The following is a 70360-nucleotide window of genomic DNA, read 5'->3' as shown; positions in this document are numbered from 1 at the left end:
TGCTCTTCCCATAAATGTCAAATAAAACTTATCTTCTCATTCATGCAAACTAGAGTCTTGTCTTGGTTGTTCTAGGGGACTGACGACACAGGCTCTCTAGGGGGAGATTGGTGCTGTTTGCTAGAGCTTCCATCAGCATTCGTGGGCAGCTAGAAGAAGGAATTGTTCAGATGGTCATTACAAGGCACTGTATGCTAGATCACTGAGTGACTTGAATTAATACACCAGGACTAAATATTAAGGCAAAGAACTAGTGGCTTTATTGATCACATCCAACCTGGCTGAAATTCTGCAACTAAACTGTATAAACAGTGTCAGATATTCTGCCCTAAGTTGCATTGGTCTCAAAATTTGAAACCTGAGACAGACTTCTCAGGAACTGTCCCAATTTGGTTGTTTCAGAGTCCTGCTCAGGGACACAAGTGGCTGTTCCACAGAGGAAGGTAAGAGATGGGGCTTCATCAGCTCCCTGAGTCTGAGCCAAGGTGCATGGTGCACAGTGAAAGAAAATGACTCACAAACACCATCATAATAGCTCCCTTCCACCTGTCAGCCACACACCTCTCTACCGGCGCTGGCTGTTACACAGCTCACAACGCTCGGCGGTAAAATTAACTTGTGCTGCACATGTGTTAATGGTACCATTGGCTGACCTCGTCCTCGGTAATACAATTTCAGTTTCATTCAGTGCGACTTTCCTGGCAACTGTCCAGGTGTTTCCAAAGGGTCAGAAAAAGGCAGACCCCTCAGATAGCTGTCAGGGGGTGCGTGACCTGCTCAGGATAAGGTTATTACATGCTGTGTTTGGGGTTTGATCCTGTGTCCATTTGTCATTACCGGCCATTCCTGATGCAGCGGTACACTGATACACTCCATCTTGACTGGCAGGACCGATAGTTCCTGGAAGACAATTTCAGCTATCAGGGTACGTCTGCACCGCAATCAGGGGTGTAACTGCAGCACATGTAGACATACCTGAGATGCTTTAACTTAGCTAGCTCCAGCCTTCATAGCCATGAAGCCACAGCGGCACAGACTGCTGCGTGGGCTGCCACCCAAGTAATTACCCAGGGCCTCAGGCAGGCTTGTCCATCACAGCCATTGGTACGTCACTGCCTGAGCTAGCGAGGTTCAAGCTAGCTCAGGTGTGTCTGCATGTGCTGCAATTACACAACCTGATTGCAGCGTACGTCTACCCTCAGTCGTGGCTAGGTTCTGCCACCCTTCCTCCCTTTGAGTAGCACCTGGCTCCATATGCAGTGCTGTTGGACATCAACAGGATGATTCTGAGTAAGCTATTACTGAACATGTGCGAAGCTGGCAGAATCTGGTCCTCCTATTTTAAGCCCCTGTTTTTATGGACCTTGCCCTGATTTAACCTGGCTAAGTTCTGGTATAGCTAGAGAGAGCTCTGGTTCTCCCTGAAAAGGGGGAAAGGAGCCTTTCTGTTCTCTCTCTGGTTCAGAATCCCAGAACTTACTTGACCCATCATCATTCCACTCAGACTCTATTCAGGTACATTATAAACATGAGCCATGAGTGTAGGGTTATGATCAGCAAAATTACTCTGTAAGATTAGCATCCTGTTACTGAATGCATTTGTGCATTTATATAGCATCATTGATGTGCCTGGCATTTTACAGGAGGAAAACAAATGGACAAGATTCCTCTTCTAAAGCATAAAGAAAAGGAGGACTTGTGGCACCTTAGAGACTAACAAATTTATTTGAGCATAAGCTTTCGTGAGCTACAGCTCACTAAAGCATGTGTCTTTGGAGTGCTGTCTGCTCAGTTCTTCAACGGAAAGCAGGAAACTTGCCTTTGTATTTTTCTCTCGTAAATGCCAGGTACACCCACAATGCTATAAGACTTTTGTTGAAAGAACAAATCAAACAATTAAAGAACTAGAAGAAAGAATTAAAATTATTTCAAACATAACTCGAGAAGTTCAGGTTCAGATTCTCTGGTGTGTCTACTGGGCCATCAGTGAGATGGTTATGGGTTCCTCTTTCTCAGGCTGCTTGTACACTAGCCACAGCTGCAGCCCAGGTAATCATATTCCAAAAGTAACATGTGTGAGCTGGGGATATCCAGATGGGGGAACCATGGTCCCTGCCTGCCCTTACACAGCCCCTACACCTGTGCTGCAGGGGGATTAGCAAAGCATCCAGCCACACTGGCTCTGTTCTAACAGCAGACTCGCCTACTGCAGGATCATCCGTGCATGAAAGAGATAGGTTATAAACCACACATTGGTTTAATAATACAATTAACCCCATACCTCTACTAGGTTTCTGATGTTCTTTGGATTTGTGTTCCCTTAGCTAAAATACAGATGGGCGAATTACTATAAACTTCAGTGACAAGGTTAGCAGGATTGCTTCATATGTGATCCTTGCTCTCTGCAACTGCCAAGCAAATCAGGCCTTATGGTCATTTAGATCTTATACCATTCTGCATGGTTTACCTTTCTTTGTTGTCACTACATTCAGCTGGGATGATGCAGCAAGTTTCTGGTTCTTTTTCTCTTTTCATGTTTCTGGCATCAAGTGGGGGAGAGAATCTGGACCTCAAAATTACAGGCCTTGCCTCACATCTTGTGTTGTCATTTACACCTGGGCAAAGTGAATGTAAACTGCCACCACGTTGCAATGGTAGGATTTGACACTCACTTTGTACCCATGTTGTACCTGTGGATGTGAGTATCCATAGATGTCATAGATTTTACGGCCAGAAGGGATCTCTTGAAACATCAGGTTCACCTCCTCCTATGTCAGCTGATGCTTGTACAAAGCTGCTTCAGTAAATTATAAGCATATGAAAGCTTTTGTGCCATTATTTTCTCTGATATATCTAGAATTAGCTGTAATGTAATAGTAGGAAATATCCCAAACACACATCCCACCCCTATTCTCACTCATCAGTTCCATCCTCTTTCCTGTAAAGTGCTCCAGCCCGGGTGGGATGGAGCCAGAGTGGATAAAAATAAATGATTTTAAAAAAATAATTAAAAATTGGATTTTTTTATTTAAATTGGATTTTGTTGATAAAATGCTTTTTGAGGGAAAATCCTATCTAAAGATAGTTTTAATTAAGATACATTATAGCTCAAAGATATCTCATCATGGAATAGGGATTATGCATTCTAATTCTATAGTATGAGACAATATTATTCATGTAATGTTTAAGAAAAGTTTTGTAAATGAGTTCCAATAGTTCATGGATTAGGGACCCAATTTTATGGGGTTCCACAGGCTTCTGTATAGATTATTTAGGTTAATCTTTCTATCTACCCAATGGGACTCAGTGCTCAGTCTAGAAGATACCATCAGAGATGCTTAGTTTTGCAGTTCTCAAACTGTGGATTTGTGTCTCCAGAGGTAACATGTTTGTTAACAGCAAAAATGTTTTTAAATAAATAAATAATATATAGAGATGAGAAATAACAGACCGCAACTCTATTGTCCTTCTGCAAATTTGTGTACACAGAGTCAATCCCTTACCTCTCTCAAAAAGTGCAAAGTTTCAAAAAGTTCAATGAATAGAAGATTCTTGGGTGTGGAATAAATCTGGACGAGGAGAAGTCTGGAGATAAATGTGAGAAGCGAGGGACATATGCTTGTTTTGTTAAAATATTATATGTTTGCTGTTGAAGAGAAAAATCCAGAATACTTAATGTTGTTGTTTTAGTTAAATAAAACAATTTAAATGTCTGTCTGGTGATGTTCTCCTCCTAATACAGCATAGCAAGAAAATCCTCCAACTATTAATGATTAACCTGTTGAACTGGAGATAGTTCACCTCCCAATGACTTCATAAATATCTGCTTCAGTTACCTTTGGTAAATGAAATAACCAAACAATCATTCATTTTCTGATATAGCTGTAAAACTAATCTGAAAAGTTTTCAAAATAAATCACTCTTTAAAAATGTATAGTGTGTACCTTCTAAAAATGAAACCTACATCTATCTTTGAGTTGTGAAGAATATGTACTAAGGTTATAACAACCAACAAGAATGGACTTTTATGTAGAAAACCCATGATTAAACTGAGTCTTCCTGACTAGTGATTTAAATAAAATCCACCCTGGATGGAGCTGAGCAATCCAAGCCTGCTCAGAAATATACATCTGTTGCTTGTGGGACATAGGCTCTTTCCCCTTTCGTGGCAGTTGATCTAAAGAAAATAATTTCTAGCTTTGGGGAAGGGGATTGTTAGGGCCTGTCTAGGAAGACAGTAAAGTGGTTGACATGGTACAACACGTGAAGAAATATGCTTTTCTCCACACCCTGGAACATTATTAAATAGTGCCACTTAGATCTGTGCCTGAGGGTTTTCAGTCTGGTAGGGAGTTTAGTATTGAGAATGGAGACAACAGAACTTGACCTTATTCAGCCCTGCAATTTTATGAGCCCCTTGGCTCTTCACAGGCAGTTAGCATCTCTTCAGCAGTTGGGTTTACATTGGGTGTGTATATCACTCATAGGGTGTGCTCAGGACAGGGAGCCACAAGGGAAATTTCTTATAACATCTGATTAACTTGTTCATTAGATTAATGATACAGAACTGTGTTGTTCTGAGCATTATTCTTAATCCCCAATTCTTAAACCCAATAATCGGTCCCCAGGCCATTCAGGTAGTTCTTTACACTGAACTGTCCTCTTTCTTGGAGAGCTCCATAATTTCTAAATGCATCCGATGAAGTGAGCTGTAGCTCACGAAAGCTTATGCTCAAATAAATTGGTTAGTCTCTAAGGTGCCACAAGTCCTCCTTTTCTTTTTGCGAATACAGACTAATACGGCTGCTACTCTGAAACCTATAATTTCTAAAGTTCTTCCATCTAATAGCCATGCCCTGGCTTTTTAAAAATGACTTGGGGGATCGCAGTCTAGTTCTTAGTGGCAGATGTTGACATCACAAAATCAATGACTGCATCCAACACTAAGTGGGCCCCTTAATGGCTGCCTCAGCAGAGAGGCCAAGTATCGAATTGGCCAGGGGGCTGAAGTCCCCTCTCACCTCTACAGGAGATCTTCCGAGATGAGGTGAAGGTACATTGGCAGGGAGCGTTGTGGAGGAAGCCTGCACGTTTGCTGCCAATTGTGTCTGTTCTACGGATACAGAGAAGACTTGGGTTCAGTGCTGTCTGCCATGCATCTTTCACCAACACCATACTCACAAAATTAAAGACACATGTTACAGCAGGTGTTCTAACAACAATTTGTTGGCCTCAGAGTGCAACCACCAACTCTTGCTGGTGGCCACTCAGACAATTTTTCCTAAAATACTTAATGAACTTTAGGAAAAACAAATAAATATGCACATGTATATGTCCAAATCATAGTAATTTATTTAGGTAGGGGTTTTTTGCAGACTCAATAATAAAAATAACGTACAGTTGTCTCTATTCTTTACTGGAACTAAATAGAATAGAAACACAAATCAGGTGCTTTGCATGTTCTTATCTTTTGTTGTTTCTTTTGCTTTTTTGGCTGCATTTTTTAGACTTGCTAGCTAGTAAGTCTGCTTCTATGAAAAGTGATATTTGTATGTTTGTTAATATCACTTTTCATAGCAGCAGACTTGTTAGCTAGCATAGAGGCAGTGAAAAGTGATATTAACAAATATACAAATATCACTTTTCACAGCAGACCTACTCAGCCTTGGCAAGTCGGGGAACAAATTAAGAGTTGGATGGGGAGGTGGATAGGGAGGCAGCCGGGGTGATGAGTGGTGTGGTAAGACTGGGGATGGAGTGGTGCAGCCGAGGGCTGGAGCCCACTGCTGAGTAGCCAAAGCCCGGAGCCCAAAGCCTCGTGGTCAGAGCCCGTGGCAAAAGCCTGCTGCCACACGGCCGGAGCCTGCCACTTGTCACACGAGGGCTGAAGCCAGAAGCCTGAGCCCCACTACCTTGGGAAGGTGGGGAACTCACACCGGCTGTCTGCTCCCCCGGTGTTTGTGGCTCCAAAAGGGGGCAAGGCCCAACCCCTTCTGGCAGCCCCAGAGGAGGGGCCACTTCTTTGCCCCCCCAACCCCCAAATCACAACCCAGGAGGCTGTGGCTGCAAGAAAAGCCTCTGGTGGCCATGGTGGCCGCTTTTGAGAAATGCTGTGTTAAAGGTTTTATTTAAGGTTCTTCCTTAAAACAACAACTATCACAACAGCTTTACTAAGCACACAGTAATTACTGGGAATGGTAGTACCCTGTAACACCAAAGAAAGAAAGAAAGAAAGAAAGAAAGAAAGATTTACTTCACAGAAATGCACTGGAGGAGTCTGAATAGCTCTGTCTCACACTCAACAGTGTAAAACAATGTAAAAATGTAGCCTGGAGCAATGAGCCTCCCACTTTGAATCAGACCTGACTATACATTTGGAAACAAGAGGAAACATAAAATCACTCCTCGTGAGGTAAAGTGTTTCTAGTGGAATGTGACAAAAGCATGAACAGATCAAGGAGAAAAATGGTGATTCGGGAAGTTGGCTCAGACTTCAAGGGTGATGAAAACCCTGCGGAATGTGAGAGAAAAAAGGACCTAGCAGTGGCAACGCCCCTGTTGTGGGTATAAAAGTTGCTTGGAGTCAGGGAAGCTAGCAGCACTCTCCTTCTTTCACAACTGAGCTGGGTGACTCTTGGGCGTTAGATCCTCAACCACCTTTCACCATGACCACCAGCGTCAGGCAATATTCCTCATCTACATCCCTAAAGGGGATAGGTGGGTTAGGTGGATTAGGAGGTGGCTCCTCACGGGTTTCCTCAGTGCATCTTGGAGGTCCCTACAGAGCCCCAAGTATCCATGGGGGATCGGGTGGCTTTTCTGTCTCCTCTTCTAGGTATGTCTCTGGAGTAGGAAGTAGCCTGGGTGGTGGCTATGGGGGGGGCTACAGTAGTAGCTTTGGAGGTGGCTATGGGGGTAGCCTGGGAGGTGGCCTTGCAGGTGGCCTTGGAGGTGGCCTTGGTGGTGGCTTTGGTGGTGGCCTTGCAGGTGGCCTTGGTGGTGGCCTTGGGGGTGGCTTTGGGAGTGGCCTGGGAGGTGGCTTTGGAGGTGGTGATGGCATTCTCCCTGCGGGTGAGAAGGAAACAATGCAGAACCTGAATGACCGCCTGGCTACCTACCTGGACAAGGTGCGTGCTCTGGAGGAGGCCAATACCGATCTGGAGATTAAGATCAAGGAGTGGTATAAGAAGCAGGGACCCGGTCCTGACCGTGACTACAGCCCATATTACAGGACAATTGAAGACTTGAGGAGCAAGGTATGACACTATTGTTAAAAAAAGTCTGATGTCTCGTCTGATTTTCTTTATTACAGATTGTCTTGTATCTAAAATCTGAATACAGAGGGATTAACTGATTACAGGCAACAGGTATAATAAGGGCTTCATAGAAATCCTGTGCCCAGACACAAATGAAGGAGATTTAGCAATTTAGGCCTTGTCTACACTGGCACTTTACAGCGCTGCAACTTTCTCACTCAGGGGTGTGAAAAAAACCCCTCCCTGAGCGCTGCAAGTTTCAGTGCTGTGAAGTGCCAGTGTAGACAGTGCACAGCGCCGGGAGCTGCGCCCCTCGTGGAGGTGGGTTTTTATAGCAGTGGGAGAGCTCTCTCCCAGTGCTGGTTCCGCAGCAGCACTTCGACGAAGACATGCCCTTACACTCACCCGTGATTTAATGATATTCCTTCAGAAGGAGCAGAACTGCATTTCCTATCAAATGGTTTCTAATAGGGAAACAGACTTCGGGGCAGGAAAGTAGCAGCAGAAGCCTACTGGTTCATGTTCATTAGCTGTTATGTCTTGGGTGCTGCAGCAACATTAGAAGGCAGCGGGCTGCAGCAGCAATAATGCTGGTAGGATTGTACACAAATGGCTAAGTACCGGATATTACTTATGCTCCAGGTATGTGCTTCTTCTGCCAGATGTTTAGCTCATCGGAAGGCTGTGAGCTCTCAGGGCAGGGACGTGTTATCTGTTTGGCACCGTTCACCTATTGCAGAACACTTTGTGAACATACAGATGCTAAGATGGGCATAATGATTATAATAATCACTTCTAGCCTGTTACTAGGCTGAATTTAGCGGTTAAAAAAGAGACCAAATCAGATGATAACAAGAATGTGGGACCTTTGCAATTCCGGAATGGCTGACACAAGATCTAACATTTTCCATATGCTCAAAACTAGGAGGATTCAGAATAATTTCGGCCTGATTTTGATCTCTTACACCAGTGTAGGTCAGGAGTAACTTGACTCAAGTCAGTGAGAGCAGAACCAGTCCTGGCGTCTTCATTCTAATTCATTTTTGTGTCTCAGTATTTGCACAGTAAGGCTTCATGAAAAGGCCCGAGGGATGCCCTCGCTGCAGCACCAACGTTCACGCCACTCACTGGTCACATGTGTTGTTTGCTTTCATTTTATTTTACATTCCTTTCAGTAGGCTAGATTGTGACATCCTGACTCAGTCAAAGCTCATTGAACACAGAGTCACTGGGAGTCATTGGGAGTGTCTCCTGAGCAAGGATGCAGTAAATGAAACATTTGTCTCGCTGTCACCATCTTCTCCTTACAAAGCATCAGCAGTGAATGTCAGCAAAGTATCGGGGTGCAGAAACTGAGACTCTCAATGAGGCAGCTGAATCAGACTTCGAGCTAATAATACTCCCATGCTATTTTCTTTTCTTCATTTTGGCTCCACTTTACTAGCCTTACTTAGAATCCCAGGTTTGGTTTTCCTCTCCCTGGAGCGTCGGGATAAGTTATTAAAGGGCACTCAGGCACAGTGAGATTTTCTGCTCAGAGAATTCCCCTCCACTTCTGCCCCTTCCTCATGCACGAGAGTGTGACTGACAGCAATGAAAGTCCTAGAGCAAGAGAATCAATTATTATTATTACTTATTATTTGTATTCTTGTTGTGCCTAGGAGCCTTAGCCACAGAGAGTCAAACCCATGCCGAACCTGAAAACTGTTTCAGAGAGGTTTTTTAAATGAACCAGAACTGAAAACCTCTCTGTTGCATTGAACCCGAACGGAATCCCAAACCCCCCGAACGAGTAACTGCTTCAGAATAACAGGTTCAGAAACCAGGTGCTGAGAGATGGTCTTTTGGGGGTGCTGAGGAAGGGTCTCTCTCTGTTCCCACCCTAGAGAGAGAAAGACAGGGACCACACTTCCCAGGAAGCCATTGGAGGAGATGACACGAGAGGAGTAAGTGGAAGGAAACTACAACTCCCAGAACACCTCCCTCCCCTCTCCGTCTCCTTCTGCTTATTGCTGAGTGCAAGTTCCTTCCTGCTACAGAAGTCAGCGTAGAAAGAGCATTTTCTGGACTGAATTTCATTTTGTCACCTCAGTGATCAAATATGATGGACAGAGTTCTGGAGAATGTTGTACTAGTGCATGCAAATAATTTGTTAAATATTTCTTTCACTGTAAAATATTTTAATCATTGTTCTCTTTTGCTAGGAGTTACAGAGCAAGCATAAGAGTGTGTGACATTAATCTGCAGGAAATGTATTTGAACTGGTTCAACCACGTTCAAGTGGTTGAATTGGTTACTGATCCATCATTCGAAGTTAGTGTCTGAACCGAACAGTTACAAAGTATTGATGAACCTGAACTGAAACTGAACCCAAATTTTTCATGGTTCGACTCCCTGCTCAGCCATTGACCATGACCCCATTGTACATAGGCGCTGTACAAACAGAACGTAAAGAGAGTTCCTGCCCCAGAGAGCATACAATCTAAATATAAGACAAGCGATAACAGGTGGATACAGACAGACCAATGGGGGATTACAAGGAAACAATGAGAATATAGGTTGGCATGACATGCAGTGGTCTCGGCACACCAACAGCCTAACCATTTGCTACAGGCTTTATCATATTAGATCTGACCAGTGGTCAATCGAGTCTCATATGCTGCTTCCTGTATGACCAATACCTGATGATTCAGAGGAAGGCAAGCCTGCCCCCTCCATAATACACACAACGCTGTAGGTGGGGGGAAAATCTTTCCTGACCTCTGTAAGTTACTGTCATATCTCATGAAGCATGAGATCTGAGCAACCTTACCTTAGCATGTAGCTGCAAACATTAGTCTTTAAATTATCCAGCTCTTTTTAAAATCCAGCTAAAATATTTGAAGTTGGAGAAACTATGGGATGACAGGTTTCAGAGTAGCATCTGTGTTAGTCTGTATCTGCAAGAAGAAAAGGAGGACTTGTGGCACCTTAGAGACTAACACATTTATTTGAGCATAAGCTTTCGTGAGCTACAGCTCACTTCATCGGATGCATCCGATGAAGTGAGCTGTAGCTCACGAAAGCTTATGCTCAAATAAATTTGTTAGTCTCTAAGGTGCCACAAATCCTCCTTTTCTTTATATGGGATGAGATAATGCTTGCTCTCTACCTTTCTTTCAAGTGAGCACTTCTCAGTTCCCAAAATGAATATTCAATCTTATAGGCAGGCAGATGATACAGAGATATGTACAAAATAAGTATCTAGAGAGACAGATATAGGAAGCCTGATTCTCATTTACACTAAGCTCATTTTATACCATGCTGGCCATGTAAAGAGGCCTTAAAGTGGGTGTAAATTATATTTGCACACACTTTGGGGCCTGTTTACATGACTAGAGCAGTGCAAAGGGCCCTTAGTACAAATAAGAATTTGGTCCATACCAGCTTGTCTCATATCTCCACAGTTATGCAGATTCTACCATATAGGAGTGGAAAGTCAGTGCTGCTCCTGGCCCTTCTCCTAAACATTAATTTCTCTTTGCATCCCTCAATTAATCAGCAATATGCAATTTTTGAAACTTCTTTTCCACTCCCTCTTATCCCCTCTTTTCTTTTCCCCAGATCCTTGCTGCCACTATCGACAATGCCAACATTGTCTTACAGATTGACAATGCCAGGCTGGCAGCCGATGACTTCAGAACCAAGTAAGTCCAGGGCTCCTTGGAGCTCTGATGAGAAGGGAAATGTGTAAAAAAGCCATTCTGCTTGAGGATCTCTGTTGTTTATTGCATTTGAAGATGCTTCCCATGTTCCTATGTTATGTGATGACTGGAAAAGGGAACGGGGGAGCCTTTGTCAAGGGTGACCTTCATTTTAGCTTCCATGAATTTGGAAGAAACCTTGGAAACACTGAAGAAAACTCTGTTAGCAAAAATGCCATTCAAAAATATATGAAACTTGGGGAAGAAAAGGGAGTGACAAATCGGTATCAGCTGGATGTGCCTGAGTTTTTGACCTTTTTTAACACTTGAAGGTTTGAGACAGAGCTGGCCCTGCGCATGAGTGTTGAGGCTGACATCAACGGCCTGCGTAGAGTCCTGGATGAGTTGACCCTGGCCAGAGCTGACCTGGAGATGCAGATTGAAAACCTGAAGGAGGAGCTGGCTTACCTCAAGAAAAACCATGAGGAGGTGAGGACGAAACAAGGCACAAAAGAGGGACCTATACATTGTAGCTAATGCACAATGGAATCCACACAGGCCAATCAGTAGGAACAGTTCTGAGATTTGCAGTTGTTGGGAAGGGATATGGGCAGGTATATGGGCAGGTAAAGAATAATAGACTCTGAACATATGTTCTGTAGGTACAAGGTAAATTACATCCACTGCTTACGATTCAGGTAGTTTCTACTGGAACCAAGTCATTGGCTATAGGAACAGAACCTTAAGTTGGTTGCTAGGTTGCAAAGCCACCTGATGCTTGGGATTTTATTAGCCAAACAGAAACAATTGAAACCCCCACAGGATTTTTGTTAGGTCTCTATGCAGGGTGCAAGTGGGAAAACCTCCTCAGATGCACTGCAGTGGGTCTGTATAGTTAAGATGCAGATGAACATAGCGTGTCTCTCTTGTCACAGGAAATGAATGTACTACGGAGCCAGCTGGGTGGAGAGATCACTGTGGAGATGGACGCCGCTCCTGGGGTTGACCTGACCAAGATCCTGGCTGACATGAGAGAGCAGTATGAGAGCTTGGCAGAGAAGAACCGTAAAGAGGCCGAGCAGTGGTTCTTCACCAAGGTGCGCAATGCCTGAATGAAGAGAAGCACTTTCCTGACACTCATGGGTGGGGGCAGAGCTTTACACACATCATTCGTGCAGTAACTAGATTGTTTCCCCTTGTTGCAGACGGAAGAGCTGAACCGAGAAGTAGCCATGAACACGGAACAGTTGCAGAGCGGCAAGTCGGAGATCACGGAACTAAGACGCACCGTCCAGGGCCTGGAGATAGAGCTGCAGTCCCAGCTCAGCATGGTACGTGCCACTGGCTTCCCAGGGAGACACACACAAGGGCAGGCACAGAGATGAGTGAGCCCCTCACTGAATTCTTTTCCCTCTACTCTCCATTCCCAGAAAGCTGCTCTGGAAGGCACCTTGGCAGAAACAGAAGGCCGCTATGGCGCCCAGTTGGCACAGCTCCAGGTCCTGATCACTAGCGTGGAGGAGCAGCTGGCTGAGCTCCGATGCGACATGGAGCGCCAGAATCATGAGTACAAGATTCTCGTGGACGTCAAGACGCGCCTGGAGCAAGAGATTGCCACGTATCGCCGCCTGCTGGAGGGCGAGGATACCCAGTACGTAAAGGGAGTCGATGAGTTAGAGTGCCATGGGGCAGAGCTGGCTAATAATGACACAGCTAAACAGCTGAATAACCTGTATTCCTAAAGGCTCATTTTGAAATAAATAGTCAAGATCCATCAATATGAAGGCCAAATGATGGCTCAATGGCTTATCCCACGTTACCATCCTCAGTGAGAACCCTGTTCTGGGAGGTATTCATTCTCTGAACTATGGAGTGCTCCCTTTGCAGTACTGTGGTTAGAGCATGGGACTGGGAATTAGAAGAACTGGTTTTTTTCTGGGCTCTGGTGCTAACTCATTGAGCAAGCTTAATAGTTAATTGAGTTCTCTAGCCCTTAGCTTTCCCATCTGTAAAAGGGTGTAAATAACATTATTGTTGTGCCTCATAGGAGGGCTGAGAGAGTTATTTGACAGATCTATAAAGTGATGTGAGATGCTTTGATCTTTTTGAAAGGGTTTCCTCCTAGGGTTATAATACTGGACAATTTCAGGGAGACTCAGGCTGTTGCAGAAAGTGAAAAGCAAGGTCAAGTCAGAACGAATATTGCCAGGTGTCATTCTAAATAATTAATTCACATTTTTGGGGTCTACAATTTTTTATCATCAGTGACCTCGCTGCCTCTCCTCCACCACTGAATACAGACCGTGGGATCCCGAAGACGTGTTCATGTTTCTAATTTGCCCTTATTATTTTTCCCCTTGTAGCATTGCTTCCCAGTACTCGGCAGCTCTGTCCTCGCAGTCTGGGAGAGATGGTAAGGATGTACCTTGTCTGAAGTGTAACTCATTCACATCTGTAACAGGCGGCTTTGCAGAGTACAAGCTAATCAGTTAACAAATTGTACAATCTGATTACTAACAAAGTATTTAGTCTGTGGAGAATGGGTGAAGGGGACAGGAACAGAAAATCCCCAAATGACCATTGCCCTTAGAAGCAGAAAAGACATGGGGTAAAGGGACCGTCTAACTGAGTTGTCAGGTAGAGCTGTATGAAACCCATTGCTTTGGGTTCATGAAGAAAAGGGAGGTTGGCTCGGGAGCAGCAGATAATGTTTACATGAATTCAATCTTGTCCTGAATTATTTTGAATTCCGTGTTTGGAGAAATCTGAAAAATCAAATACCTAAACCTTCAAATGGTCACCTAATTTTGATTAGTTGGGATCAAGTGTGAAAATCCATCATTGGAATCTGGAGATGGAGGTACTGACTCAAATATGAGATCAAAATTATATCATATCATAGAATATCAGGGTTGGAAGGGACCTCAGGAGGTCATCTAGTCCAACCCTCTGCTCAAAGCAGGACCAAGCCCCAATTTCTGCCCCAGATCCCCAAATGGCCCCCTCAAGGATTGAACTCACAACCCTGGGTTTAGCAGGCCAATGCTCAAACCGCTGAGAATAACTCAATCTTCACTTGAAAGGTCTGCAAATCATGGTGAACTTTTCTATGAATCCAGGTTGAGATTTTGCTTTCTCTTTACTTGTTTAGGTGATTGATACAAGTTAACTGCTGGAATCACATTTTTTCCTTTCTCCTCTCAGCCAATGAAGGATTGTTTGAAACAGTATATTCAAGATGCCTAGGGAACATACATAATATCTTCTCTATGCTCCAAATAACTGTTTTTCTCTCTTCTTCTTTGAAGTAATCTCATCCAGTCGTCAAGTCCGCACGATTGTTGAGGAGGTCCAAGATGGAAAGGTGGTCTCTTCCCGTGAGCAGGTTCAGCTTTCCACCCGCTAATGGTACAGAGCACTCTATGGATCCCGGTCCCAAGGCTGGAGCTGCTCAGAAACAATAAAGAAAGAGATTCACAGAATGATCCAGTTGCTTTATGTGACTGGGCCGTGGGGAATACTCAGCTCAGTTTGTGCATTCTTTCCCTTCTCAGTGTCTTGCATTCTCCTTCACCTGTCTTTGAGTGCCGCACTGAACTCTGCAAATGTCTAATAAACCTTTTCTTCTCATTCATGCAAAATGGAATCTTGTCTCTGTCATTCTAAAGGCCTGAGGCAGGGGCTCTCTCAAACCCTTGGTGGGATGTACCATGATAGCCAAGAGTCACCCATGGGCAGCCAGAAGATGGAGTTGTTCTGAGGTTGAAGGAAGGAAGACAGCAAGAGGGATAGGTTTCCCAAATGCAGCATAAAGAACCTTGGGGAATGTTTTGTCACTTAGCGAATTGCTAGGAAATACCTGGGAATGGCTGAGTGAAGAACTTTATAGGATTTATTGATGGTGGAGGTGACATTTGGGGGGTTGTGTTTGAGATTGAACAAAATGTAACAGTTTGCAGGAGTGCTTATTAAAGCTAACAATACTAGGCTCAATTCTGTAACCCTCAGTCACACTGAGAAGCACATACAAAGTTGTATCATTGACTTCAGTAGGACTAGTACTTTCATAAGTATTACTCAGAGCGAGTTAGGACTGCAGCATTGAGCCTATTGCAATTTAACTGACCAATCTAGGCATTAAAATATCTGCACAAAGGACTCTGTTCATGAGAGATGGAGGTTTTACTTTTATGAAATGTTCAATTTGAGGAGCTTCCAGTTTCATGACTTGCATAGAGACGTTATTTGGATATATTTATCAGAAGAGGAGGGAATCGCTCCAAATCCCTCTCTGTACAGAATTCCACTGTATTTCTAAGTCACAATATAAAATTAGAGTAAATTAAATATAAAGATACAAAGCACAAATGTCATTTCAGTTCCTATTTTCTTACTTAACTTATATGGTAACCACATAACTAGGCATATTATATATAAAATGTTCACAGAAACATTACCCTTCACATTACCTTGTGATCACATTTAACAGAGAGCAAAAAAACCAATAAAAGTTTTAGAAGACCTGACCTATGAGGAAAGGTTAAAAATCCAGGTATGTTTAGTTTGGGGGAAAAAGTAAAAAAGTGACAGAAAGGGGGAATCCCTCAAAAATTCAATTAAAAAATTTTGAAATGCTACACACTTTCAAAATGAAACAAAATATGTTGAAGTGTTTTTGTTGAAAAATAAGAGTGAAATGTTTTGAATGAAATGTAAACTGATCATTATCTTTACAAATTGTGAAAAAACAAGATTTTGACCAGCAATTCTTGCAATTTACCATTTCTACATCTCCACCAGTGACAGCAATAGCAAAGACTGTAGTGTAAACACAGGCATTTTTATCAGAGTGTCATCGAATTCTGCTCAGAGATGGGTTAGATAACCTGATGGTAAAAGTGCACAAGGCTTGTCTACACTACAGTCTCACTATTGACATCACTAATGGAGGTGCAATAATGGTGAGTTATGTGTCCTAAATTTGCCAGTGTAGCTGCAGCATATATTACATTTATTAATTATAGCCAAGGTATTGTTGGCACCACAAAGGGCTGAAAATAAATAATCAAGAGCACCTTCGAGCTATTATATATTTGTGGTGACAAGATGAGTTTAGCCAAATAGGACAAACAATACTTTGGAAAGCCAGGCTCTGCAGGACTGGACACATTCTCCTTGTGGATGACAAGAGGTTGCCAGAGAAAATGCTGAAGAGTGAACTTTTAATGGGTAAAATAGAGCAAACACAGGAAAAGATGGACTGCAACATGGGGGGAGATACAAGGGAAAACAAATGAATATGGTGAACTAAGAAACCATGTGATAGATCAAATTTCCAAGTAAGCTGTATTATGTAAGATAGATGGTATTTCTCTAATCAAGAAAGAAGGAGTTGGAGCCCAAATAACAAACACTACTGCATTCCCCCCTGGTAATTGGACTCCTCTAGCTGTCTCTTCCTTAAAGCAGTGGTTCTCAACCAGGAGTCTGGGGCCCACTGCGGGGGCTGCAAGCAGGTTTCAGGGGGTCCTCCAAGCAGGGTCGGCATTAGACTTGCTGGGGCCCAGGGCACAAAGTCGAAGCCTCACCACCTGGGGCTGAAGCCCAGGGCTCCAATCCCTGCCACCCGGGGCTGAAGCTGAAGCCTGAACAACTTAGCTTCAGAAGGCCCCCTGTGGCATGGAGCCCTGGGCAATTGCCCTGCTTGCTACCCACTAATGCTTTTATATGCAGAAAAACAGTTGTTGTGGTACAGACGGGCCATGGAATTTTTACAGCATGTTGCGGGGGAGGGCGGGGGGGAGGCTCAGAAAGAAAAAGGTGGAGAACCCCTGCCCTAAAGGAAAACCTGCTCAAAAGCTGTAGAATGGAAGATAACCATGTGCACAACTAGTTATTCCAGGCAGTAGCTGACAGACTGGCCAACCTACAGCTCCCAGAAATATCTATTCAGGAAAGGAAGGAGTGGACTGGTGTCAGGGTACTTTCTTTGGAGGCTACCAGGCAAAGAAGAGTAGGGTAGAGAGGTATTTACAAAAATCTTCAGGGAGACCGGTGGGTCCAACTGAATTATTGAGAGATGCTGAATAATACAGCAAAAGATACACACAATAAATATTTTTTAGTTCTCTTCTTCCTCAGAGCAGCATCGTGGTTCTGGTGTGAGAGATTCATGAGCAAGCTGGAATGATTGGATTCATTGGTGTGTCTTATGACAGATGGCTACATTGAGCGTTGTGAGACAGGACAACATTCCACAACTTTCAACTTCCCTGCAGAGTGTAGACTCTTAGATATTGGAGATAGAAAAGACACATATAGATGGCTTCGCTGGCATGGTGCCTAGATCTACGGACCCGTAACATTAGTCCAAGTCAATTCAGTGGAATGAGCGGGTTTGATTCATCAAGTTCCTTCCGTTCATTTATGTGGGAAAAACTGGCACTAGATATGGGCAGATTGGATTTAGTTTCTATAAAAGCCAAAAGGAAAATATATGACAACTGCTCAAGACCCTTTCTTGAGCAATGCAAGTTTATTAATTGGTTCACTACTTCATCAATGGAAAGTGGACATACACTAGCCTTTGTAACCTGAGCAGATTTACCAAACACTTCAGGCAAACTCACTGGTAAAAATAAACAGTAAAACAAGTTTATTGACTACAAAAGATAGATTTTAAGTGATTATAAGTGATAGGCAAAAAGTCAGAGATAGTTACCAAAGAAAATAAAATATAAGCATGCAGTCTAAACCCTAACCCTTAGCACACTAGATAGTATTTAGATCAAGCAATGTTCTCACCCCACTGGATCTTACAATCCTTCATATACAGGTTTGTCTCCTAAACCTGGGCCAGTCTCCTCTGTTGGAGTCTTCAGTCTTCTGAGCATTCTCGTTGCTTGCAGCATAAGGGGGGAGGAGAAAAGGAGAAGCATGGGGCCACTGTGTTCTGTTTTATACCCTTAGTCCATGTGCTTGGAGAACACAAGTCCAGGCATGTCTGGTGGGCATTGCTGAGTCACAAGGTGAAGCAATACCCCGATGTGTCTCCTGTGAGTGAGTCATTGAATTGTAACTCCTCTGCTGGACAATGGCTGGTGATGTCTGCCCAGCACCCACCCGGGTGTTGGTTACCTCTCTTGTCATTGTCTCTGGAGAGCTAGTATCTGGGCACTTCCCAAACCCACAGCATATTTTAGTGAAAACCATACAACACAATTCTTATCATTTCATATGCATTGATGATATATATCCGGGGTCTCAAACTCAATTTACCTTAGGGTCAGGGCCAGTCCTCAAATCCTCCCAGTGGACCAATAATGTCACTGAAGATGGTGTTCATAAAAGAAAACGTTTATATTGTATTTTTTATTTCAAATTCCTTAGAAATAATAAAACTGTCATATAACTTTATACAATTCTTCGCCTGCCAGAGAGTTTTTAGTGTTTGCCAAACACCTGGCAACGCTTCAGTTCTGTCAGTTTGATGATGTTTGGCCTCAGGGACTGAGCAGTTGAAACCTTCAGGACTGCAGCAAGGTGTGCATCAGACAGCTGTGTTCGGGATTTTGACTTGTTTATATTCATTGTGGAAAAAAGTGACGCTGCCTCCATGGCTGTCTCTGCCTGGAGACTAGTGATGATATCTCTGTCCCTCTCCCCAGCCAATGGGAGCTGCAGGGGGCGGCGCCCGCAGCAGACAGAGCTGGCAGTGTGGCTGCATGCATCTCTGCTCCGCAGGCTGCAGTGGGGAGGTTCTCGGGGTGCAGATGGCCCGTGGGCCGGGACATTGAGACCCCGATGTTCATACTTAGATAGAACGATGGCTTTCAGCAGATCATAACCTTTCCCCTGATACTTCACATGGCATGCTTTATATGCCATATCACAATTATACACAACTGAGGAATATGAGGGTTACAGGGGGCTCCCCTGAGGTATAGGGTGCCACAGAGACCATTGTTCTCAACATTGTCCACAGGTTAGTTCAGTGGCTCTAACTATTCTTTCAGCCACCTGCTCTCCAACTCAAGGAATTACTCAAAAAGGTAAATTATAACCAGCATCCTCAGAAGCTGCCTGCTCTGTGAGTCTGTGTTCAGACGAGAGACAGTGTTTAACCCACACAATATCCTCAGCAACCATCTGGGTGTGCTTGTGTAGCCAGCTCTTTGGCAAGACTCTATTGTTAACCTTATCTATGGAGAGCTCTGTATCCGGTTCATCTAGTTTATCGCTAACAATAATTGGTCCCCTGCATTTCACTAGTGCTTTGGCCATAGGTAAGCTTATACAACGCCCCGAGCTAAGCATGCAAAACGCTTTACAGAAATAAAAGGTTTCAGAGGAGCAGCCGGGTTAGTCGGTATCCGCAAAAAGAAAAGGAGTACTTGTGGCACCTTAGAGACTAACCCATTTATTTGAGCATAAGCTTTCGTGAGCTACAGCTCATTTCATCAGATGCATCCGATGAAGTGAGCTGTAGCTCACGAAAGCTTATGCTCAAATACATTGGTTAGTCTCTAAGGTGCCAGAAATAAAAGAAGACACAGTCCTTGGCCCAACAAGTTTGTAATCTAAATTAGTCAGAGGAAATGATGCCAACAGGCAAAGATGAAGGGATGAAGGAGGGTTACAAAAAGGAGAGAAGACGTGATTCATGTTATGAGGGGAATGCCATTTATAAGCTTTGATTTTTTTTCTTTTCTCACTTTTCCTACATGAACAATGTAGACCAAGAGAGGATGAGCAGGTGATTGTGAGGCCCAGGCTTAGGCTGAAAGTCATGAATAAGACTAAGCTTTTGTCATGGTTATTTTTAGTAAAAGTCATGGACAGGTCATGGGCAATAAACAAAAATTCATGGAATCAGTGACCTCTCTGTGACTTTTGCTGCTGTGGCTCCATGGTTTCCCCCACCACTGTGGTGGCTCGGAGTTGTGGGGTTCCCTCGCCACCCATAGCAGCTGGGAGCTGCAGGGTGACCATATTTCCCAAAGAGAAAATGGGACACCACCAGCTGCTTGCCCGAGGTGTCCCCTTCCCCCCACGCGAGACTGTCACCCATCACTGGAACCCTGAGGAGGGCCCCCTCAGAGGTCTGTCACCTGTCGCTGGAATTTTGCAGGGGCCCCCCTGTCGCTTGTCGCTGCTGCCGGTGGAACCCTGCCAGGGCCCTGCTGGCTGCCAGCTCCAGAGTCCTGCAGCCCCCGGGGCTGAAGAAGAGAATGTCACCGAGGTCTGTGGAAGTCATGGATTCTGTGACTTCCATGACTTCCATGACCTAAACATACTCTTAGTCATGAATTTTGAAGAGGAATTTAAAGGGGGAGTGAAGATGTTTGGTGCGCTGGGAAGGGGAGGCTGTTCCAAGAGTAGGAGGCAGCATGAGCAAAGGCACTACGATGCAAGTAGGAGAAGACAAAGAGAAGAACAAGCAAGAAGTGTGGGCAGAGCACAAGGAAGGAGTCTCAAGGCTCAGTGCAGAATGGCTCTTGGGAAGCAGTCAGCATTGATGCCAACAGTTGTGGGTAAAATGAATTGTGCTCCTACGGGGAGGCAGAATCACCAGCCCTTTCATGAGGGAGCAGAAATGAACACGGATTACAGCATCATCAAAAACAAATCTCTGCAGGGACAAAGGAACAGCTGCTACAAGGTGTGAAAGAGGAGACTGAGGTTACGGCCACACTAGAGCGTTTACAAGAATGGAGCTGCGCTGCTGTAAGCTCTGTAATGTAACAGCTCTAAGGTGACGGGAGAGAATCCTCCTGTCAGCATCCCGACTTCAGCCCCGCCGCTCGCTATGTCAGTGGGACAAGCTCTCCCGAGAGCTGTCAAATCTATCGATCGAGCTGCATGTCAACACCGGCACTTAGGTTGGTGTAACTTACGTTGCTCAGTGGGGTGGCTTTTTCTCATCCCAGAGCTACATACGTTATACCGACGTAAGTGCTAGTGTAGACATAGACTGAGAGGAGACCACTGGTCACGTGTTTGAAATAATCATTAAATACTGCATGTTGCAGAAAGTTATACAAGACTATGTGTATTCTAAATCTTTTGAATACTCGTGTATTTTATGGTATGATGTAAATACTCTAAATTCTCCATATAAGTCTGTTTTATGATGTAGATCTAATTTTCTATATTTATTTATTGTACAGTTTGTAACATTTGTAAAGTTTTATGTAAGTGTAAACTCCCATGACAATTACCAACCCTGAGGCTGTGAACTCTCAAGGCCTGGGGCTGTCCTTGTGTTGTTTGTTTGTCCAGTACCTAGTATAATAGGGCTTTTATACTTGTGTGGGATCTGCACATGCTACTGCAATAGAAATAACACTTCACACCTAGTCTAACACTGGGTTAGTATCAATGGCTGTAAATGCTGTATGAATGAAACATCATAAATGTATTATACAGTATTTAATTTTTTTTAAAATATAAATAAAATAATCATTTCAGAAGAAACACCAAGTTGGGTACACATCATCTATCTATCTATCTGCCTGCATTGGACTGACCACCTTGATGTCTGGTGTTTGAAGCACTTTAAATAGTCCAGCTCTGTTGCTCACTTCCCACATTCTCACAGTGCTCTGCCAGGACATTTCCGTGTTCTGCTGCAGGCTCAGGCATTGTCTCCTGTTCCAATCCATCTCTGCACACAGATCCCAGTGAGAAAGTATACAAGGAGGGTGAACTGGCTGTGTCTTTGCTCCCACTTCAGTCTTCCTGGTATTCCCTAATGTAAGTCTTGGGACTCTTCTTTGCCATGATAATCGATGACGCCCCCAGCGATGTAAATGCCAGGAATTTTTATTGCATCGTGAAATATCGGCAGACTCTGCAAGCAGATTAAACCCTCCAGAAAAGAAATCAAGGAGGTTAAGGATGAGCTTCTAAGAGTAGATGATTCTGCTCTTGTTGTACATGCTCTACCACACCTCCAATTCATCACTAACAAATGTGCTGAGATAACTCAAAGCTACAAACTAACCTCCCGTGTGAGAGAAACTGAAGTAATGTACAAAACTGGCACCTTGGAAAGCATATTTAAGACCTAGGACCACAATCAATGTTGCCAAATTCAGCATGGTAAAGATTTAATTTACCTGCTTGGAATTTTGTCAGACATCGTCATTACAGACCAGTGAATCATTAGCCCGATGAAAAGGCATGGTCTGAATTTGAAGGGTTGCAACACTAAAACTGCAATCAGCACAGTATCCCATACCCACCCACATGCAAAAATTAAAGTCTACATTTACCGCAGAGTACTGATTTCCAACTTACTCTCTGTTTGCACATCAAAGAACTGGAAAAATTTAATAGATGATGCCTGGTAGTTAATTATGCAAATTGCAAAAGGTAATTATGACAAGTGACAAGATAAAATCATGTACAACAAGGCTGCAGAAACATCACGAAGCAACGCTTAGGAAAGAGCTCTGCTGGTTTGGACACACCCTCCTCGTGGAGCACACAGGGCTCTTAGAGAAAATATTCTATAGTGGACTTTCGATGAACAAAAGAACCAGACAGAGAAAGAGAGAGATGTCCTGAAAATTAACTCTGCCCATTGTTGTAAAAAGCCATCGGTGGGAAGGTGCAGCAGGAAAGTAATCATTTTGGTGGGAAAAACGGTAACACATGATGATGCAAGTTTGCTGTCACAGAGAGCAGGAGAGAGTCGGAGTTAATGAGATAAGGAGCAAACATGAATGCATTTCCCTCTCTGATCCATGGCAGGGCCCGTACGTCAAGCAACGGAGTCTTTGGCTAACTACAAATGTACAAAGATCTTCCTAAAATACTGAACGTGAAATTGACAATGAACCTCTGTTTGTGCTGCATGTAATTCAGGCAACTGGATGTGCTGGCAAGAAAGTGGAACTCTGCAGTGTTAAAACGATACCTCTGAAAGAGGAAACGGAATGAAACTTCATCAGAAATACTGCTTGCTGTAGACTGTGGCTGGATCATTTTTCAGATGTCTTACACAGCCCAACCAAAGCTTGAATCATTATATTGTCTTTTCATCCACAGATCCTCAGCCTGACTCCAACTGTACTCCACAATGCAAGTGATGAACATCAGATTTTCCTCCTTACCCCTTTCCTCCTTACTCATGAGGGAGTCTTTGCTGAGTTGTATGTGGGGAAGGACTGAGTCACGTATCTGAAGGAGGGACAGGCTTGTGTTTAAGGCACTGTAGCCTAATTCAGCAGCTCTAGGTTCAATTCCTGGCTCAGCCAAAATTTCACTCTGGGAGCTGGAGCAAGTCATTTCTGTATTCATCCCTCTACCCTGTTGGAAGGATTATTCTAATGCTTCTGGGATTTCCATGTACTATATAATTAATGAATGTGTCAGGGTGCCTACAGCCTTGGATAGGCATCCCTTTAATCATTTAAAATCTAAATCAATCAATCAGTTAGTGGAGATCATAGTACCCTATCTCACATGGATGGGATGAGGATAAATCCATAAACACTTGAGATGCGCTTGGAATGCTGTGGTGGTGGGAGCTATATAAATGCCTAGAAGAGACAGCTAATCCCACCAGTAAATATGAGATGGTTTGAGAAGTGTGAATAGGAGTTTAATCTTTTCCAGGGGAGAAGGGCTTGGAGAATTAGGTGCTCACAACAGCAAGCAGTTTTTCCGTAACCCTGTCTTCTCTAACGTGGAATCTCTTTCTCTGTCATTCAGGCAATACTATTTAGGCTCTCCTTGTACAGAGAGTTCCAGATTGCTCCTAATTCTCCATGTTAGGGCTTCCAGATCCCTAGCACAATATCTCATGCTGACGAGTATTGCATGTCCAGAGTTGACTGGTTCTGGCTGGATGTAAATAGTTCTAACTCTTTCGCAAAGAAGCCCTTCTCCTCTGGAGTGGCAGCTGACATCCTCTCTGTCTTCTCTTAAAGTATCACAGCCTATATAAATGAGGGTTGATAATAACATCTCCCTTAAAGGGCTAATTGGTTGTTTGTGAGACAAAGGACAATTACTACTAATAGTTGCTTGTAAATTTCCATCTATTAGAGAATGTGTGCGTTTGTGCACTTGAAGAGAAAAGCATCCCAACATTAAGATTTCCTCTTGGGCAAATGTTACTGCCCTTTTGGGTAGTATGCCAGTTCTCTGAATCCTCTTAGTTTGTCCCTGTATATTATAGCGGTCGTTGTGTCCAAGCTCTCAGAGCTTTGTTACGAGTGTACTGGACCTAGTATCTGTCACTGTGCCAAGGAGCAGACCTGAATATTTATATCATGGTGTGTCAGATCTTTCTACAGTGAGGTTTTCACTTTATCAGAGCATGACTCCATATTTATTCATTCCTTCATTCATTTTGATCATCTATATCTACACCGCAGCATCTCACATGAAAAACATGCTTATTAAAGACAAAATTAAAATTAAAATAAAATAACAATATATAAAGAGCTTTCTGTTGCAATAAGCTGCATTATTTCTTCCCTGTATATAATTTAGGGCAGTGTTTTTCCTGGCTTCTTCTTGTAAAATTTTCATCATAAGGAAGAGCTGATGATTCATAAAACATCATTGCGAGTGTATTTTTGAAACACTCTGCTGACATGTAACTTAAATTCCTTGTGTACTGGGTTTCTGGAGGGAAACTGCCTTTGGGAAATTATTCTTGGCATAAACAGCAAGATTAGCTAGCCCCAAGGGAAGGAGAAACACCCTACTGGGACACCCACTGTGGAAGGTATAAATAGAGATCTGTGGGGATAGAAAATCTGCAGTCTGAATTCATATCAAGCTGTGCCTCTTGCTTTGGGCTTTGGGTTGGACTCTTAATCGCTGTCGCTATGAGCTGCAGCACCAAGCAGACTGTTACTCTCTCTACCAAAGGGAGGAGTAGTGGTGGTAGCTGTGTGGTTGGAAGTGGTGGTGGAGGAAGGACTTCTTCCATCTCTTCTGGAAGATATAGCTCCTATGGGATAGGCTCTGGTAGAGGCTTTTCGGGTAGGAGTTACAGTGGTGGAGCGAGTTGTGGAGCAGGACTGAGTGCTGGTAGCTTTTCTGGAGGTAGCTATGGAGGTGTCTTAGGAGCAGGTGTCCCAGGATACGGTTATGGAGGTTGTTCCAGCATTGGGTTCAGTGGTGGCAGCACCCGCTGTGGATATGCAGGTGGCTTTGGTGGTGCAGTCAGTGGTGGCTTTGGTGGTGGTGGTGTTTGTGGAGATGGCGTATTTTTCAACTGTGATGAAAAGCTGACCATGCAGAATCTTAATGACCGCCTGGCTTCTTACCTGAACCAGGTGCGATGCCTGGAGGAAGAAAACGCTGCCTTAGAGTGCAAAATCAGGGAATGGTATGCCCAGCATGGACACTCCAGTGTACCAAAGGACTACAGCTGCTACTATAAGGAAATAGAAGATCTTCAAAATCAGGTGACTTTTTTTTGGCTGCATTCCCCATTGTAAGAGCTTCCCCCTGAGCCTGTGGCCTGGTCTACACTATGAGTTTATGTCAGATTTAGCAGCGTTAAATCCGAATTAACCCTGCACCCGTCCACACAATGAAGCCATTTTTTCAAGATAAAGATCCCAGTGCAGTTGTGAGAGGCAATATTTCACTTTTCTAAAATGTTCTTTGCAGACATAAATTAAGGCAACTGCTTTTATGAACTATGAGTGCGGGTGTGAAAATTCATGAATCCATTTACTATTTGATTTTTCTCGACCAGATTTGTACAAAGAGAAGAAGGTTACATATGCAGGGAACAACTTGGGCATGGTCAGTATTCCTCATGAATGAAGTTTGTAACAGGATGTTTTAATATATTTATACCCAAAAGGGAGATGAGAAGAGAAATTCATTCATTAATCCACTGAGTTATGTTCATTACTACATTGTATCCTGTCATCAGTTTTCCTGGATTCTAGTTAAAATCTCATTTCTATTTCAACCAACTTTGAGCTCGTATACAGAAGTGAGGGTGGGGAAGGGGAATATTCTCATAAAGAACAATAAGAAGAAAAGAATACTTTGTCACCAATAGTTTTGAACGGGCAATTTAATTTTTGTAAAAAATATTTTCCAAGTGTATTCTGAAGAAGGGTTAGTCAGATAGGAAAAAAAAAAGCGGACAGGATCACAGGGTGCAGGAGAGAGATACCTGCCAAATACTGAGTTGTAATGTAAGTCTTGCGATGAAAAACAAACTCATAGTTATGAACTCTAGACCAAGTTTGAAAATATGAGGTTTGTTACAGTAGGCACCAGGGAGCACTAATTATCATTGCAAAAGTGTTAGCATCATAACTGTGTGTTTTTACACATTTATGCATTTCACCTCTTTCATTTCACACACTCGGATATTTCTCAAACATTTCTCCTTGGATCTGAAATCTTCTGTGCTTCCTATCTGACTGAATTTGAATACTGGGAGAGTAAAAAGACTGAAATTTGCAATGTGGCACTGAATGTGACATAGTGAAGAGACTTCAGGACTGAAAATCCCCTGGACCCTCTTCTTTTCCAGATTGTTTGCACTACCTTAGACAACAACAAGATCATTCTGAACATTGATAACAACAGGATGACAGCAGATGATTTCAGACTGAAGTGAGTACCTCTCTGTACCAGACAAACACTGTCATTATCCTCTTGTTCCCTCACATCCTATTTACAAATTGACAAAAGAAGAAATCCTCCAACCAAGAATTACGTATCCTATTCCCAAATTAAGATATCTCCTAATGGGGAGTTAGTGGAATTCCCAAATCGGGACAGGTGGTATTTTTGTGAGATTTTATTATTGTTAATTATTTATAATATCATGGCACCTACGAGCCACGTCATGGACCAGGACCCCATTGTGCTAGGCACTGTACAAACACAGAACAAAATGACACTCACCACCCTCAAAGACAAAAAACAATGGATACAGACAGACCAATGGGGGAGTACTCGGGAACAATGACACATAATCGGTGGTCTCAGATTTTGAGTTGTGCCTTCGGTCTTTGACTCTACAGGTGCCAGAATAGGGGCATTTCCAGGACAGAGTGTTTGAGGCAATAAAGAGTTTGCTTGTGGGATTTAGAGGGCTAAAATATAAGGACAACTGATGTAAGTTGGCATGAGTCCATTGAAGGCAATGGAGCTATGCAGATTTATACCAACTGAGAGTTTGGCCCACGGATTTTTTAATAAAGAAAAGGGTTTAGATTATTTCCCAGGGGAAGTGAAGAAAAATTAGTGTGTGACATCTTTGTTGTAGTTCCAGTCGAGAGGAGAGGGGCAAAAAAACAGCTGAAGAAGAAGGTCTTTTATGAACCAAACATCACATCCTGCCTTTGAACACACAGATAGACTAGGCAGCAGACGTAGTGTGTTATACTTTAAGCACAGATATAAAGGTAAAGCTGAAAGAAGGGAAACCCAGACCCATTCATAACCAAAGTGCAGGAATCCTTAATGGTGGGCTCAGCCAGGGGCTGACTTTTCTGTCTCTTTTGTCCATGGCTTAGGTATGAGACTGAGCTGGCCCTTCGCCAGAGTGTGGAGGCTGATATTAATGGCTTACGCCAAGTTCTGGACGAACTGACCCTGTGCAGGTCTGACCTGGAGGCACAGCTTGAGTGCCTGAAGGAAGAGCTGTGTTGTCTGAAGAAGAACCATGAGGAGGTAAGAGCTCATTCCCTTAAATGGATTTTTTTTTAATTTTGTACATTACTTACTACAGCAGTGGGGACCTGATCCTGATTAAAACACCAGGGCACGACTGCAACTACGACCAAGAGAATATTAATAATAATTTGCATTATTATGATATTACTCCTTTCACAAATCCCATTGCCTGTCATATTCATTCTAATTTGAAATATAAAGAGGGCGGATCCTGTGCCGGAGTAATTGTCACAAGCAACCCAAGAGCTCAGGTCCAGCCATCTAAGGTTTGTGAACAATGTAGGACCTGAGTGTTAGGAATGAATGTCAAGCTTCTGGGAGCTCCTGGGCTCTGCAAAAGGGGAAGGGGAGAGAGCTACCTTAGAGACTAGAGATGAGTTGGAGAAATCTTCCAGCTGATTTGTCACGGGCCCATTACTTAATTTAACTCAAAACTCTTCATAAACAATTAATTAGTATTAACAACATCCCTGTGATGCTAGTATTCTCTCTGTTGCGAAGCCAGGATATTTAAGGAATGGTTAAAAGAAGTGTCCTGCCCAAAATCACTTGGAAACTCAGTAGCAGATCCAGGAAGAGTAGGTCAGGAACTCTAAGCACTGAACCAAGCTCCCTTCTCTTGAAATGTAAATATGAAAGGAAAAAATATGAAGAGAGCCAACCTATTGGGACTAATCTAAGATAAAGAATGACTTCTTTGTCAAAAAGAGGCCAAGAGAACCTGTAACACTAGTCCAAACCCATTCAGGAAAATGAGTGACTTTCATTCATCAAAGTTAATTCTGTCACAATATGGATGCAACAAAAATGTCAGTGGAAATGCGCTGACTGGATTTGGTGTGTAGAAGAGCCACACACAAAAATGGCTCTTGTGAAAACATAAACTGTTAAAAAGCATAATGTAGAAACTATCACAGGAAATCGCCTCTTATGCAAGATCCAGTGACAAAAAGACCCAGGTGAAGATGAAGCTGCAAAAATAGTCAGGAATTCCTTAATTTGCTGTGATTAACCATCACACAAACCAATAAACACCCACTGTTTCTTTACCTCAGGAGTACTCACTGTGGAGCTTTGCTTGGAAATCAGCTGTGGTTTCCCCACCAGAGCTGGGTGTATACTGGAGAAGAAGCATCAGAGACAGTTGTTGTGACTGTCAGAAATGGGCCCCAGGACATAGAGGCTCACTGACAGTGGCATGCTGCTCTCACTTGCCAGAGAACTCAACTCATGTTTTTTTTCTTTTCAAACAAGCTGATCTGGGTTATCTTTGCAGGAAATCAATTGTCTGAGAAACCAGTCCACTGGTGATGTCAGCGTGGAGGTCAATTCCTGTCCTGGCCCAGATCTGAAGAAAATCCTAGAGGAGATGAGATGCCAGTATGAAACAATGATTGCACAAAATCGCAAAGAGGTTGAAGATTGGTATGAATGCAAGGTAAATTCATCACAACTGTAACTCTCTCAAGCAAAAATACAGGAGCTATTTCTGAATCACACGTGCACGCCACGGGGAGAATTTATTCCTGTATCATATGTTCTAAACGTCATCAGCATAGATGTATAGTGACCAGGTGCACAGGGGATGGAGGCCCTGTGCATACACAGTGTATGTGTCTCATGGAAGAACGGGGTTTGCTACATGTCATTATTGAGGTGTGTTGGTGGAACAGCGGGCGAGCCTGTCAGTTAGGACAGAAGAGAATTACTGGTGAAGTTGTGAGGGGTCTTAGCATTAGAATAGCAAGGGGAGTTGCAATAGCAAGCAATAGATGAGATTGATTCCAGTGTGCAGAAAACTTGCCCAGCCCCTGCCTATCTTACATCTTTTGTTACCCACTCCTTTATACATTCACTAGATCCACCTGACAATTAAAAAATCCCTCTGAAGCTCTTTATTCTGGGTTTCTGGTTTTCAGATTGAGGAGGTGAATCGTGAGGTCATCACAAGCAGTCAGGAGGTTGAGTCGTGCAACAGCCAGGTCTCTGAACTTAGACGTCAGTTGCAGTGCCTGGAAATTGATCTGCAAGCCCATCTCAGCCAGGTATGTGATGTTGTCACCATTGATATCTCACCTGTGACACAATGAGGTCTGGATTTCTGGACTGACGGGGACCAGCCTGGCCTGGCACTCTATGTAGCAGCGAGGATACCACTGCCACACCCATTGTTAGCAACGATTTGCTTTTATTTTTGCGTTGAAATCCTCAATTTCCTGCATCAAAATGGGTTTAATTTAGTGCATGGCTAAAGCACAGGTGGGTTCTTTGCTTCATTTCTTAGAGAGACAACCTGGAAGCCTCTTTGGCTGAAACTGAAAGTCGCTACAACAGCCACCTGTGCCAGTTACAGCAACAGATCACCTGTGTGGAGCAGCAACTGGCTGACCTGCGAGCAGAAATTGAGTCCCAGAACCACGAGTACAAGGTCCTCCTGGATGTCAAATGTCGACTGGAGCAGGAGATTCACACTTACCGCTGCCTGCTGGAAGGAGGACAGCGTGACATTGTGTACGTAGACTACAGACACAGCGGGGCATAAAGCAAACACCTATGCTGTGATCTGTGCAATGTGTGAGATCTAAAATCACAGAGAGTGTGGAGATACAGTTAGGATAGGTATCCAAAGCTTGAGCCAAACCTCGTTCCCGCCTCGTGGGTCTGCAGAATGGAGAACTTCTAATGAGACGAGGTGTCTTCCAATACTGTATCTAACGATATAGCATCATCTCGTATTGTTGTGTACTTCCTAGTATGTGCTGGGCAACAACTACCATGAGGAGAGGATTAATTGCAATATTTTGCCATTTCTGCTCCAGACAGAAGCCGGGGGTGCAGAGGCAGCTGTGAAAATGAGAGAGAATTGTAACAAGACATTAACCTAAGTATTTCTAACCTGCATAAAAGACCCAGTCTGAGATTTTGCCAAAAGTCCAGGTCATTCCTTCTTTTATCCCAAGCATCTGGCATCTCCCCAACTTCACTTTGTTGTGAAACAAATGGTACAAATAATTAGGCAAAGATTTTCCTGATTTGGAAACAAGGGAGTCAGCAGACCCTATTTAAAAAGCCCATTGGCAATGGCAGACTATGACTAATTCATCCTTTGTGGGCAAAGTTAGTGGGGAGAATGACTCGCCCTGTAGTGATGTACTTTCGCTTTTCTGCGTGGACAAAGTGGAGTGAGGGTGCTGGGGAGGCGTGCTGGACAGGTCCTGGCTCTTTGCTGGACTGGTAGCGATTGAGGACAGGCAAAGTCACATGGCTTCACTGAACCTACAATGCCGTTGTAAGGTTGGTTTCTCGTCTATTCACCAAACATTCTTTCCTTGTCACAGTGGCTCGGATGGAGGGATTTGCGTAGGAGGTGGAATAGGAGGAGGAACAGTCACTAAAACGTCCCACTCCTACTCTTCATCTTCCCACTCTCTGCCCCATGTCACGTCTTGCCACCCTGGTGATCTAAAAGGTAAGAACTGACTTACCATATAAGGGAAAATGTTTCTTTGGTCCTCTTCTTACCAATAGGGCAAGAGAGAAGCTGTCAAACCCACTCTCTGTTAGGTGGTTGTGAGGTGCTGTAGCTCACCTTTCAGGACCCCGTTGTAAGGCAACTGGAGAGTCTGGTAGGACATGGTGACACAACAGTGGTATGGTATGGGGAGTGTTGTCAAGAAACAGGATGCAGTTGTGACTCTCTCACTTATGAATCATGAATGGTGCAAGTGAGGGAGAAGAGTTTTACTTCCTTTCTAAGCAAAGTAATGGTTCTATTTATCCCTCTCCAGGGCACGGCAGAAAGATCTGTGACTAAGAACAGAAACCAGCATCTTCCAGTGCAAGACCCACCCAGAAAAGACCCACCCATACACAAAGCGAGAGCTCAGCCAGCACATTCACTGTGCACCTCTGCAAAGAGCATGGAGAAGAGCTCTTCAGAATTACTCATCGCTGCTAATGCCAACACAAGTGTCCTAAGGAGCCCATCTGAGCTTTGGTCCACCGTCCTGCCTATCATGATATTTGCTTTTTCCAATCGGTGATGCTCTCTGTGTCTAATTACAATAATTACTTACTTGAGTTAATCTGCACCATGGTTGGTAATTTACCTTCTGCTAAAAAAGTGTCTCCAATAAAACTTTGCTTCTGCCTGATGCAATCAAGAAACCTGTGTCTGGGAAATGGTTTCCTCTATCCAACTTTTCAGTGGTCTCTGGTACTGGGTTAACCACGAAGCCATGCGCTCAGATAGGTCTGTTAGACTGTGCCATCATCCCCAAAGGGAAGTGGTGGAAGCCTCCTCACAATAAATTAAGGAGAACAATTCTGCTTTGTCCAGTGGGGCTGAGGGAATGCACTAGCTAACTTAGCACGTCTTTTCCAGCCCTAACTTCTATATCAGACACCGCCTGTTACTGTGTAAACTGCGATTGTTCACAGTCTATATGTACAGCCCATATGGAACTTTGGTCTGACCCAGTCTGGCCATTCTTATGTTCTCATGTTCTCACAGAATAGAAAGTGTACAGTGCTCCCTTTCTATTTATTTTTGATTACAAGTATTTGCACTGTAAAAAACTAGAAACAGTGTTTTTCAATTCACCCAATACAAGTACTGTAGTGCAATCTCTTTATCATGAAAGTTGAACTCACAAATGTAAAATTATGTAAAAAAATAACTTCATTTAAAAATAAAACAATGTAAAATTTTAGAGCTTGCAAGTCCACTCAGTCCTACGTCTTGTTCAGTTAATCGCTCAGAAATACAAGTCTGGTTACATTTGCAGGAGATAAAGCTGCCCGCTTCTTGTTTACAATGTCACCTGAAAGTGAGAAAAGGCATTCACATGGCACTGTTGCACCCGGCGTCACAAGATAGTTACGTGCTATATGCTCTAAAGATTCATATGTCCCTTGATGCTTCAACCACCATTCCAGAGGACATGCGTCCATGCTAATGACGGGTTCTACTCGATAACGATCCAAAACAGAGCGGACCGACACATGTTCATTTTTATTATCTGAGTCAGATGCCACCAGCAGAAGGTTGATTTTCTTTTTTGATGGTTTAGGTTCTGTAGTTTCCGCATGGGAGTGTTGCTCTTTTAAGACTTCTGAAAGCATGTTCCACACTTTGTCCCTCTGAGATTTTGGAAGGCACTTCAGATTCTTAAACCTTGGCTCGAGTACTGTAGCTATTTTTAGAAATCTCACATTGGTACCTTCTTTGTATTTTGTCAAATCTACTGTGAAAGTGTTCTTAAAATAAACAACATGTGCTGGGTCATCATCCACGCCCGCTATAACATGAAATATATGGCAGAATGCAGGTAAAACAGAGCAGGGGACATACAATTCTCCCTGAAGGAGTTCAGTCATAAATGTAATTAATGCATTATTTTTTTAACGAGCGTCATCAGCATGGAAGCATGTCCTCTGGAATGGTGGCCGAAGCATGAAGGGGCATATGAATGTTTAGCATATGTGGCACGTAAATACTATGTAGTGCCAGCTACAAAAGTGCCATGCAAATGCCTGTTCTCACTTTCTGGTGGCAATGTAAATAAGAAGAGGGCAGCATTATCTCCTGCAAATGTAAAAAACTTTTTTGTCTTAGCAATTGGTTGAACAAGAAGTAGGACTGAGTGGACTTGTAGGGTCTGAAGATTTATGTTGTTTTGTTTTTGAGTGCAGTTATGTAACAAAAAAAATCTACATTTGTAAGTTGCACTTTCACGATAAAGAGATTGCACTACAGTACTTGTATGAGGTGAATTGAAAAATACAATTTATTTTATCATTTTTACAGTACAAATATTTGTAATAAAAAATAATACACACTTTGATTTCAATTACAAGACAGAATACAATATATATGAAAATGTAGAAAAACATCCAAAATATTAATAAATTTCAACTGGTATTCTATTGTTTAACAGTGTGATTAAAACTGCGATTAATTTTTTTAATCGCAATTAATTTTTTTGAGTTAACCGCGTGAGTTAACTGAGATTAATCAACAGCACGAATAAAGACACAATATGGTGAACCAATAAGTATGAGACCATGCCACGTGGAAATGAATTTTACACACACAGATGCCAACAAGTTTCCAGTCTAAATTATACAGTCAGAGGAAATGATGACAACAGGCTAAGATGAAGGAGGGAAGGGATGAAGGAGGGTTATAACAAATAGAGAAGGCGTGATTCATGTTATGTGGGGAATGCTGTTTATGAGCATTGATTTTTTTTCTTTTCTCACTGTAAACAATTAGAGCAAGAGATGACGAGCAGGTGACTGAGGCACAGGCTTAGGCTGAAAACCATAAGTTTTGAAGAGGAATTTAAAGGGGGAGTGAAGATGTTTGGTGCGCTGGGAAGGGGAGGCTGTTCCAAGAGTAGGAGACAGCATGAGCAAAGGCACTACGATGCAAGTAGGAGAAGACAAAGAGAAGAACAAGCAAGGAGTGTGGGCAGAGCACAAGGAAGGAGTCTCAAGGCTCAGTGCAGAATGGATCTTGGGAAGCAGTCAGCATTGATGCCAACAGTTGTGGTTAAAATGAATTGTGCTCCTACGGGGAGGCAGAATCACCAGCCCTTTCATGAGGGAGCAGAAATGAATACAGATTACAGCATCATCAAAAAGAAATCTTTGCAGGGACAAATGAACAGATGCTACAAGGTGTGAATGAGGAGATCGAGAGGAGACCACTAGCCACATGGAGTGCAAACTGTTTGCAATAAGCATCTATTAAATACTGGGTGTTGAAAATAATTATACAAGACTATGTGGAGTCTAGATTTTTTTGAATACTCATGTATTTTATGGTATAATGTAGACACTCTAAATTCTCCATAAAAGTCTGTTTTGTGATGTAGATCTGTTTTTCTGTATTTATTTATTGTACCATTTGTAACATTTGTAAAGATTTATGTAAGTGTAAATTCCCATGACAATAACCAACCCTGAGGCTGTGAGCTCTCAAGGCCTGAGACTGTCCTTGTGTTATTTGTTTGTCCAGTGCCTAGTAAAATAGGGCTGTTGTACTTGTGTGGGATCTGTACATGCTACTGCAATTGAAATAACAATAAATAATAGTTATATTTCACCCCTCTTCTTGTCTATTGTCTCCACCTAGTCTAACACTGTGTTAGTAATGGCTGTGAATGCTGTATGCTGTGAAGTAGTCACATGAGTGACAAATCATAAATGTATTGTACAATATTTAAAAAAAAATAAATACAAATGGAAGAATCATTTCAGAAGAAACACCAAGTTGGGTACACATCATCTATCTATCTATCTGCCTGCATTGGACTGACCACCTTGATGTCTGGTGTTTGAAGCACTTTAAATAGTCCAGCTCTGTTGCTCACTTCCCACATTCTCACAGTGCTCTGCCAGTACATTTCCGTGTTCTGCTGCAGGCTCGGGCATTGTCTCCTGTTCCAATCCATCTCTGCACACAGATCCCAGTGAGAAAGTATACAAGGAGGGTGAACCAGCTGTGCCTTCACTCCCACTTCATTCTTCCTGGTATTCCCTAACGTCTCTTTGGATTCTTCTTTGCCATGATTATTGATTGACGATGACGCCCCCAGCGATGTAAACGCCAGGAATTTTTATTGCATCGTGAAATATCGGCAGACTCTGCAAGCAGATTAAACCCTTCAGAAAAGAAATCGAGGAGGTTAAGGATGAGCTTCTAAGAGTAGATGATTCTGCTCTTGTTGTACACGCTCTACCACACCTCCAATTCATCACTAACAAATGTGCTGAGATAACTCAAAGCTACGAACTAACCACCCGTGTGAGAGAAACTGAAGTAATGCACAAAACTGGCACCTTGGAAGGTATATTTAAGACTTAGGACCACAATCAGTGTTGCCAAATTCAGCATGGTAAAGATTTAATTTACCTGCTTGGAATTTTGTCAGACATCGTCATTACAGACCAGCGAATCATTAGCCCGATAAAAAGGCATGGTCTGAATTTGAAGGGTTGCAACACTAAAACTGCAATCAGCACAGTATCCCACACCCACCCACATGCAAAAATTAAAGTCCACATTTACTGCAGAGTACTGATTTCCAACTTACTCTCTGTTTGCACATCAAAGAACTGGAAAAATTTAATAGATGATGCCTGGTAGCTATTATGCAAATTGCATAAGGTAATTATGACAAGTGACAAGATAAAATCATGTACAACAAGGCTGCAGAAACATCACGAAGCAATGCTTAGGAAAGAGCTCTGCTGGTTTGGACACACCCTCCTCGTGGAGCACACAGGGCTCTTAGAGAAAATATTCTATAGTGGACTTTCGATGAACAAAAGAACCAGACAGAGAAAAAGAGAGAGATGTCCTGAAAATTAACTCTGCCCATTGTTATAAAAAACCATCAGTGGGAAGGTGCAGCGGGAAATCAACCATTTTGGTGGGAAAAACGGTAACACATGATGCTGCAAGTTTTGAAGCAAAAGGACAATTTGCTGTCACAGACAGCAAGAGAGAGTCGGAGTTAATGAGATGAGTAGCAAACATAAATGCATTTCCCGCTCTGATCCATGGCAGGGCCTGTACGTCAAGCAACGGAGTCTTTAGCTAACTACAAATGTACAAAAATCTTCCGTGGAATTGACAATGAACCTCTGTTTGTGCTGCATGTAATTCAGGCAAGTTTTGCTGTGCTGGCAAGAAAGTGGAACTCTGCTGTGCCAAAACGATACCTCTGAAAGAGAGAACAGAAGTTACCCCCTCCACAAAAGCTGCTTACTGAGGACAGCTATTGGCTAATTTCTTCAGACACAGCATAACAAAAGCTTCAAGCAATAAAAGCATTATATTAATTTCTGTTTGTCCTCAGAGCCTCACCCTGACACAAATTATACTCCACAGTACAAATGATGAAAATCAGATTTTCTTCCTTACAACTTTCCTCATGATTGTGTCTTTGCTGACTTGCATTTGGGAAGCGAGTGGGGTACATTTCTGAAGGGAGGACTGGCTTCTGTTTAAAGCACTGTAGCCTAATTCAGGAGCCCTGCATGTAATTCTTGGCTCTGCCACAGTTTCATTCCGTGACCTTGAGGAAGTCACTTTCTCTCTCTGTGGAAGGATTATTTTAATGCTGTTGGGGGTTTCCATGTACCGAGTCGTTAATGAATGTGGCAGGGCATCTAGAGCCTTGTGATAGGCATCCTTTTTATCATTTGAAATCTAAATAAATTAATTATGATCACTTAAACGGGGATCATAGTACCCTAACTTACATGAATGGGATGATGATAAATCCATACATACTTGGGAGGCACTTGGGTACTATGGGATGGGAGCCATATAAGTGCGTAATATAGATAGCTATTCCTACCAGTAAACAGGAGATGGTTTGAGGGGTATGGATTTGGAGGGATTGTCTTTCAGATCCCAGAGGAGAAGGACTTGGAGAATTAGGTGCTCACAACAGCAAGTAGTTTTTCAATAACCCTTTTTCCTCTAATATGGAATCCCTTTCTCTGTCTCATTCAGGCAACACAATATAGGAATTTAGCCTCTCCTTATACAGAGAGTTCCTGATTGCTCCTAAATCTCTGTGTTAGGGCTTCCAGATCCCTAGCACAATATCTCATGCTAGCAAATCTCAGCTGTTCACAGCTGACAAGTTCTGGCTGGGTGTAAATAGTTCTAACCATTTTGCAAAGAAGCCCCTCTCTTCTGGAGTGGCAGCTGATGCCCTCTCTGTCTTCTCTGACAGCACCAGTCTACATAAATGAGGGTTCATCACAACTTCTCCCTTAACGAGCTAACTGGGAGGAGGGAGGAGGTGAGACAAAGCCCAGTTACTACTAATGGTTGCTTGTAAATTGCGATCTATTAGGGAATGTGTGCCTTTGTGCACTTGAAGAGAAAAGCGTCCAATTATTAAGATGTCCTCTTGGGAAAACGTTACTGACCTTTTCTGTAGTATGCCAGTTCTGTGAATCCTTTTCTTGTTCCCACCTGTATATCATAGCAGTAGTGGTGTCCAAGCTCTCAGAGCAAATCAGAATGAATTACTATGCAGTTGAGAAATGAGAACAGCTCTTCTCACTTCAATTTCCCTGCTCAGTATAGATTCTTACACATTAGCAATGGAAAAGGTCTATTTGGTCACACCTAGTCCACCCCTTTGCAGCCAGCCAGTTGTTCCTCCAGTGCTATCAGCGGTCCAGTTTTACATTCTCTATTTCAGGAGTTCCCAGAGTTTTTCACATACACAACAAATATTAACAGATAAATTGTCCATGGACAACCCCACCCCCATTCACCACTGCATGGACCATTTCCCCTTTCACTCACTGTCATAAAACATCCAGCTGGCATCTACAGCAATTACTTACATGGGAAAAGTAACGTTAGGAAAGTATTTAATGTATTTTGGCTTATTTCAATGCAGTTTTCAGCTGAACACAAGGAGGAGGGGAACCAGTTAACCAGCCAACTCTCCACAGACTACCAGCAAGAGCTCCTTGTGGATCAGCAGCGATCTAGAGGCTATAGTTCGGGAACCCCCGCTCTACTTCCACAGCCTAAGAATTCTCTTTGTTAGGAGTGTATTGGACCTAGCATCTGTCACAGTATTAGGAGCAGACCTGAATATTTATATCATGGTGTCTCAGACCTTTCCACTGAGAGGTTCATCACTATTTTCACTTTACTAAAGCATGACTCCATGTTTATTCATTCATTCACTTTGATCTTTGATATCTACGCCCCAGCATCTCACATGAAAAACATGCTTATTAATGATAAAATTAAAATTAAAATAAAACAACAACATATAAAGAGCTTTCTGTTGCAATAAGCTGCATTATTTCTTCCCTGTATATAATTTAGGGCAGTGTTTTTCCTGGCTTCTTCTTGTAAAATTTTCATCATAAGGAAGAGCTGATGATTCATAAAACATCATTGCGAGTGTATTTTTGAAACACTCTGCTGACATGTAACTTAAATTCCTTGTGTACTGGGTTTCTGGAGGGAAACTGCCTTTGGGAAATTATTCTTGGCATAAACAGCAAGATTAGCTAGCCCCAAGGGAAGGAGAAACACCCTACTGGGACACCCACTGTGGAAGGTATAAATAGAGATCTGTGGGGATAGAAAATCTGCAGTCTGAATTCATATCAAGCTGTGCCTCTTGCTTTGGGCTTTGGGTTGGACTCTTAATCGCTGTCGCTATGAGCTGCAGCACCAAGCAGACTGTTACTCTCTCTACCAAAGGGAGGAGTAGTGGTGGTAGCTGTGTGGTTGGAAGTGGTGGTGGAGGAAGGACTTCTTCCATCTCTTCTGGAAGATATAGCTCCTATGGGATAGGCTCTGGTAGAGGCTTTTCGGGTAGGAGTTACAGTGGTGGAGCGAGTTGTGGAGCAGGACTGAGTGCTGGTAGCTTTTCTGGAGGTAGCTATGGAGGTGTCTTAGGAGCAGGTGTCCCAGGATACGGTTATGGAGGTTGTTCCAGCATTGGGTTCAGTGGTGGCAGCACCCGCTGTGGATATGCAGGTGGCTTTGGTGGTGCAGTCAGTGGTGGCTTTGGTGGTGGTGGTGTTTGTGGAGATGGCGTATTTTTCAACTGTGATGAAAAGCTGACCATGCAGAATCTTAATGACCGCCTGGCTTCTTACCTGAACCAGGTGCGATGCCTGGAGGAAGAAAACGCTGCCTTAGAGTGCAAAATCAGGGAATGGTATGCCCAGCATGGACACTCCAGTGTACCAAAGGACTACAGCTGCTACTATAAGGAAATAGAAGATCTTCAAAATCAGGTGACTTTTTTTTGGCTGCATTCCCCATTGTAAGAGCTTCCCTCTGAGTCTGTGTTCAGATCCTAGGGCAGTTGTGAGAGGCAATATTTCACTTTTTGTAAAATGTTCTTTGCAGACATAAATTAAGGCAACTGCTTTTATGAACTACGAGTGAGGGTGTAAAATATTTTTCAAGTGTATTCTGAAGAAGAGTTAGCCAGATAGGAAAAACAAAGGAGACAGAATCACAGGGTGCAGGAGAGAGATACCTGCCAAATGCTGAGCTGTAATGTAAGTCTTGCGATGAAAAAAATATAAACTCATAGTTACGAACCATAGACCAAGTTTGAAAATGTGAGGTTTGTTATAGCAGACACTAGGGAGCACTAATTATAATTGCAAAACTGTTAGCATTTTAACAGCGTGTTTTTACACATTCATTCATTTCACCTATTTCACTTCACACACTTGGACATTTCTCAAACATTTCTCCTTGGATCTGAAATTTTCTGTGCTTCCTATCTGTCTGAATTTGAATACTGGGAGAGTAAAAAGACTGAAATTTGCAATGTGGCACTGAATGTGACATAGTGAAGAGACTTCAGAGCTGAAAATCCCCTGGACTCTATTCTTTTCCAGATTGTTTGCACTACCCTAGACAACAACAAGATCATTTTGAACATTGATAACAGCAGGATGGCAGCTGATGACTTCAGACTGAAGTGAGTACCTCTCTGTACCAGACAAACCCTGTAATTCTCCTCTTGTTCCCTCACATCCTATTTACAAATTGACAAATGAAGAAATCCCCAACCAAGAATTACTGGAATTCCTGATTCGTGACAGAGATTTTGAGAGATTTTATTATTATTATTAATTATCTGTATTAGAGTACAGCTATGAAGCTCAGTCATGGCCCAGGACCCCATTGTGCTAGGCACTGTACAAACACAGAACAAAATGACACTCACCACCCCCAAAGAGCTGACAATCCCACTAGAAGACAAAAGACAACCACGGATACAGACAGACCAATAGGGGAGTACTTGGGAACAATGACACATAAGTGGCGATCTCCGATTTTGATATGTGCCTTTGGTCTTTGACTCTAGAGGGGCCAGAATAGGGGCATTTCTAGGACACAGTGTTTGAGGCAACAAAGAGTTTGCTTGTGAGGTTTAATGGGCTAAAATATAGGGACAACAGATGTACATTGGCAAGAGTCCATTGAAGGCAATGGAGCTATGCAGATTTTTACCAACTGAGAGTCTGGCCCATGGATTTTTAAAAAAGAAAAGGGTTTTGATTATTTCCCAGGGGACGTGCAGAAAAATTAGTGTGTGACATCTTTGTAGTAGTTCCTTAATGGTGGGCTCAGCCAGGGGCTGACTTTTCTGTCTTTCTTGTCCATGGCTTAGGTATGAGACTGAGCTGGCCCTTCGCCAGAGTGTGGAGGCTGATATTAATGGCTTACGCCAAGTTCTGGACGAACTGACCCTGTGCAGGTCTGACCTGGAGTCGCAGCTTGAGTGCCTGAAGGAAGAGCTGTGTTGTCTGAAGAAGAACCATGAGGAGGTAAGAGCTCATTCCCGTATATAAAAAAAATTATTTTGTACATTACTTACTACAGCAGTGGGGACCTGATCCTGATTAAAACACCAGGGCACGACTGCAACTACGACCAAGAGAATATTAATAATAATCTGCATTATTATGAAATTACTCCTTTCACAAATCCTGTTGCCTGTCATATTCATTCTAATTTGAAATATAAAGAGGGTGGATCCTGTGCTGGAGTAATTGTCACAAGCAGCCCAAGAGCTCAGGTCCAGCCATTTAAGGTTTGTGAACAATGTAGGACCTGAGTGTTAGGAACGAATGTCAAGCTTCTGGGAGCTCCTGGACTCTGCAAAAGGGGAAGGGGAGAGAGCTACCTTAGAGACTAGAGATGAGTTGGAGAAATCTTCCAGCTGATTTGTCACGGGCCCATTACTTAATTTAACTCAAAACTCTTCATAAACAATTAATTAGTATTAACAACATCCCTGTGATGCTAGTATTCTCTCTGTTGCGAAGCCAGGATATTTAAGGAATGGTTAAAAGAAGTGTTCTGCCCAAAATCACTTGGAAACTCAGTAGCAGATCCAGGAAGAGTAGGTCAGGAACTCTAAGCACTGAACCAAGCTCCCTTCTCTTGAAATGTAAATATGAAAGGAAAAAATATGAAGAGAGCCAACCTATTGGGACTAATCTAAGATAAAGAATGACTTCTTTGTCAAAAAGAGGCCAAGAGAACCTGTAACACTAGTCCAAACCCATTCAGGAAAATGAGTGACTTTCATTCATCAAAGTTAATTCTGTCACAATATGGATGCAACAAAAATGTCAGTGGAAATGCGCTGACTGGATTTGGTGTGTAGAAGAGCCACACACAAAAATGGCTCTTGTGAAAACATAAACTGTTAAAAAGCATAATGTAGAAACTATCACAGGAAATCGCCTCTTATGCAAGATCCAGTGACAAAAAGACCCAGGTGAAGATGAAGCTGCAAAAATAGTCAGGAATTCCTTAATTTGCTGTGATTAACCATCACACAAACCAATAAACACCCACTGTTTCTTTACCTCAGGAGTACTCACTGTGGAGCTTTGCTTGGAAATCAGCTGTGGTTTCCCCACCAGAGCTGGGTGTATACTGGAGAAGAAGCATCAGAGACAGTTGTTGTGACTGTCAGACATGGGCCCCAGGACATAGAGGCTCACTGACAGTGGCATGCTGCTCTCACTTGCCAGAGAACTCAACTCATGTTTTTTTTCTTTTCAAACAAGCTGATCTGGGTTATCTTTGCAGGAAATCAATTGTCTGAGAAACCAGTCCACTGGTGATGTCAGCGTGGAGGTCAATTCCTGTCCTGGCCCAGATCTGAAGAAAATCCTAGAGGAGATGAGATGCCAGTATGAAACAATGATTGCACAAAATCGCAAAGAGGTTGAAGATTGGTATGAATGCAAGGTAAATTCATCACAACTGTAACTCTCTCAAGCAAAAACACAGGAGCTATTTCTGAATCACACGTGCACGCCACGGGGAGAATTTATTCCTGTATCATATGTTCTAAACGTCATCAGCATAGATGTATAGTGACCAGGTGCACAGGGGATGGAGGCCCTGTGCATACACAGTGTATGTGTCTCATGGAAGAACGGGGTTTGCTACATGTCATTATTGAGGTGTGTTGGTGGAACAGCGGGCGAGCCTGTCAGTTAGGACAGAAGAGAATTACTGGTGAAGTTGTGAGGGGTCTTAGCATTAGAATAGCAAGGGGAGTTACAAGCAATAGATGAGATTGATTCCAGTGTGCAGAAAACTTGCCCAGCCCCTGCCTATCTTACATCTTTTGTTACCCACTCCTTTATACATTCACTAGATCCACCTGACAATTAAAAAAATCCCTCTGAAGCTCTTTATTCTGGGTTTCTGGTTTTCAGATTGAGGAGGTGAATCGTGAGGTCATCACAAGCAGTCAGGAGGTTGAGTCGTGCAACAGCCAGGTCTCTGAACTTAGACGTCAGTTGCAGTGCCTGGAAATTGATCTGCAAGCCCATCTCAGCCAGGTATGTGATGTTGTCACCATTGATATCTCACCTGTGACACAATGAGGTCTGGATTTCTGGACTGACGGGGACCAGCCTGGCCTGGCACTCTATGTAGCAGCGAGGATACCACTGCCACACCCATTGTTAGCAACGATTTGCTTTTATTTTTGCGTTGAAATCCTCAATTTCCTGCATCAAAATGGGTTTAATTTAGTGCATGGCTAAAGCACAGGTGGGTTCTTTGCTTCATTTCTTAGAGAGACAACCTGGAAGCCTCTTTGGCTGAAACTGAAAGTCGCTACAACAGCCACCTGTGCCAGTTACAGCAACAGATCACCTGTGTGGAGCAGCAACTGGCTGACCTGCGAGCAGAAATTGAGTCCCAGAACCACGAGTACAAGGTCCTCCTGGATGTCAAATGTCGACTGGAGCAGGAGATTCACACTTACCGCTGCCTGCTGGAAGGAGGACAGCGTGACATTGTGTACGTAGACTACAGACACAGCGGGGCATAAAGCAAACACCTATGCTGTGATCTGTGCAATGTGTGAGATCTAAAATCACAGAGAGTGTGGAGATACAGTTAGGATAGGTATCCAAAGCTTGAGCCAAACCTCGTTCCCGCCTCGTGGGTCTGCAGAATGGAGAACTTCTAATGAGACGAGGTGTCTTCCAATACTGTATCTAACGATATAGCATCATCTCGTATTGTTGTGTACTTCCTAGTATGTGCTGGGCAACAACTACCATGAGGAGAGGATTAATTGCAATATTTTGCCATTTCTGCTCCAGACAGAAGCCGGGGGTGCAGAGGCAGCTGTGAAAATGAGAGAGAATTGTAACAAGACATTAACCTAAGTATTTCTAACCTGCATAAAAGACCCAGTCTGAGATTTTGCCAAAAGTCCAGGTCATTCCTTCTTTTATCCCAAGCATCTGGCATCTCCCCAACTTCACTTTGTTGTGAAACAAATGGTACAAATAATTAGGCAAAGATTTTCCTGATTTGGAAGCAAGGGAGTCAGCAGACCCTGTTTAAAAAGCCCATTGGCAATGGCAGCCTATGACTAATTCATCCTTTGTGGGCAAAGTTAGTGGGGAGAATGACTCGCCCTGTAGTGATGTGCTTTCGCTTTTCTGCGTGGACAAAGTGGAGTGAGGGTGCTGGGGAGGCGTGCTGGACAGGTCCTGGCTCTTTGCTGGACTGGTAGCGATTGAGGACAGGCAAAGTCACATGGCTTCACTGAACCTACAATGCCGTTGTAAGGTTGGTTTCTCGTTCATTCACCAAACATTCTTTCCTTGTCACAGTGGCTCGGATGGAGGGATTTGCGTAGGAGGTGGAATAGGAGGAGGAACAGTCACTAAATCGTCCCACTCCTACTCTTCATCTTCCCACTCTCTGCCCCATGTCACGTCTTGCCACCCTGGTGATCTAAAAGGTAAGAACTGACTTACCGTATAAGGGAAAATGTTTCTTTAGTCCTCTTCTTACCAATAGGGCAAGAGAGAAGCTGTCAAACCCACTCTCTGTTAGGTGGTTGTGAGGTGCTGTAGCTCACCTTTCAGGACCCTGTTGTAAGGCAACTGGAGAGTCTGGTAGGACATGGTGACACAACAGTGGTATGGTATGGGGAGTGTTGTCAAGAAACAGGATCAAATGCAGTTGTGACTCTCTCACTATGAATTATGAATGGTGCAAGTGAGGGAGAAGAGAGCTAAAAGAGAGGGAGGAGGAAAGAGGGAAAAGAAAGGTAGCCTGAAGTGGAAGCAGTGAGAGAGAGGGAGAGAGTCTAGAGAACTTGGAGAAAGAGGCTGGAAATGGAGGCTGGGTGTTTTGTAGGACGAAGGAGGTGGTAAAACGTCCTTAAAACAGAGAGACGGAACCAACGAGGTGTTGGTCGGGGATGGGAAAATGGATCCAAGGCCACAACCAGTATCTCCGGGAGGTGCATCCAGCCGTGGGGAGAGCACAACAATTTACATTTGCTTTCTAGGAAAAATAAAACACATTGGGGGCAGAGTGAGCTGGGTGTCTAGGGGATGGACTAGGCCAGGGGAAGGGCACAAGGAGCTTCCCTTGTGCATTCCCAGCACAGCGGCTGGCCCAACCTGCGGGGTTTGTATTCTTTTTTTGTATTCTAAACACATAAACAATTTTGGGGAAGTTCTGGAGCTCATCTGAATTTATAGTCAGCAGGGTGTCTGTGTGCAGCCCCCACACTCGGGGTATATGTTAAATAGGCACATCTCAAAGCCTGATGCTGCAGGGAAGGTTTTACTTGCTTTCTAAGCAAAGTAATGGTTCTATTTATCCCTCTCCAGGGCACGGCAGAAAGATCTGTGACTAAGAAGAGAAACCGGCATCTTCCAGTGCAAGACCCACCCAGCAAAGACCCATCCATACACAAAGCGAGAGCTCAGCCAGCACATTCACTGTGCACCTCTGCAAAGAGCATGGAGAAGAGCTCTTCAGAATTACTCATCGCTGCTAATGCCAACACAAGTGTCCTAAGGGGCCCATCTGAGCTTTGGTCCACCGTCCTGCCTATCATGATACTTGCTTCTTCCAATCTGTGATGCTCTCTGTGTCTAATTACAATAATTACTTATTTGAGTTAATCTGTACCGTGGTTGGTAATTTACCTTCTGCTGAAAAAGTGTCTCCAATAAAACTTTGCTTCTGCCTGATGCAATCAAGAAACCTGTGTCTGAGAAATGGTTTCCTCTATCCAACTTTTCAGTGGTCTCTGGTACCGGGTTAACCACGAAGCCATGCGCTCAGATAGGTCTGTTAGACTGTGCCATCATCCCCAAAGGGAAGTGGTGGAAGCCTCCTCACAATAAATTAAGGAGAACAATTCTGCTTTGTCCAGTGTGGCTGAGGGAATGCACTAGCTAGCTTAGCACGTCTTTTCCAGCCCTAACTTCTATGTCAGACACCGCCTGTTATTGTATAAACTGCGATTGTTCACAGTCTATATGTACAGCCCGTATGGCAGGTTTATGTGAATTTGTGGGTTTCTTTCATAACACTATGCTAAATTTTAGGGTTTTTTTTTTAAAAAAAAAGGTGAATTGAGCACAGCTGAAAGAATCTGGCTGATAGTTGTGGAGACTGAATGCCTCAGTATAATTCTGGAAGACAGGCCTTGTCACTTCTAGGCTGCCCCTTAAGAAATGGACTAAAGTAACCAATTCCCTTCAGACAGGTCACTGGGCTATTCCTTTGGTCACTACCAGCCTAAACTGAACTCATTTTAGTAATCTAAAGGTGAAAGGTTATGTAATCCATTACCAACCCCCAAACAATCCAGTCCCATTCTGAGCCACACACTGCGTCTGATGAAGTGAGCTGTAGCCCACGAAAACTTATGCTCAGATAAATTTGTTAGTCTCTAAGGTGCCACAAATACTCTTCTTTTTGCGGATACAAACTAACACGGCTGCTACTCTGAAACCTGACACGGGGTTTGGTTCTCAATGGGTTTGTGACAGTTTCTGTCAGAACCTGATCTTCTGTGTTTGTGCCCATGGGGACTCACTTAAACCAGACACGTTTTCTCAAATTCTAAGATTTTGTGAAACTACAGTTTCAGCCCAGAAGTGAGAATGGGACACTGGCCATCTTGAAAATGTTCTTTTTATGGGTAGAAATTAGATGGTGAGAAAAGAGGCTGAGAGAGAGAGAATGCAACATTTTATATGTAATATTTTTGTCATTGAATACATATTTTACATATAATGGATGCACTTAAAATTAATTCTGATTTTAGTATTCCTAGTTCCAGAAATATTTCCCATTTTAAATATTGCTGGAACAGTCACAAATATCATCCAAAGGAGCAAGAACTTTGCTGGCTTTTGTTTTAGAGCAGGGCCCTACAGATGTTTCAGTGACCATACAGATGGCGTAATATGTAAAGACTAGGGCTGTCAAGCGATTAAAAAATTAATCACAATTAATTGCGCTGTTAAACAATAATAGAATACCATTTATTTAAATATTTATTTAAATATTATATTTTCTACATTTTCAAATATATTGATTTCAATTACAACACAGAATACAAAGTGTACAGTGCTCACTTTATATTTATTTTTGATTACAAGTACTTGCACTGTAAAAAAACAAAAGAAATAGTATTTTTCAGTTCACCTAATACAAGTACTGTAGTGCAATCTCTTTATCATGGAAGTCGAACTCACAAATGTAAAATTATGTAAAATAAAAACAGCTGTCAAAAATAAAACAATGTAAAATTTTAGAGCCTGTAAGTCCACTGAGTCCTACTTCTTGTTCAGTCAATCACTTAGACAAACAAGTTTGCTTACAGTTTCAGGAGATAATGCTGCCCGCTTCTTGTTTACAATGTCACGTGAAAGTGAGAACAGGCGTTCACATGGCACTGTTGTAGCCGGCATCACAAGATAGTTACATGCTAGATGCACTAAAGATTCATATGTTCTTTGATGCTTCAACCACCATTCCAGAGGACATGCATCTATGCTGATGACGGGTTCTGCTCAATAACAATCCAAAGCAGTGCAGACCAATGCATGTTTATTTTCATTATCTGAGTCAGATGCCACCAGCAGAAGGTTGATTTTCTTTTTTGGTGGTTTGGGTCCTGTAGTTTCCGCATCAGAGTGTTGCTCATTTAAGACTTCTGAAAGCATGCTCCACACTTCGTCCCTCTGAGATTTTGGAAGGCACTTCAGATTCTTAAACCTTGGGTCGAGTGCTGTAGCTATTTTTAGAAATCTCACATTGGTAGCTTTTTTGCGTTTTCTCAAATCTGCAGTGAAAGTGTTCTTAAAATGAACATCATCCAAGATTGCTGTAACGTGAAATATATGGCAGAATGCGGGTAAAACAGAGCAGTGGACATACAATTCTCCCTGAAGGAGTTCAGTCACAAATTTAATTAATGCATTAATTTTTTAACGAGCATCATCAACATGGAAGCATGTCCTCTGGAATGGTGGCCGAAGCATGAAGGGGCATATGAATCTGGCACGTAAATACTATGCAATGCCAGCTACAAAAGTGCCATGCAAATGCCTGTTCTCCCTTTCTGGTGGCAATGTAAATAAGAAGAGGGCAGCATTATCTCCTGTAAATGTAAACAAACTTGTTTGTCTTAGCAATTGGCTGAACAAGAATAGGACTGAGTGGACTTGTAGGCTCAGAAGTTTTACATTGTTTTGTTTTTGAGTGCAGTTATATAACAAAAAAAATCTAAAATTGTAAGTTGCACTTTGTAAAGAGATTGCACTGCAGTACTTGAATGAAGTGAATTGAAAAATACAATTTCTTTTGTTTATCATTTTTACAGTGCAAATATTTGTAATAAAAAATAATATACACTTTGATTTCAATTACAACACAGAATACAATGTATATGAAAAGGTAGAAAAATATCCAAAATATTTAATAAATTTCAATTGGTATTCTATTTAACAGTGTGATTAAAACTGCGATTAATTTTTTTAATCGTGATTAATTTTTTTGAGTTAATCGCGTTAGTTAACTGCGATTAATGGATAGCCCTAATAAAGACACAATACGGTGAATGAATAAGTATGAGACCATGCCATGTGGAAGTGAATTTTACATACACAGATGCCAACTCAGCAGACACACAGACCTAAAAGCAAGTGTGTTTGCGTGTGCGTGTGTGTATGAGTCCTGGGAAGCTACTCAGATCCTGAGTATTAGGTCCTTGGTAACAGCCACCTTTAGCTGGTAAATAATCAGGATGGCCCATTTCAAACAGTTGACAAGAAGGTGTGAAATGATAGTCAGACTCCTGATTATCACTAGAAAAGTTTTTTTTTCTTCTGCTGATAGTAGCTCATCTTAATCGATTACTCTTGTTAGAGTTGGTATGGCAACCCCCATTTTTTCATGTTCTCTGTATATATATATCTTCCCACTGTATTTTCCACAGCATGCATCTGATGAAGTGGGCTTTAGCCCACAAAAGCTTATGCTCAAATAAATTTGTTAGTCTCTAAGGTGCCACAAGTACTCCTCGTTCTTTTTGCTGATACAGACTAATGCGGCTACCACTCTGAAACCTGAGTAGAGCTGAGTAACCTTTTTTGGCCATATCTTCATTTTGTCAAAACACGTCGATTCTGAGAGAGGGAAACATTTTGTTAATTCATGTTGATTTCACTGAACTGATTTGGTTAAAAATAAAAAGTAAAAACAATTGACCCCAAATCTAAATAATTGACCCCAAAGCAAAATGTTTCAATCTATCAATTTGCAGCTACTTTTCATTTAGAAATATAGGTTCAATTTTATTTTAAAAAACATAAAATGTTTTTAAAAGCTCAAAAATGAAAGGAAATTTTTTGTTTTGGGTTGTTTTGTTTAATGCAACATTATTTTTCCTCCAACTTTTTGATTTTGGGAGTGATAATAATTTCAACAAATTTTCATTTTTGGTCAAGCTGAAAGAATTTTTTTTAAAACTTTTTCAGTATGGCTAGTGAACTGAAAAATCCATTGTTCACACAGCTGTTGCTCAATAAATGTGACAACAAACTAGATATGAAAGTCATTTTTTTACACAGCTGGTGATTTATTGCTACAAATACACACACTAAAATCAGCATCTGATATTCTTCAGACATTTAGAAATGAAAATTAACTATATTAACATCTTCCTGATTTCCACCGCGTTATGGTGGTTTTACAGGATAATTCCATGCACATCTATCCGTTTACATGGCCATAAAACTGGTGTAACAGAGTGCAGAACCTGGCCTTTGATTTCTATGTCATAATTAAAATAAAATAAAATAAAATAAAATTCACAACAAAGGTGAAAAGGTTTCTGAAACAAAGGAAAAAGGTTTCTAAAATAAAATAAGTGTACATCCTAGAAAAGGTTTCTGAGATCTTCTACCCATCAGCTTGCGGCATGGGGGTAATATCTATACAGAGCACTCAGACCCGAAAGGTTGTGCATGGTATATTGGGATGAAATGTCTCTTACACTTCCCTCTGATGGACACTCTCATCCACAAAGAAAACCTTTTAAAGTCCAGAATCATGTCACTCCATGATCATACAAGATCCAGATTAAACAAAGGGACCAGAAATTACTGTTAACAAACACAAGGGAGACACAACAGGAGGAAACGGGACACCTGAGGGGAGCCAGTATTATAGCATCTACAGCATATTCCAAAGCATGTCTTGCAGGCCCACAGACACATAGAACAGTGTGCGTATGTGTGTGTGTGTGGGATTCCTCTGCTCAGAAATGAAGCATTATTTACAACACAGAAATAGATAAACTCTCCCTATAGGAGCAAAGGAATCTTCATATTTGGAAGGGAGCAGTGATCTCCTTCGTCTGGTATCCCATCTCTGACAGTGACCAGTGCTGGATGCTTCAGAGGAAAGTATAAAACTTTCATAATACACATAATTCCATTGCTTAATTATACTATAAACTGGGAGGGACTGTCTTTCTGACTCCACCTGGTGATCAGTTTGTGCCCTGTAACATCAGGATTGCTGAGGACCCAGGGAAGGGTAATATTTTGACTCTGACTCACCAGCAGAGGAAGCAAGACTCCCCTCTGGTATACAGTAAACAGAATTCTGGGATTTAGAGGAATCCAGGGCAGTAGGAGTTTTTTCCCCATAACTTGCAGGTACTCTACAAGAAGCAGTTGTAATGGGAGGAAAACAGCACATCGCCAATACTCCGTTAGCTCTTCCTCTGCCTGCACCTTTGTGGGTCCTGGCAGACAGGCATTCTGACCCTGGAGGTGTCTACTTAGACCCTGGTCTTTAGTTGCTGGGAATATAGCCTGCATATCCCTGCCAAAGAAAGCCAGGCAGCAGGAACCAGAGGTGCTTGACCTACCGGTGCTGGGAGTGCTGCTTCATTAGATCCAGGGTTTACAGTTTGGTTCAATGGCCCTCAGCACCCCCACAATAAAAATTGTTCCAGCATCTCTGGCAGGAACCACCCAGTGTGAGAGGTGTCTCTTGGTGGTGTCCCTGAGGAAGCAGGTAGGAGAACTGCAAGAGGAAGTGGCTGGTTTGAGTAGCATCCACAAGCATGAGGACTTCATCAACAGGACACATGTGAAGACATCAAGATGGAGGATGCTAGCTGACTAGAAAAGTCTACCGCAGCACCAAAAGAGAAAGGAAAACCAGTTGCTCTGCAGGGAGGAAACTTAGCTGCTGGCCACCTTGGGCAATAGGCAGCGATCCACCCATCCACTCAAGTCCCCCATCCACTGAGGTCAAGAATCAGTATGCTGTAGTGCCAACAGCAAGAGAGGAGCAGGTCCCAAAAGCTGAGGAAGAGGAACCACCTGCCTGAAGGCTAGGGGTTCACAGTCACCACACCCAAGAGAAGGAGATGTAGGGTGGTGGGGCCTGGGATTCCCTTCTGAGGGGAACAGAGACATCCATCTGCTGACCTGACCTTATGTCCTGGGAGGTGTGCAGCCTGCCTGGAGCCCTCATCCAAGACATTACAGAAAGGTTACTGAGGCTCATCTGTCCCTCTGATCACTAACCCATGCCGCTCATCAGCGCTAAGTGTGCAAAATGCTTTACAGAAACAAAAGAAGACACAGTCTTTGCCCCAACAAGTTTCCAATCTAAATTAGACAGTCAGAGGAAATGATGACAACAGGCTAAGATGAAGGAGGGAAGGGATGAAGGAGGGTTATAACAAATAGAGAAGGCGTGATTCATGTTATGTGGGGAATGCTGTTTATGAGCATTGATTTTTTTTCTTTTCTCACTGTAAACAATTAGAGCAAGAGATGACGAGCAGGTGACTGAGGCACAGGCTTAGGCTGAAAACCATAAGTTTTGAAGAGGAATTTAAAGGGGGAGTGAAGATGTTTGGTGCGCTGGGAAGGGGAGGCTGTTCCAAGAGTAGGAGACAGCATGAGCAAAGGCACTACGATGCAAGTAGGAGAAGACAAAGAGAAGAACAAGCAAGGAGTGTGGGCAGAGCACAAGGAAGGAGTCTCAAGGCTCAGTGCAGAATGGATCTTGGGAAGCAGTCAGCATTGATGCCAACAGTTGTGGTTAAAATGAATTGTGCTCCTACGGGGAGGCAGAATCACCAGCCCTTTCATGAGGGAGCAGAAATGAATACAGATTACAGCATCATCAAAAAGAAATCTTTGCAGGGACAAATGAACAGATGCTACAAGGTGTGAATGAGGAGATCGAGAGGAGACCACTAGCCACATGGAGTGCAAACTGTTTGCAATAAGCATCTATTAAATACTGGGTGTTGAAAATAATTATACAAGACTATGTGGAGTCTAGATTTTTTTGAATACTCATGTATTTTATGGTATAATGTAGACACTCTAAATTCTCCATAAAAGTCTGTTTTGTGATGTAGATCTGTTTTTCTGTATTTATTTATTGTACCATTTGTAACATTTGTAAAGATTTATGTAAGTGTAAATTCCCATGACAATAACCAACCCTGAGGCTGTGAGCTCTCAAGGCCTGAGACTGTCCTTGTGTTATTTGTTTGTCCAGTGCCTAGTAAAATAGGGCTGTTGTACTTGTGTGGGATCTGTACATGCTACTGCAATTGAAATAACAATAAATAATAGTTATATTTCACCCCTCTTCTTGTCTATTGTCTCCACCTAGTCTAACACTGTGTTAGTAATGGCTGTGAATGCTGTATGCTGTGAAGTAGTCACATGAGTGACAAATCATAAATGTATTGTACAATATTTAAAAAAAAATAAATACAAATGGAAGAATCATTTCAGAAGAAACACCAAGTTGGGTACACATCATCTATCTATCTATCTGCCTGCATTGGACTGACCACCTTGATGTCTGGTGTTTGAAGCACTTTAAATAGTCCAGCTCTGTTGCTCACTTCCCACATTCTCACAGTGCTCTGCCAGTACATTTCCGTGTTCTGCTGCAGGCTCGGGCATTGTCTCCTGTTCCAATCCATCTCTGCACACAGATCCCAGTGAGAAAGTATACAAGGAGGGTGAACCAGCTGTGCCTTCACTCCCACTTCATTCTTCCTGGTATTCCCTAACGTCTCTTTGGATTCTTCTTTGCCATGATTATTGATTGACGATGACGCCCCCAGCGATGTAAACGCCAGGAATTTTTATTGCATCGTGAAATATCGGCAGACTCTGCAAGCAGATTAAACCCTTCAGAAAAGAAATCGAGGAGGTTAAGGATGAGCTTCTAAGAGTAGATGATTCTGCTCTTGTTGTACACGCTCTACCACACCTCCAATTCATCACTAACAAATGTGCTGAGATAACTCAAAGCTACGAACTAACCACCCGTGTGAGAGAAACTGAAGTAATGCACAAAACTGGCACCTTGGAAGGTATATTTAAGACTTAGGACCACAATCAGTGTTGCCAAATTCAGCATGGTAAAGATTTAATTTACCTGCTTGGAATTTTGTCAGACATCGTCATTACAGACCAGCGAATCATTAGCCCGATAAAAAGGCATGGTCTGAATTTGAAGGGTTGCAACACTAAAACTGCAATCAGCACAGTATCCCACACCCACCCACATGCAAAAATTAAAGTCCACATTTACTGCAGAGTACTGATTTCCAACTTACTCTCTGTTTGCACATCAAAGAACTGGAAAAATTTAATAGATGATGCCTGGTAGCTATTATGCAAATTGCATAAGGTAATTATGACAAGTGACAAGATAAAATCATGTACAACAAGGCTGCAGAAACATCACGAAGCAATGCTTAGGAAAGAGCTCTGCTGGTTTGGACACACCCTCCTCGTGGAGCACACAGGGCTCTTAGAGAAAATATTCTATAGTGGACTTTCGATGAACAAAAGAACCAGACAGAGAAAAAGAGAGAGATGTCCTGAAAATTAACTCTGCCCATTGTTATAAAAAACCATCAGTGGGAAGGTGCAGCGGGAAATCAACCATTTTGGTGGGAAAAACGGTAACACATGATGCTGCAAGTTTTGAAGCAAAAGGACAATTTGCTGTCACAGACAGCAAGAGAGAGTCGGAGTTAATGAGATGAGTAGCAAACATAAATGCATTTCCCTCTCTGATCCATGGCAGGGCCTGTACGTCAAGCAACGGAGTCTTTAGCTAACTACAAATGTACAAAAATCTTCCGTGGAATTGACAATGAACCTCTGTTTGTGCTGCATGTAATTCAGGCAAGTTTTGCTGTGCTGGCAAGAAAGTGGAACTCTGCTGTGCCAAAACGATACCTCTGAAAGAGAGAACAGAAGTTACCCCCTCCACAAAAGCTGCTTACTGAGGACAGCTATTGGCTAATTTCTTCAGACACAGCATAACAAAAGCTTCAAGCAATAAAAGCATTATATTAATTTCTGTTTGTCCTCAGAGCCTCACCCTGACACAAATTATACTCCACAGTACAAATGATGAAAATCAGATTTTCTTCCTTACAACTTTCCTCATGATTGTGTCTTTGCTGACTTGCATTTGGGAAGCGAGTGGGGTACATTTCTGAAGGGAGGACTGGCTTCTGTTTAAAGCACTGTAGCCTAATTCAGGAGCCCTGCATGTAATTCTTGGCTCTGCCACAGTTTCATTCCGTGACCTTGAGGAAGTCACTTTCTCTCTCTGTGGAAGGATTATTTTAATGCTGTTGGGGGTTTCCATGTACCGAGTCGTTAATGAATGTGGCAGGGCATCTAGAGCCTTGTGATAGGCATCCTTTTTATCATTTGAAATCTAAATAAATTAATTATGATCACTTAAACGGGGATCATAGTACCCTAACTTACATGAATGGGATGATGATAAATCCATACATACTTGGGAGGCACTTGGGTACTATGGGATGGGAGCCATATAAGTGCGTAATATAGATAGCTATTCCTACCAGTAAACAGGAGATGGTTTGAGGGGTATGGATTTGGAGGGATTGTCTTTCAGATCCCAGAGGAGAAGGACTTGGAGAATTAGGTGCTCACAACAGCAAGTAGTTTTTCAATAACCCTTTTTCCTCTAATATGGAATCCCTTTCTCTGTCTCATTCAGGCAACACAATATAGGAATTTAGCCTCTCCTTATACAGAGAGTTCCTGATTGCTCCTAAATCTCTGTGTTAGGGCTTCCAGATCCCTAGCACAATATCTCATGCTAGCAAATCTCAGCTGTTCACAGCTGACAAGTTCTGGCTGGGTGTAAATAGTTCTAACCATTTTGCAAAGAAGCCCCTCTCTTCTGGAGTGGCAGCTGATGCCCTCTCTGTCTTCTCTGACAGCACCAGTCTACATAAATGAGGGTTCATCACAACTTCTCCCTTAACGAGCTAACTGGGAGGAGGGAGGAGGTGAGACAAAGCCCAGTTACTACTAATGGTTGCTTGTAAATTGCGATCTATTAGGGAATGTGTGCCTTTGTGCACTTGAAGAGAAAAGCGTCCAATTATTAAGATGTCCTCTTGGGAAAACGTTACTGACCTTTTCTGTAGTATGCCAGTTCTGTGAATCCTTTTCTTGTTCCCACCTGTATATCATAGCAGTAGTGGTGTCCAAGCTCTCAGAGCAAATCAGAATGAATTACTATGCAGTTGAGAAATGAGAACAGCTCTTCTCACTTCAATTTCCCTGCTCAGTATAGATTCTTACACATTAGCAATGGAAAAGGTCTATTTGGTCACACCTAGTCCACCCCTTTGCAGCCAGCCAGTTGTTCCTCCAGTGCTATCAGCGGTCCAGTTTTACATTCTCTATTTCAGGAGTTCCCAGAGTTTTTCACATACACAACAAATATTAACAGATAAATTGTCCATGGACAACCCCACCCCCATTCACCACTGCATGGACCATTTCCCCTTTCACTCACTGTCATAAAACATCCAGCTGGCATCTACAGCAATTACTTACATGGGAAAAGTAACGTTAGGAAAGTATTTAATGTATTTTGGCTTATTTCAATGCAGTTTTCAGCTGAACACAAGGAGGAGGGGAACCAGTTAACCAGCCAACTCTCCACAGACTACCAGCAAGAGCTCCTTGTGGATCAGCAGCGATCTAGAGGCTATAGTTCGGGAACCCCCGCTCTACTTCCACAGCCTAAGAATTCTCTTTGTTAGGAGTGTATTGGACCTAGCATCTGTCACAGTATTAGGAGCAGACCTGAATATTTATATCATGGTGTCTCAGACCTTTCCACTGAGAGGTTCATCACTATTTTCACTTTACTAAAGCATGACTCCATGTTTATTCATTCATTCACTTTGATCTTTGATATCTACGCCCCAGCATCTCACATGAAAAACATGCTTATTAATGATAAAATTAAAATTAAAATAAAACAACAACATATAAAGAGCTTTCTGTTGCAATAAGCTGCATTATTTCTTCCCTGTATATAATTTAGGGCAGTGTTTTTCCTGGCTTCTTCTTGTAAAATTTTCATCATAAGGAAGAGCTGATGATTCATAAAACATCATTGCGAGTGTATTTTTGAAACACTCTGCTGACATGTAACTTAAATTCCTTGTGTACTGGGTTTCTGGAGGGAAACTGCCTTTGGGAAATTATTCTTGGCATAAACAGCAAGACTAGTCAGCCCCATGAGAAGGAGAAACACCCTACTGGTGACACCCACTGTGGAAGGTATAAATAGAGATCTGTGGGGATAGAAAATCTGCAGTCTGAATTCATATCAAGCTGTGCCTCTTGCTTTGGGCTTTGGGTTGGACTCTTAATCGCTGTCGCTATGAGCTGCAGCACCAAGCAGACTGTTACTCTCTCTACCAAAGGGAGGAGTAGTGGTGGTAGCTGTGTGGTTGGAAGTGGTGGTGGAGGAAGGACTTCTTCCATCTCTTCTGGAAGATATAGCTCCTATGGGATAGGCTCTGGTAGAGGCTTTTCGGGTAGGAGTTACAGTGGTGGAGCGAGTTGTGGAGCAGGACTGAGTGCTGGTAGCTTTTCTGGAGGTAGCTATGGAGGTGTCTTAGGAGCAGGTGTCCCAGGATACGGTTATGGAGGTTGTTCCAGCATTGGGTTCAGTGGTGGCAGCACCCGCTGTGGATATGCAGGTGGCTTTGGTGGTGCAGTCAGTGGTGGCTTTGGTGGTGGTGGTGTTTGTGGAGATGGCGTATTTTTCAACTGTGATGAAAAGCTGACCATGCAGAATCTTAATGACCGCCTGGCTTCTTACCTGAACCAGGTGCGATGCCTGGAGGAAGAAAACGCTGCCTTAGAGTGCAAAATCAGGGAATGGTATGCCCAGCATGGACACTCCAGTGTACCAAAGGACTACAGCTGCTACTATAAGGAAATAGAAGATCTTCAAAATCAGGTGACTTTTTTTTGGCTGCATTCCCCATTGTAAGAGCTTCCCTCTGAGTCTGTGTTCAGATCCTAGGGCAGTTGTGAGAGGCAATATTTCACTTTTTGTAAAATGTTCTTTGCAGACATAAATTAAGGCAACTGCTTTTATGAACTACGAGTGAGGGTGTAAAATATTTTTCAAGTGTATTCTGAAGAAGAGTTAGCCAGATAGGAAAAACAAAGGAGACAGAATCACAGGGTGCAGGAGAGAGATACCTGCCAAATGCTGAGCTGTAATGTAAGTCTTGCGATGAAAAAAATATAAACTCATAGTTACGAACCATAGACCAAGTTTGAAAATGTGAGGTTTGTTATAGCAGACACTAGGGAGCACTAATTATAATTGCAAAACTGTTAGCATTTTAACAGCGTGTTTTTACACATTCATTCATTTCACCTATTTCACTTCACACACTTGGACATTTCTCAAACATTTCTCCTTGGATCTGAAATTTTCTGTGCTTCCTATCTGTCTGAATTTGAATACTGGGAGAGTAAAAAGACTGAAATTTGCAATGTGGCACTGAATGTGACATAGTGAAGAGACTTCAGAGCTGAAAATCCCCTGGACTCTATTCTTTTCCAGATTGTTTGCACTACCCTAGACAACAACAAGATCATTTTGAACATTGATAACAGCAGGATGGCAGCTGATGACTTCAGACTGAAGTGAGTAACTCTCTGTACCAGACAAACCCTGTAATTCTCCTCTTGTTCCCTCACATCCTATTTACAAATTGACAAATGAAGAAATCCCCAACCAAGAATTACTGGAATTCCTGATTCGTGACAGAGATTTTGAGAGATTTTATTATTATTATTAATTATCTGTATTAGAGTACAGCTATGAAGCTCAGTCATGGCCCAGGACCCCATTGTGCTAGGCACTGTACAAACACAGAACAAAATGACACTCACCACCCCCAAAGAGCTGACAATCCCACTAGAAGACAAAAGACAACCACGGATACAGACAGACCAATAGGGGAGTACTTGGGAACAATGACACATAAGTGGCGATCTCCGATTTTGATATGTGCCTTTGGTCTTTGACTCTAGAGGGGCCAGAATAGGGGCATTTCTAGGACACAGTGTTTGAGGCAACAAAGAGTTTGCTTGTGAGGTTTAATGGGCTAAAATATAGGGACAACAGATGTACATTGGCAAGAGTCCATTGAAGGCAATGGAGCTATGCAGATTTTTACCAACTGAGAGTCTGGCCCATGGATTTTTAAAAAAGAAAAGGGTTTTGATTATTTCCCAGGGGACGTGCAGAAAAATTAGTGTGTGACATCTTTGTAGTAGTTCCTTAATGGTGGGCTCAGCCAGGGGCTGACTTTTCTGTCTTTCTTGTCCATGGCTTAGGTATGAGACTGAGCTGGCCCTTCGCCAGAGTGTGGAGGCTGATATTAATGGCTTACGCCAAGTTCTGGACGAACTGACCCTGTGCAGGTCTGACCTGGAGTCGCAGCTTGAGTGCCTGAAGGAAGAGCTGTGTTGTCTGAAGAAGAACCATGAGGAGGTAAGAGCTCATTCCCGTATATAAAAAAAATTATTTTGTACATTACTTACTACAGCAGTGGGGACCTGATCCTGATTAAAACACCAGGGCACGACTGCAACTACGACCAAGAGAATATTAATAATAATCTGCATTATTATGAAATTACTCCTTTCACAAATCCTGTTGCCTATCATATTCATTCTAATTTGAAATATAAAGAGGGTGGATCCTGTGCTGGAGTAATTGTCACAAGCAGCCCAAGAGCTCAGGTCCAGCCATTTAAGGTTTGTGAACAATGTAGGACCTGAGTGTTAGGAACGAATGTCAAGCTTCTGGGAGCTCCTGGACTCTGCAAAAGGGGAAGGGGAGAGAGCTACCTTAGAGACTAGAGATGAGTTGGAGAAATCTTCCAGCTGATTTGTCACGGGCCCATTACTTAATTTAACTCAAAACTCTTCATAAACAATTAATTAGTATTAACAACATCCCTGTGATGCTAGTATTCTCTCTGTTGCGAAGCCAGGATATTTAAGGAATGGTTAAAAGAAGTGTTCTGCCCAAAATCACTTGGAAACTCAGTAGCAGATCCAGGAAGAGTAGGTCAGGAACTCTAAGCACTGAACCAAGCTCCCTTCTCTTGAAATGTAAATATGAAAGGAAAAAATATGAAGAGAGCCAACCTATTGGGACTAATCTAAGATAAAGAATGACTTCTTTGTCAAAAAGAGGCCAAGAGAACCTGTAACACTAGTCCAAACCCATTCAGGAAAATGAGTGACTTTCATTCATCAAAGTTAATTCTGTCACAATATGGATGCAACAAAAATGTCAGTGGAAATGCGCTGACTGGATTTGGTGTGTAGAAGAGCCACACACAAAAATGGCTCTTGTGAAAACATAAACTGTTAAAAAGCATAATGTAGAAACTATCACAGGAAATCGCCTCTTATGCAAGATCCAGTGACAAAAAGACCCAGGTGAAGATGAAGCTGCAAAAATAGTCAGGAATTCCTTAATTTGCTGTGATTAACCATCACACAAACCAATAAACACCCACTGTTTCTTTACCTCAGGAGTACTCACTGTGGAGCTTTGCTTGGAAATCAGCTGTGGTTTCCCCACCAGAGCTGGGTGTATACTGGAGAAGAAGCATCAGAGACAGTTGTTGTGACTGTCAGACATGGGCCCCAGGACATAGAGGCTCACTGACAGTGGCATGCTGCTCTCACTTGCCAGAGAACTCAACTCATGTTTTTTTTCTTTTCAAACAAGCTGATCTGGGTTATCTTTGCAGGAAATCAATTGTCTGAGAAACCAGTCCACTGGTGATGTCAGCGTGGAGGTCAATTCCTGTCCTGGCCCAGATCTGAAGAAAATCCTAGAGGAGATGAGATGCCAGTATGAAACAATGATTGCACAAAATCGCAAAGAGGTTGAAGATTGGTATGAATGCAAGGTAAATTCATCACAACTGTAACTCTCTCAAGCAAAAACACAGGAGCTATTTCTGAATCACACGTGCACGCCACGGGGAGAATTTATTCCTGTATCATATGTTCTAAACGTCATCAGCATAGATGTATAGTGACCAGGTGCACAGGGGATGGAGGCCCTGTGCATACACAGTGTATGTGTCTCATGGAAGAACGGGGTTTGCTACATGTCATTATTGAGGTGTGTTGGTGGAACAGCGGGCGAGCCTGTCAGTTAGGACAGAAGAGAATTACTGGTGAAGTTGTGAGGGGTCTTAGCATTAGAATAGCAAGGGGAGTTACAAGCAATAGATGAGATTGATTCCAGTGTGCAGAAAACTTGCCCAGCCCCTGCCTATCTTACATCTTTTGTTACCCACTCCTTTATACATTCACTAGATCCACCTGACAATTAAAAAAATCCCTCTGAAGCTCTTTATTCTGGGTTTCTGGTTTTCAGATTGAGGAGGTGAATCGTGAGGTCATCACAAGCAGTCAGGAGGTTGAGTCGTGCAACAGCCAGGTCTCTGAACTTAGACGTCAGTTGCAGTGCCTGGAAATTGATCTGCAAGCCCATCTCAGCCAGGTATGTGATGTTGTCACCATTGATATCTCACCTGTGACACAATGAGGTCTGGATTTCTGGACTGACGGGGACCAGCCTGGCCTGGCACTCTATGTAGCAGCGAGGATACCACTGCCACACCCATTGTTAGCAACGATTTGCTTTTATTTTTGCGTTGAAATCCTCAATTTCCTGCATCAAAATGGGTTTAATTTAGTGCATGGCTAAAGCACAGGTGGGTTCTTTGCTTCATTTCTTAGAGAGACAACCTGGAAGCCTCTTTGGCTGAAACTGAAAGTCGCTACAACAGCCACCTGTGCCAGTTACAGCAACAGATCACCTGTGTGGAGCAGCAACTGGCTGACCTGCGAGCAGAAATTGAGTCCCAGAACCACGAGTACAAGGTCCTCCTGGATGTCAAATGTCGATTGGAGCAGGAGATTCACACTTACCGCTGCCTGCTGGAAGGAGGACAGCGTGACATTGTGTACGTAGACTACAGACACAGCGGGGCATAAAGCAAACACCTATGCTGTGATCTGTGCAATGTGTGAGATCTAAAATCACAGAGAGTGTGGAGATACAGTTAGGATAGGTATCCAAAGCTTGAGCCAAACCTCGTTCCCGCCTCGTGGGTCTGCAGAATGGAGAACTTCTAATGAGACGAGGTGTCTTCCAATACTGTATCTAACGATATAGCATCATCTCGTATTGTTGTGTACTTCCTAGTATGTGCTGGGCAACAACTACCATGAGGAGAGGATTAATTGCAATATTTTGCCATTTCTGCTCCAGACAGAAGCCGGGGGTGCAGAGGCAGCTGTGAAAATGAGAGAGAATTGTAACAAGACATTAACCTAAGTATTTCTAACCTGCATAAAAGACCCAGTCTGAGATTTTGCCAAAAGTCCAGGTCATTCCTTCTTTTATCCCAAGCATCTGGCATCTCCCCAACTTCACTTTGTTGTGAAACAAATGGTACAAATAATTAGGCAAAGATTTTCCTGATTTGGAAGCAAGGGAGTCAGCAGACCCTGTTTAAAAAGCCCATTGGCAATGGCAGCCTATGACTAATTCATCCTTTGTGGGCAAAGTTAGTGGGGAGAATGACTCGCCCTGTAGTGATGTGCTTTCGCTTTTCTGCATGGACAAAGTGGAGTGAGGGTGCTGGGGAGGCGTGCTGGACAGGTCCTGGCTCTTTGCTGGACTGGTAGCGATTGAGGACAGGCAAAGTCACATGGCTTCACTGAACCTACAATGCCGTTGTAAGGTTGGTTTCTCGTTCATTCACCAAACATTCTTTCCTTGTCACAGTGGCTCGGATGGAGGGATTTGCGTAGGAGGTGGAATAGGAGGAGGAACAGTCACTAAAACGTCCCACTCCTACTCTTCATCTTCCCACTCTCTGCCCCATGTCACGTCTTGCCACCCTGGTGATCTAAAAGGTAAGAACTGACTTACCGTATAAGGGAAAATGTTTCTTTAGTCCTCTTCTTACCAATAGGGCAAGAGAGAAGCTGTCAAACCCACTCTCTGTTAGGTGGTTGTGAGGTGCTGTAGCTCACCTTTCAGGACCCTGTTGTAAGGCAACTGGAGAGTCTGGTAGGACATGGTGACACAACAGTGGTATGGTATGGGGAGTGTTGTCAAGAAACAGGATCAAATGCAGTTGTGACTCTCTCACTATGAATTATGAATGGTGCAAGTGAGGGAGAAGAGAGCTAAAAGAGAGGGAGGAGGAAAGAGGGAAAAGAAAGGTAGCCTGAAGTGGAAGCAGTGAGAGAGAGGGAGAGAGTCTAGAGAACTTGGAGAAAGAGGCTGGAAATGGAGGCTGGGTGTTTTGTAGGACGAAGGAGGTGGTAAAACGTCCTTAAAACAGAGAGACGGAACCAACGAGGTGTTGGTCGGGGATGGGAAAATGGATCCAAGGCCACAACCAGTATCTCCGGGAGGTGCATCCAGCCGTGGGGAGAGCACAACAATTTACATTTGCTTTCTAGGAAAAATAAAACACATTGGGGGCAGAGTGAGCTGGGTGTCTAGGGGATGGACTAGGCCAGGGGAAGGGCACAAGGAGCTTCCCTTGTGCATTCCCAGCACAGCGGCTGGCCCAACCTGCGGGGTTTGTATTCTTTTTTTGTATTCTAAACACATAAACAATTTTGGGGAAGTTCTGGAGCTCATCTGAATTTATAGTCAGCAGGGTGTCTGTGTGCAGCCCCCACACTCGGGGTATATGTTAAATAGGCACATCTCAAAGCCTGATGCTGCAGGGAAGGTTTTACTTGCTTTCTAAGCAAAGTAATGGTTCTATTTATCCCTCTCCAGGGCACGGCAGAAAGATCTGTGACTAAGAAGAGAAACCGGCATCTTCCAGTGCAAGACCCACCCAGCAAAGACCCATCCATACACAAAGCGAGAGCTCAGCCAGCACATTCACTGTGCACCTCTGCAAAGAGCATGGAGAAGAGCTCTTCAGAATTACTCATCGCTGCTAATGCCAACACAAGTGTCCTAAGGGGCCCATCTGAGCTTTGGTCCACCGTCCTGCCTATCATGATACTTGCTTCTTCCAATCTGTGATGCTCTCTGTGTCTAATTACAATAATTACTTACTTGAGTTAATCTGTACCGTGGTTGGTAATTTACCTTCTGCTGAAAAAGTGTCTCCAATAAAACTTTGCTTCTGCCTGATGCAATCAAGAAACCTGTGTCTGAGAAATGGTTTCCTCTATCCAACTTTTCAGTGGTCTCTGGTACCGGGTTAACCACGAAGCCATGCGCTCAGATAGGTCTGTTAGACTGTGCCATCATCCCCAAAGGGAAGTGGTGGAAGCCCCACAACATGAATCATTTAAAACTGGTCTGGACAATAAACTAAGGAGAACAATCTGGCCTTGGCAAAAGAGCTGTGGAAATGGACTAGTTGATGTAGCAGGTGTCTTCCTCCCGTCGTGTCTATGGTTATGTATCAGACACTTCCTGTTACTGTCTGAGCTAATATTCATTGGATATAGTCCCCTTGTGCAGTTAATGCATGAGGGTTTATGCTGGTTTCTCTGGTATGAGTATGCTAAATTTTAGTTGTAAGAAGAGAATTAAGAGCAGTTTGAAGTGTATGAATGACAGCTTTGGAGACCTGCAGAACAGGCAGCTCCCACACACTCACACTAACCACCAGCAATACATTGCAGTGACAAGCTCTGTGAGGGGTGAGATGAAATATTGTTCTTTATAAGCCATTGCATCTCTGCTGAGATCACAACAAACAGGCCTATTTCTACAATGTCGACACCTTCTCACTAAGAAACGGACTGAAGCAACCAATTCCCTTTGTACAGGTCACCAAAGACTCACTGGACCACTCCTTTGTTCACTACCAGCCTAAACTGAACTCAGGTTAGTAACCTAAAGGTGAAAGGTTATTTAACCCACCCCCCCAGCAATCCAGTCCCACTCTGAGACACACATTGGGTTTGGTTCTCAATGGGTTTGTGATAGTTTCTGTCAGAACCTTGTCATCTGTGTTTGTGCCCATGAGGACTCACTTGAACCAAACACGTTTTCTCAAATTCTAGGATTTTGTAAAACTATAGTTTCAACCCAGAAGTGAAGGTGGGACAGTGGCCATCTTGAAAATGTTCCTTTTATGGGTAGAAATTAGATGGGGAGAAAAGCGGCAGAGAGAGAAAAAGAATGTAACATTTAATATGAATGTTTATAGGTGTGGATCTATTCATCGTATGCATATTTTATATAAATACAATGGAAGCATTGAAAAAGTTAATACCAATTTTAGAGGTATTAATGGTTCCACCAATATTCCTTGTTTTAAATATTAGGAATGTCACTAGAACTGTTAATATGTTTAAAACTTTTTAATGCATCTGCTGTACATACCTTTTGGAATGGTGGCAGAGAATGAGGGCAGAGGTGCAAGGAAGGTGCTGTGGGTACAACTGATGATGGTGAGGAGGGCAGAATGTAGTTAAGGCAGTGTTCCATGTGCCCACTTTGTGGCAAATAGGAGAGCCATGCTTCGAGCAAACACAGTATTGTGGAAGCATCCCCGGATCATGCATAGGTTGTTAGCGTTTTGCCAGCATAGTCCAAGAAAGAAACCAAAACCCAAAGCCATACCCCACCCCTCAACAAAAACAAAGCCAACACCCCCCTCTTGCCCTCCACAACAGCACCACCCAAACACAGCATCCCAGAGCTGTACATTGCACACAGGAAGTCACAAATATCATCTGCAGTAGCAAGAACTTTGCTGGCCTTTGTTTTAGAGCAGGGCCCTACAGATGTTTCAGTGACTGTACATACGGAGTAATATGTAAAGGCACAATGTAGTGATCATGCCACATGGAAGTGAATTTTACATACACAGAAGTGACAGATGCCAACGAGGCAGCTACACAAACATAAAAAGAAGTGTGTGTGCATGAGTGTGCATGTGCATGAGACCTGGGAGACTACTCATATCCTGTGCGAATCAGGACCCCTGGCTGGGATACAAACTGGTGTCCTCTGAGGACAGTCGCTTTATGTTGGAACATGCCCACTATTGAGGAGCTGCATCAGTAACAGCAGTGTGGAGAACTGATAGGGGGGAAAAAGACTAGTGCAAACAGAGCCCTTTGATATGCAGAGCTATCCAGACTACTAACCCTTATTTACAAGACCAAGATCCTTGTCTCCCCCAAAAGAACACACATACCATTCTTCCGACTTGTGTCTAAGTGGATAGGATGTAGTTATGTAGATGTCACATATCACTGATGTTCATGGATTATTCTAGTGTCTGCTGTACACTACATGCTCATAGCTCTTTGACAAGCCAGGATACTGCTCCTGCTCAATGTTTTGCAAATTTTTAAAATGTGTTAATTATTTTGAGAATTATATTAGCTCACACAGTGTTTCAGCAATGCAGAAACACCTGGGCTTTTCCTCCTCTGACAAAGATAGGGAATAAAAAGGGGTAAACAGTGTGATGGCAAAGTTTGCAGACAATATAAAATTACTCAAGATAGTTAAGTCCAAAGTAGACTGTGAAAAGTTACAAAGGGGTCTCAGAAAACTGGAGGACTGGGCAACAGAATGGCAGATGAAATTCAGTGTTGATAAATGCAAAGTAATGCACATTGGAAAACATAATCCCAAGTAGACATACAAAATGATGGGGTCTAAATTAGCTGTCAAGAAAGAGCTCTTGGAGTCATTGTTGATAGTTCTCTGAAAACATCTGCTCAATATGCAGCGGCAGCCAAAAAAGCTAACAATGTTCCTAACCATTAGGAAAGGGATAGATAATAAGACATGAAATATCATAATACCATTATATAAATCCATGGGATGCCCACACCTTGGATACTGCATGCAATTCTAGTTGCCCCATCTCAAAAAAGATATATTAGAAATGGAAAAGGTAGAGAGAAGGTCAATAAAAATTATTAAGGGCATGGAACAAGCTTCAGTATGAGGAGAGATTAAAAAGAATGGGACTGTTCAGCTTGGGAAAGAGACAGCTAAGGGGGATCTGACAGAGGTCTATAAAATCATGACTGGGGCAGAAAGAGTGAATAAGGACGTGTTGTTTACTCCTTGTCATAACACAAGAACCAGAGGTCACCCAAAGAAACTAACAGGCAGAAGGTTTAAAACAAACAAAAAGAAGCATTTCTTCACACAACGCACAGTCAACCTGTGGAACTTGTTGCCAGAGGATGTTGTGAAGGCCAAAAATATAACTGGGTTAAAAAAAGAATTAGATACATTCATGGAGGATAGATCCATCAATGGCCATTAGCCAAGATGGTCAGGGATGCAACCCCATGCTCTGGGTGTTCTAAGTCTCTGGCTGCCAGATACTGGGACTAGATAACAGGGGATGGATCATGTGACAGTTGCCTGTGTTCATTCCCTTGGAAACATCTGGCATTGGCTACTGTTGGAAGACAGGATATTAGGCTAAATGGACCATTGATCTAACCCAGTATGGCCACTCTTATGTTCTTATGGATGTGAAAAAAATCAAAATGTGAGCGTGGGGGGAAGGGGAGAGATGAGAAGTCCGGAGACAAAGAAACATTCTAATGAAAACACAAATTCAGGGAACCCATTTGTGCTTGCCCAATTTTGGTGGGGGCAGGGGTTCTTCTACCCCTAATACAGAAAACTCACTTCTCTTTAGCTAAAAAAAATAATTTTAAAAATAGACTGAGTCACCTGAGAAAAAACCATGGGTTTAAACCAGAGGAATAAAAGGTTAGTTCAATCCAACTAGTTTTTTGAGCACCCTCGTGAACTATAGTTTCCATGGATGGTGAATGCTTGGCCACAAGGTTCCACCATCCCTACCCTTGGCTTTAGTAAATCTGAGTGCCAGTCCAGTTCAGACTTTCTGAGATCCTGAATATCCTGAGCAGGACTTTGCAAAGATGTAAAAATCAGCCTAGGTTCAGCCTAATGGACAATACATAAATAGAATGATTTTGCTAAATCCGAGCAGAAATATGGCTGCAGTTGCCAAAATCAAGTCTAGAAAACCTGCTTTATGGTGAGAGACTCAAGAAGCTCTATCTATTTTATTTATCAAGAAAGAAAGTTAAGAGGTGACTTGATCATGGTCTATAAATACACTGGGAGAAGATTTTGGATAGATTTCTGATTTTCTTTAATCTAGCAGACAGAAACACAACATCCAGAGACTGAAGGCTAAACCTAGACAAATGCAGGCTGGAAACAAGGTACATTTTTAACAGTGAGGGTAATTAGCCATTAGAACAACTTATCTAGGGGTGCAACAGAGTGTTCATCACTTGAAGTCTTTAAATCAAGACTGGATGTCTTCCTAAAAGACATGCTTTAGCTTAACAATGAGTTCTGGGCTCAATGCAGGAATCACTGGTGAAATTCTCTAGCCTGTGTTATGTGCGAGGTCAGACTAGGTGGTAAGAATGGTCTCTTCTGGCAAAACTTTTTGTCCACAATGGGGTTTTTTAAAATAAAAAATATGAATTCATATCAATTTTGCCTAATTGTTCTGGCTGGGGAAAAAAAAGAGTTGAAATATTTTAGAAAAAAACAAGTTTCATTTTGATATTTCCAAAATGAAACATTTCTATTTTTGAATTCAGAATGACATTTTGTTAAAAAATTTACTTCACTTTTATTTTTAAAAATTAAAAAAGCTCAAAAATGAAAGGAAATATTTTGTTGAACATTTTCTGTTTTACCCAAAATGAATTATCATTTGATTTTTTTCCCACCAAAAATTTCAAAAAAGTTTCATTTCTGGTCAAGTTGAAATAATTTTTTTCTCATTTTTCAGTACCACCAGTGAATTGAAAATCAATTATTTCCACATCCCTATGAATAAACATGAAAAGCAATTAGACACCAAAGTCATATTTTACACAACTGGCAATTTACGGCACCAACTACACTCACTTAAATCAATATTTGAAAAAAATCAGTCTTTTAGAAATCTTAGTTAACTATCGTAACATCTGGCCTGATCTCCACTCTGTCACGCTGGTCTTACAGCAGGTTAACTCCATGGACTTCAATCAATTTACACAGGCATAAAATCCCACAGTATTCTTGTCAGCAAGTTCCCACAGTATTCTTGTCAGCAAGTTAAAGAAGTATGGGCTGGATGAATGCACTATAAGGTGGGTAGAAAGTTGGCTAGATGGTCGGGCTCAACGGGTAGTGATCAATGGCTCCATGTCTAGTTGGCAGCCGGTGTCAAGTGGAGTGCCCCAGGGGTCGGTCCTGGGGCCGGTTTTGTTCAATATCTTCATAAATGATCTGGAGGATGGTGTGGATTGCACTCTCAGCAAATTTGCGGATGATACTAAACTGGGAGGAGTGGTAGATACGCTGGAGGGTAGGGATAGGATACAGAGGGACCTAGACAAATAGGAGGATTGGGCCAAAAGAAACCTGATGCGGTTCAATAAGGATAAGTGCAGGGTTCTGCACTTAGGACGGAAGAACCCAATGCATAGCTACAGACTAGGGACCGAATGGCTAGGCAGCAGTTCTGCGGAAAAGGACCTAGGGGTTACAGTGGACGAGAAGCTGGATATGAGTCAGCAGTGTGCCCTTGTTGCCAAGAAGGCCAATGGCACTTTGGGATGTATAAGTAGGGGCATAGCGAGCAGATCGAGGGACGTGATCGTTCCCCTCTATTCGACATTGGTGAGGCCTCATCTGGAGTACTGTGTCCAGTTTTGGGCCCCACACTACAAGAAGGATGTGGATAAATTGGAGAGAGTCCAGCGAAGGGCAACAAAAATGATTAGGGGTCTGGAACACATGACTTATGAGGAGAGGCTGAGGGAACTGGGATTGTTTAGTCTGCAGAAGAGAAGAATGAGGGGGGATTTGATAGCTGCTTTCAACTACCTGAGAGGTGGTTCCAGAGAGGATGGTTCTAGACTATTCTCAGTGGTAGAAGAGGACAGGACAAGGAGTAATGGTCTCAAGTTGCAGTGGGGGAGGTTTAGGTTGGATATTAGGAAAAACTTTTTCACTAGGAGGGTGGTGAAACACTGGAATGCGTTGCCTAGGGAGGTGGTAGAATCTCCTTCCTTGGAAGTTTTTAAGGTCAGGCTTGACAAAGCCTTGGCTGGGATGATTTGATTGGTCCTGCTTTGAGCAGGGGGTTGGAATAGATGACCTCCTGAGGTCCCTTCCAACCCTGATATTCTATGATTCTATGATTCTATGAAAACTGGTGAAACAAAGTGCAGAATTTGGTCTTTCGTTTCTGTGTCTTAATTTAAAAAGTGTAGGTGCACAGGAATGGTGAGCACATCCTGGAAAAGTTTTCTGAGACACTCTCCCTATCAGCTTTCTGCACAGGGAAGGGAATATGCAAGTACTGCAAGGTTTGGTACAATATGTTGGGGTGGGCTGTTTCTCATCGACAATCACCCATAAAAAGAAAATCATTCAGAGTCAAGTGCCCTGTCACTCTGATCATACAAAATCCAGATGGAACCAGAAATTACTGTTAACAAACACAAGAGAAAAAAGAAAAGGAGGACTTGTGGCACCTTAGAGACTAACCAATTTATTTGAGCATAAGCTTTCGTGAGCTACAGCTCACTTCATTGGATGCATTCAGTGGAAAATACAGTGAGGAGATTTATATACACACAGATCATGAAAAAATGGGTGTTATCATACACACTGTAAGGAGAGTGATCACTTAAGATGAGCTATTACCAGCAGGAGAGCGGGGGGGGGGGGGGGAAGGGGGGAAAGAAAACCTTTTCTGGTGATAATCAAGGTGGGCCATCACAATCAAGGAGATCACTCTCCTTACAGTGTGTATGATAACACCCATTTTCTCATGATCTGTGTGTATATAAATCTCCTCACTGTATTTTCCACTGAATGCATCCAATGAAGTGAGCTGTAGCTCACGAAAGCTTATG

At 42.7% G+C, this 70360-nt stretch overlaps 4 protein-coding genes across 5 annotated transcripts; all 4 read left to right on the top strand.

Moving 5' to 3' along the window:
* The first annotated feature begins 6665 nt into the window (after positions 1 to 6665).
* Positions 6666 to 14433, top strand: LOC141978504 (keratin, type I cytoskeletal 14-like). 2 transcript variants are annotated; one of them, XM_074940657.1, is made up of 9 exons: positions 6666 to 6975; positions 7036 to 7256; positions 10860 to 10942; positions 11272 to 11428; positions 11875 to 12036; positions 12145 to 12270; positions 12370 to 12590; positions 13303 to 13352; positions 14248 to 14433. In XM_074940657.1, the coding sequence occupies exons 1-9, from the start codon at positions 6666 to 6668 to the stop codon at positions 14343 to 14345; spliced, it is 1428 nt and encodes a 475-aa protein (XP_074796758.1). In that variant the 3' UTR covers positions 14346 to 14433. The 2 variants fall into 2 exon arrangements, with proteins under 2 accessions (XP_074796758.1, XP_074796757.1); XM_074940656.1 differs by having other exon boundaries at positions 6666 to 7256.
* Positions 14434 to 24786: 10353 nt separating this feature from the next.
* Positions 24787 to 31480, top strand: LOC141978697 (keratin, type I cytoskeletal 19-like). Its single transcript, XM_074941022.1, has 8 exons — positions 24787 to 25371; positions 26466 to 26548; positions 27457 to 27613; positions 28893 to 29054; positions 29536 to 29661; positions 29901 to 30127; positions 30955 to 31085; positions 31405 to 31480. Exons 1-8 carry the CDS (start codon positions 24787 to 24789, stop codon positions 31428 to 31430), a joined length of 1497 nt encoding a protein of 498 aa, XP_074797123.1. The 3' UTR covers positions 31431 to 31480.
* Positions 31481 to 38836: 7356 nt separating this feature from the next.
* LOC141978696 (keratin, type I cytoskeletal 19-like) lies at positions 38837 to 45536 on the top strand. The gene is made up of 8 exons (XM_074941021.1): positions 38837 to 39421; positions 40040 to 40122; positions 40819 to 40975; positions 42252 to 42413; positions 42890 to 43015; positions 43255 to 43481; positions 44309 to 44439; positions 45323 to 45536. Exons 1-8 carry the CDS (start codon positions 38837 to 38839, stop codon positions 45346 to 45348), a joined length of 1497 nt encoding a protein of 498 aa, XP_074797122.1. The 3' UTR covers positions 45349 to 45536.
* An 11211-nt stretch (positions 45537 to 56747) lies between these two features.
* Positions 56748 to 63398, top strand: LOC141978543 (keratin, type I cytoskeletal 19-like). The gene is made up of 8 exons (XM_074940723.1): positions 56748 to 57332; positions 57951 to 58033; positions 58730 to 58886; positions 60163 to 60324; positions 60801 to 60926; positions 61166 to 61392; positions 62220 to 62350; positions 63234 to 63398. The coding sequence occupies exons 1-8, from the start codon at positions 56748 to 56750 to the stop codon at positions 63257 to 63259; spliced, it is 1497 nt and encodes a 498-aa protein (XP_074796824.1). The 3' UTR covers positions 63260 to 63398.
* Positions 63399 to 70360: the final 6962 nt, after the last annotated feature.

This window comes from Natator depressus, chromosome 27 (assembly GCF_965152275.1).
Source record: "Natator depressus isolate rNatDep1 chromosome 27, rNatDep2.hap1, whole genome shotgun sequence".
Classification (NCBI taxonomy): Eukaryota; Metazoa; Chordata; order Testudines; family Cheloniidae; genus Natator; species Natator depressus.
The sequence above is the reverse complement of the archived record's forward strand: the minus strand, read 5'-3'. Positions and strand labels throughout refer to the sequence as shown.

Excerpts from the sequence above, each read along its gene's own strand:
- LOC141978504 (XM_074940656.1), top strand. The coding sequence starts at position 6,666 with ATGACCACCAGCGTCAGGCAATATTCCTCATCTACATCCCTAAAGGGG. Across the intron at positions 12,037-12,144 it reads AGCAGTGGTTCTTCACCAAG|ACGGAAGAGCTGAACCGAGA; the intron begins GTGCGCAATGCC and ends CCCTTGTTGCAG. Across the intron at positions 12,591-13,302 it reads CTGGAGGGCGAGGATACCCA|CATTGCTTCCCAGTACTCGG; the intron begins GTACGTAAAGGG and ends TTCCCCTTGTAG.
- LOC141978543 (XM_074940723.1), top strand. The coding sequence starts at position 56,748 with ATGAGCTGCAGCACCAAGCAGACTGTTACTCTCTCTACCAAAGGGAGG. Across the intron at positions 60,927-61,165 it reads TGCAAGCCCATCTCAGCCAG|AGAGACAACCTGGAAGCCTC; the intron begins GTATGTGATGTT and ends TTCATTTCTTAG. Across the intron at positions 61,393-62,219 it reads GGAGGACAGCGTGACATTGT|TGGCTCGGATGGAGGGATTT; the intron begins GTACGTAGACTA and ends TCCTTGTCACAG.
- LOC141978697 (XM_074941022.1), top strand. The coding sequence starts at position 24,787 with ATGAGCTGCAGCACCAAGCAGACTGTTACTCTCTCTACCAAAGGGAGG. Across the intron at positions 26,549-27,456 it reads GCAGATGATTTCAGACTGAA|GTATGAGACTGAGCTGGCCC; the intron begins GTGAGTACCTCT and ends TCCATGGCTTAG. Across the intron at positions 31,086-31,404 it reads CCACCCTGGTGATCTAAAAG|GGCACGGCAGAAAGATCTGT; the intron begins GTAAGAACTGAC and ends ATCCCTCTCCAG.
- LOC141978696 (XM_074941021.1), top strand. The coding sequence starts at position 38,837 with ATGAGCTGCAGCACCAAGCAGACTGTTACTCTCTCTACCAAAGGGAGG. Across the intron at positions 40,123-40,818 it reads GCTGATGACTTCAGACTGAA|GTATGAGACTGAGCTGGCCC; the intron begins GTGAGTACCTCT and ends TCCATGGCTTAG. Across the intron at positions 44,440-45,322 it reads CCACCCTGGTGATCTAAAAG|GGCACGGCAGAAAGATCTGT; the intron begins GTAAGAACTGAC and ends ATCCCTCTCCAG.